Genomic DNA, 63,119 nt, shown 5'->3' with positions numbered 1-63,119 from the left:
CATGGGTGACAGGGTCCCAAATATTTGTTCCCTTGTCTGCCTCCTTCCGAGGCGTGTTCGAGGGAATTAGATGGGAAGCAGGTAGCTAGGACTCGAACCAGCACTTCAACTTACAGGATGCACTGCTAGAATCCAAAAGTTCTACTTTTGAAATTTATATTTATTAAATAAAATCTTCCTCTAAAAATAATAAAAGTAAAAAATTAAATAAAAAAATTTATAGGATGCTGGTGTAGCAGGTAGGCAGTTTAACCCGCTGTGCCACAATGCCAGTCCTCTCTTTGGCAATTTTAAAACGTGTTTATTTTCTTCTCCTTGAAAGGTAGAGTGACAGGGAGAGAGAGAGAGAGATGGGGATCTTCCATCCACGGTTTCGCTCTCCACGTGCCCGCACAGCCAGGCCTAGGCCAGGCTGAAGCCACAAGCCAGGGACTCTATCTGGGCTCCCACATGAGCAGCAGGGCCCAAGCACTTGTGCATCATCTGTTGTCTCCCAGGATGCATTAGGGGAGCTGGAGTGGAAGTGGAGCAGCTGGGAGTCCAACCGGGAACTCTGATGTGGGATGCAGGCATCCCAAGCGGTGGCTTAATCCGTTGCCCCAAACCCCTGCCCCCTGTTTTCCATTTAACCCAGGGGCCCGGCCTACTGCCCCTGAAAATGTCAAGGACGTTGCCTTAAACTTCACCCAGCCCCAGTGCTACAGGCTATGGAAGCCCAAAGGTCTTTGTGTTTTCAGTGTTTTGCTTGGCAAAGCAGCTGTATGCAGGAGCCAGTGCCATGCTGGCTGTTTCCAAGCTCCTCCAATCAGAACTTGCCCAACCTGCATCTCCACACACCAGCTGTCTGCTGCATCATCTATAAAATGCCCCCTGCACCCCCACACCATGGGGGAAGCAGCTTGGAACCCTCACATGCTCCTGCCTCCTTTGAGCCAATGACACAGCTCCTCTCTCAAAGGACCAGCAACACAGGTTGTGTTTCAACAAAGACAGCAGCGGAGCTACCTAGCTCAGAGCAACCTGAACTTGTCACGTGTGACAAGGAGTTCCAGGGAGTTCTTCTCAGGACTTTGCAAAAGTGACAGCAGAACTGGGAGGCCATGGCTGGCCATGTCACTGGGTCCTTGCTCTCTCCTCCCCTCCTGTGTGGCCTGCAAGCGACAAAGCAGCCTTTGCCCTCTTTTCGAGTCTTGGTGCAATCCAGACCCCATGGTGGGACTGAGCCTCCTTCACCTGTCAAAGACTAAATACAACAAGTTTAATCAAAAAGATCCTAACTGGCTTTTGTCTGTGATTCTAGAATCAGGCTGAACACTTGCGTGTATAAAATAGGACAGGTGTTCCTGTGGACCCGCTCCTACGCCCCTTTCCTTGTCCTTGTCCTCGGTCTAAGTCACCCCAGGTTAGGCAGGCACACACCACCCAGAAGCCTAACGCCGCTTCTCAGCTCCTCCTTTTACTGTCGGTTCGCTCGGTGAATTCACATAAGGACTGATCATGCCAGAATTCGGACGCATGTCATTGTCCCTCACTCGAGAGAGGTGACGCTGCGCAGACACCGTGTGGGCATACGGCCTTGACCTAATGAATCAAGGATGTCCCCCAGTAAGCACTGGACAAATATAGTGAGTCTGTGAGTGATAAGAGCCTGTCACTCCAGGCTGCTGCCTCACAGGCAACAGTTGAAACTTAGGGAGAGAGAGCTCCAACAGTGAAAATGACAATGTAGCAAACAACCCAGCAATGCCTCCTCGACCACCCCCAAATATCCATGGGATGAACTTAGACGATCTCCAAGCAATAACCCATGCGAGGTCATCCCATCTGCACCCAGTGAGGATCCCCACGTTTGTGGCAGTCCCCAGGCACCCAGGCTCTCAGGACAGCTGCTAGACCCCATCCCACCCACATGTTTGCCATTAATCTCGAAGTGAACACAGAATTCAGTTCCTGGATTCCAACGCCTGTAAAAGGCTTCTGCTAACCTAACGCCGAGGATATGCTTGTGTCTTTCCAGAGCATGCGGGACAGCCCATTTGGGTACCAGCCAGAAACATCAAGCCTGCAACTCTCAGCCAAAAAGAACCAGCTGAACACGACTGAGAGTCTGCCTTGTTAGCGGATGCATCTGCCCTATCATCCTACCCTGAGAAAGTGCCCATAGCCACATCTGCTACTGCTTTATACCCCACTAGCTCTGGTCAGCCACTCAAAGGCCCACAGCCTGTGCGAGGTCACTCCATTCCTGATTACCATTGTTCCTCATTCCTATCCCTATCTGAGCAAGCACTCCTCTGCCTCCCGTTTTGAGCACTGGTTAGTCAACGATGGATAAGATCCCCTGGAAGACAACCTAAGAGAAGCACAGCCACGTGCAGAGACCACATGGAAACGGGGTCAGCAATGGTCTGGCCAAGAATCATGCCTCCTGTTGCTCAAAAATAAACGAAAAGGAAGAAATGTGGTGGAAAGAGAAGGTCATGCCAAGATGGCCGCAGGCAACGGAAACTGCCTGGCAACAGGCTGTGATTTGGATGGCTTCGGAAACAACATGACAATGGAGCCTGACAGACAACAGGCTATGATTGGATGGCTTGGTTTTAGAAACTGCCTGGCAGCAGGCTGTGATTGGTTAGGGCATAGACCACCCCTTGACCAGATTGGCTGCCTTGGCTCTATAAGCTGCAGTACCAACTGATAAATGAGTCTTCTAGCTGCTCACCTTTGGCCTGCTTTCACCCACACCTGGGGTCTGTGTGGTGACTCCACGCCTCTTGCCCCCACCACGATCCTCCTCTCAGAATGGATCCACAGCAACATCACAGTCCCCAGAGCTATGATGACCAGCTTATTTTTGTCTCTCTAGACACAAACTTCTTGAAATAGCCCTCGCCTCTGTGAATCCTCACCTCCCATTCATTCCTTAGCAAATTGCAGCCTGATTCAGCTGATTCCTGCAGGCCACTGAAGCTGTGCTTGTCAAGATAATGAATGACCTCCTCACGGCCACCATGGAAGAAACGGAGATCTTTCTTTTTCTTATTATCATGGCATTAGCCACTGCTTGGAATTTCTCTCTTGCCTTCTCCTTGCCTCCCATACCACTCCATTCCCTAGTTCTTTTTTCCCTATTTATTGATTTGAAATGTAGACAGAGAAGGAGAGAGATCTTCCATCCATTGGTTCACTCCCCAGATGCCTACAACAGCTGGGGCTGGGCCAGCATAAAGCCAGGAGCCAGGAGCTCCATCCAAGATGGGTAGCAGGAACTCAATCACTTGAGCCATTATCAGAGGCAGGGAGCTGGACCAGAAGGAGTGTAGCCAGGACTCCAACGGACACTCCAGTATGGGATGCAGCGTGGTGCCTTGACCTGCTATGCCACAACATTAACCCCCCTTCTATAGTTCTGTAACTGCCTCCTCTTTGTACCAACCAACACTGGTGTTTCCCAGTTCGCTTACTCCTGCCTTTCTCCTTTTCTATACCTGTTGCTTTCCTGAATGTCTTCTTCCACACCCAGCACATGAACTTCACTGTAGCACTTGAACTTCACTATTTATGTGCTGATGACCTCTGAGTCAGCTGTATTCCCAAACCCTGTCCTTTGTAAATCTAGGGGTGAACCTGAAGGGCATTATGCTAAGGGAAATCAGGCACAGAGAGACAAATACATACCACATCCCACTTACGTGTAGAATCTAAGAAATACCAACTCAGAATTTGAGAGCAGGGTGGCCGTCAGCAGGGGCCAGAGTAATGACACAGTGGGCTAAGCGGCTTCCTGTATCAGAGGCTGATCTGAGTCCCAGCTGCTCCAGTTCTGATCCAGCTTCCTGCTGATGCACCTGGGGAAGCAGTGGAGGGTGGCCTAACTGCTTGGGTCCCTGCTACCCACGTGGGAGGCCTAGATGAGATTCTAGGCTCCTGATTACAGCCTGGACCAGCCCCAGCAATTGTAGCTGTATGGGATGTAAATCAGTGGATGGAAGATCTCTCCCTGTCTCTCCCTCTCTCTGTCATTCTGCCTTTCAAATAAATAATCTTTAAAAAAAAAAAGTGGTAGTCATGAGAAGCTTGGCAGAACACTGGATGGAGAGAGGCAAGATGTTGATCAGAGCATACAAAGTTTCAGGTGAAAGGAAGAAGCAGCCTTTAGTGATCAATAGATCACATGGAATGGTGACTTTCATCAGAATTGCTAAAAGTAGATCGTAAATGTTCTCACCACAAATGAGTATGTAAGGCAATGGCTTTGTTATCAGCCTGACTTAATTCTTCCTCAGGTTCACACATGAGAACATGACTCTGCTGGGCTAAAGGGAGGCTGGGGAGACAATTCACGTTTTTTGTTTTTTTGTTGTTGCTGTTGTTGTTTTCTTCAGTATTCTGGAACTGGCGATGCTGGATGTACAAACCTTATAAATTTACTAAAAATCACTTGCACACTTGAAAAGGGTAAGATCTATGATATTAATAGCTCAAAAAGAATTCCAGTGGCATAATATTCTGTGATGGAATTAGTGGTGGAATGAGAAGGCCATGCCAAGATGGCCACAGGCAACGGAAACTGCCTGGCAACACGCTGTGATTGGTTAGAGCATAGACCACCCCTTGACCAGATTGGCTGCCTTGGCTCTATAAGCTGATGTACCAACTGAAATAAATGAGTCTTCCAGCTGCTCGCATCTGGCCTGCTTTCACCCACACCTGGGGTCTGTGTAGTGACTCCACGCCTCTTGCCCCCACCATGATCCTCCTCTCAGAATGGATCCACAGCAACATCTGGTGCCCAAGGAATTGTTATAAAAACATGCTAGTGGTGGGCTTCTTTTTATAGTGCTTGGGTTTTTTTTTTTTTTAAATTTTTTCTAACAAAATTACGTGTCTATAGCTTCTCTTTGTCTAATTGGGAAGAAATATGTCTTTGACATTCCCTATGACACAAAGAAATCTATGGGAAGCAATATGTTACTGCCCACCACTACCACCAAAACCAAAAACTGCCAGTATTTTAGAGTCCTCGAAATTCTTCCCAAAGCCACTTTACATCCAAATTGACTCTATCCAGCCATCCTAATGATTCCCCTGAATTCTATCCAACAACTTGTACTTGGGGCAATCAAAGATGAAAATGTCTCTACTTTGGAATTTACTTTTGTAAAAACTTTATTTTCATGCTCTATGAAAGGCAGACAGAGATGTCCCATCCATTGGTTCACTCCCTAAATGCCCACGACAGGCAGGCTGGGCCAGACTGAAGCCAGGAGTCCAGAACTCAATGCAGGCCTCCCACATGGTTGGCATTAACAGGAAGCTGGACTCAAAAGTGGAGCCAGGCTGTGGAGTAGTGGGTAAAGCTGCCGCCTGCAGTGCTGGCATTCTGTATGGGCGCTGGTTGGAGTCCCGGCTACTCCACTTATGATCCAGCTCTCTGCTATGCCCTGGGAAAGCAGTAGAAGATGCTCCAAGTCCTTGGGTTCCTGTATCCACGTGGGAGACCCAGAAGAAGCTCCTGGATCCTGGATCCTGGCTTCAGATCAGCCCAGCTCTGGCCGTTGTAGCCATCTGGGAGTGAACCAGCAGATGGAAGACATCTTTCTTTCTCTCTCTGCCACTGGCTCTGCCTCTGCCTCTCTGTAACTCTCAAATAAATACATTTTTGAAAAGTCTTAAAAAACGAAAGTGGAGCCAGGCCTTGAACCCAGGCACTCAGATATGGGACGCAGCCCCTAGTGGCAACTTATCCACCATACTAAGTGCCTGCCACAGAATTTCCACTTTGGCTGTGGTGTTGGCCAAGTTCACACTGTTGAAATGGTGGGTCCATAAGGAGAGACTCTCCGATTTTTTTTTTATTTCTATTTTTTATTTTTGACAGGCAGAGTGGACAGTGAGGGAGAGAGACAGAGAGAAAGGTCTTCCTTTGCCATTGGTTCACCCTCCAATGGCAGCCGAGGCCCCTGCACTGCGGCCAGCGCACCCCACTGATCCGAAGGCAGGAGTCAGGTGCTTCTCCTGGTCTCCCATGGGGTGCAGGGCCCAAGGACTGGGGCCATCCTCCACTGCACTCCTTGGCCACAGCAGAGAGCTGGCCTGGAAGAGGGGCAACCGGGACAGAATCCGCCGCCTGACCGAGACTAGAACTCGGTGTGCCAGTGCCGTAAGCCGAGCATTAGCCTATTGAGCCAAAGCGCCGGCTCTGTTTTTATTCTCTGTTTGTTAGAGAGGTGGGAGTGGGGGCAGAAGCTGGAGGAGAACTCATCCGGCTCTCCCGTGTGGGTGGCACTTGAACCATCCTGAACCGTCCCTGCTGTCTCCCAGCAGCCACGTCAGCAGGAAGGTGGAGTCAGGAATGAAACCCACTCGCTCTAATACGGGACATGGGTGTGTCTTAGCCACGGGCTTCTCATCTGCCTGAGCGCCAGTTCCCAGAGGGCTAAGCAAGAGCACCAGGTTAGGGGTAAGACGAGGAAGAACTGGCCTGGGGAATGGGGTGGAGTCCTTAAGCACAAACTGGGGCGAAACTTCAGCAGGGAGATCGCATCTGGGACAGATGGGAGGACAGAGGTGCAGGCCACCCACCTGCAGCTGAGCTCCAGGGAGAGGGGACAGCCTTTGGTCAGAGAAGCCAGCCCCTTCTCAGGGGGGAGGGCGCCAGAGAGGCACACCTGGGGCTCGGCGGTGTGCCCCCGCTGAGCCTTCCCTTCAGAACTCCTGTTTGGACAGACATTCTCATGAGCTGACCCCGAAAAGAGTTGGCACAAACCAGCGTCTCCTCTCCTTGCGACGTACGGAAGAGCCCAGGATTCTCAACACCTGTCTCCCTCGTGCTCCCACTCTTAGCAGCAGGTAGCCAGAGCTGAGAGTCACACCGCCCTCCAAGAGTGGGTCCCGCCTGCACACACCCACATGCACACCAGCTTTAGCCATGTCCTTTTATTGAGCCATTTGTATGGGAATGGTGATCAGGGAGTTGTCACACCCCACCACGGGGCCCTGCCACGGAGGAGGCGGGCTCAGCAGTTGCTGGGGCAGTTTCTGGGATGGTGTCCCAGTGCAGGCCAATGGCACTGACGAATAAGCCAGCTCGGCCACTGATGAATCGGAGCACGGCGTCGATGTCCAAGGGGACAGCGTTGAAGCTCACGCCTATGCCTTTCCCAAAGGACAGGATGCGACCGTAGTCGGTATAAAAGTTCAGGGTCTTCAGATAGTTACCGTATGACCCAAAAACCTCGATCACTGACTCCCCTGGGTGCAGAAAGATCTCCTCCAGGTCTCCCTGGTTGCCACCCACGTAGTCGCTCCACACCTGGCCATAGCGCACCTGGAGACTGGGACGGGTGGGAGGGCAGGAACGGGGACACTGATTAGGTCATCAGAGTTCAGGACCGTTTGGCCTGCACGTGGAGTCCTCCAAACTGGACACTAGCATGAGCAGTCCCTGCTAGTTGCCCCAAAAGTGTAGGCCGGGTGAGCCCTGGAGGACCACACAAAGAACTTCAGCTCCTGGCCTGGCTGACAGCAGGTGCAGAGAAGGAAGGCAGCTTGCCCAGAGTCGCCCACACACAACACATGGCAGGCCTTGAATTTGGAGTCCAGCCTCCTACGATGCCCCTCCCCCATTCCCGCACTTGTGGAAGCAAAGGGATTTTCTAACAGCTGAGTGGCTCCCTTGTGGGAGAGGGAAGAGGCTTGTCCCTGCTGTCCCAGGAGGCAGATCGAGGATCAGGGGACACACTTTGGCTCTGCACGTGATAGAATTTTCTGACTAGCAATGAAGTGGGGACTGCTCAATAGAGGCGTTGGGCAAAGTTGCAGGGCACCCAGCAGGGATATTGGAAAGAAACTTTAAACCGCAGAAGGCGGGTGGGCTGGGCTGGTCGATTTCCAGGCCCCTGAGAGTTAGTGGTTATTAATGATTTGCCACCATCAGGCATATTCGGGGAGGGAGGAGTCCAAAGGGCACAGATCTAGAAAACGAGTCCTCTCACAGCTATCCCCATATCCTGCCACACTAGGGACCTGTTGGTTGAGGCACAGGTGGCCCAGAGTGAAAGAGCACTTCCTGAGTTAGTAAGAGCTTGAGGAATGAGGAAGAGCCTTACCCCACGATATTGAAGCTGTCAGCCCGGACACGGATGGCTGTGATGGGCCCTTCCAGCTGGAGGCCGGAGTGGGAGAATGGCTCTCCTCTTCCACTTCCGTACTCGCCACTGTAGGAGGAGGACCTGGCCTGGACTGCAGTGGAAAGAAAGGGGGGCTTGGAGGCAAGGACCTCCCAGTTCCCACCGCTCAGGGTCAGCCCTGCAAGACTTGGCCACCAGCCAAGCAGGGGCCCCTTCCCGCCACCCGCCACCAGAGTCCCAGCGGCTCACTTACTGGCACTGGCAGAGGCCGAGGCACAGAGAAGGCCCAGGAGCATGAAGGTCCACATCGTGAGGCTGCAGGGGGAAGAAGAGAGCAGAGGGGGAGGTTTCGCCCTTTCCCACTGGTTTCCGGGTGGCCTGACCCTTCAGCTCCCACCTAGCCAGACCCAGGCTCAAGGTGCACAGCACTGTCCACAGCCTGCAGTGCATCCTCCAGACCTGATGTTCCAGGGTCCAACTGTCACTGGCCCACCCTTGGTCTGGCTGTAGCCACGCCCTCCTTTTCCCCTCCAAGCAGAAGGTCAGCACTTACTCTTGGCGAGCGCTGTGTCCTGACACAGCCAGGACGGGGACTTTCTGAATTAGGACTGGAGGATAGGCCTCAGCCTGGAGACGGCTGAATTTCCTGAACCCAGCATCAGAGCCAACACTGACAAGCTGGCCGCTGGAGTGCAGTAGGTGAGTCCTCCGCCCCTGGAGCCGCCATCCCATATGGGCACCGGTTCAAGTCCCGTCTGCTCCACTTCCGATCCAGCTCTCTGCTAGTGCCCTGGGAAGGCGGTGGAAGATGGCCCAAGCACTTGAGCCCCTGCACCCCCTTGGGAGACCTGGAAGAAGCTCCAGGCTCCTGGCTCAGATTGGCCCAGCTCTGGCCATTGTGGCCATGTGGGGGAGTGAACCAGCAGATGGGATCTTTGTCACGATTCTTTGTCCACCGACACACGCCTGGCCTTTCCCAGTCACCTGAGTGTCCCAGGTTCCTAGTCCTTCAACTGACAGCTGACACATCTCTGCACCTAAGATAGCTTCAACCCAGGTGCCCACTTCACTAACACTCCCTGCCACTCAATCCAGGCATCCCCTTCCCCAGACCAGATCAGATCTGAATCCCCACCCCCGTCAAAGGCAGACCCAGGAATCCCTAACACCTCTCACCTGGGAGCTTCAGGTGCAAGGTAACCCCTTAGAACCTTCCAGAACTTTTATACCAGCTCCTTGCACTCCCTCCTGCTCTTTTTTTTTTTTTTTTTTTTCGACAGGCAGAGTGGACAGTGAGAGAGAGACAGAGAGAAATGTTTCCTTTGCCGTTGGTTCACCCTCCAATGGCGCTGATCCGATGGCAGGAGCCAGGTGCTTCTCCTGGTCTCCCATGGGGTGCAGGGCCCAAGCACTTGGGCCTTCCTCCATTGCACTCCCTGGGCACAGCAGAGAGCTGGCCTGGAAGAGGGCAACCGGGACAGAATCCGGCACCCCGACCAGAACTAGAATCCAGTGTGCCGGTGCCCCAAGGCGGAGGATTAGCCTAGTGAGCCGCGGTGCCGGCACTGTTTTTGTTTTTCTAACGTGAGGTGCAGAGAGAGAGAGAGAGAGAGAGAGAGAGAGAGAGAGAGAGAAACACTCTCATTCACTGGTTCACACACCCAAATGCTTGTAAAAGGATTTCGCACTCTGCCCTCAGAGCGTAGTGAGTTCCCAGGGTTTGTGCTGCCGTGGCGTCCAGGCTGCTCACCCCAGGAGCAGGGGCCCAGTTACCAGCCCTTCACCTGGTGGGACAGCTGGATGCAACCCACATGACTGACTCCACTGACCCCACTCCACACGGGCTGTGCACAGGGGCCGCGGTGCCCATCTGTCCTTCACAGCGTGGCCTCCAGGAACCATGCCTGCTGGAGCTAAACCCTCCAATTAGATCGCCCCATGGGAAACCTGCTTGGAGAATGCCCTGGCCCAATGACAGCTTTGGTCCCCTCTCTCTCTCTCTCTCTCTCTCTCTCTCTCTAGTTCTGCAGTCCCTCCCTGCTAACCTTCCCACTGGCCATACAAGTCATGTTACCTTCCCCCTCTGGAATCTTCAAGTATAATAATAAAAAAGCCCTTGTTTCTGTTATTTCATGCGTTTCCTTCAGCTGCCTCCTCCGTCTGACCCGACAGATGCCCCCTGGCCCCACGAACAGAAGCCTTGTCCTGCTTGAGGCTCTCCCGGGGAGGGGCTGTCTTGGCTGATGGCCACTCTCCAAAAACAGACTTCCAGACCACGATAGCGGGCGAAGCTGGTGGACATTCAAATCTGCCACCCACCCCAGGCCAGCCTGTTTCCTGTTAGTAAATACGTGACAACACCTGTGTCGCGTTATTTTAGGGGATGAAATGACATACAATAATATGACTGGGCAATTCTCGGAGACAATTGTGGAGGCATTCAGGGAGAAACCAGGAGATTTTTCACTGAGCTTCCTGTCCCTTGGGGACCATGTCCACTGGGCCTAGCCTCCTCTGGGCCTCTGGTTAGACAACATAGCCCAGAACCGTGACCTTGGGGGTTCCCATGCCCTCCATGAAGCTGTCCGACTAGAAAGGCCTGAGTCCACCCCCTCCCCCGTCTCCCCTCTCCCCACACCCATCAGGGAGACTTATTCTGGAAGCCTCCCCAAGAATTCCACACACAGAGAACACACGCTGAGAACAGCAGGGGCTTGGGCTGCGCGGGCTGCCCGGCTCTCATTGCTGGTCTGTGAGGCTTGTTTGCTTGTCCGTCCTCCTTAAGTTAACTTCCTAAGAGCAGGCCCCATGAAGACTGCCGGTCGAGTCCTGGCATACAGATACTCAGTAAATGTGGCTTGGAGTTATAGTTTCATTGGTAGCAAAAATGTCCTAAATTCACTTTAGCGCGGACAATGTATGTTTGTCTTGCCTTTTTTTTTTTTTTAATTTTTAATGTGTTCTTTATTTGAGAGGCAGAAAGAAAGGGAGTGAGAGCTCCAATCTGCTGGTTTACTCCCTACCTTTGAAGAGTTAAAATTGTATATGTGCGGATGTAAAAAGTTAAGCTTAAGCTTACAGGTTTAAACCTTCCTGGTGCAGCTGTGAAAATAAGACAGAGTAAAGTAGCACCTTGACAGCAGGGACTCCATTTTGGAGCACTTGAGACTGCATTCTGGGAAAGCAACCCCCCCACCGTGAGACTCTGGTCTGAAACTATGATCTCAACTAGTCGGACAATAGCAGTGCACTACATCACCCTTGGCAACGCACAAAAACCCCCTAGCATGATTGCTCAAGCTTAAAAGTAGAAAGGTTGCACCTGGGTTACCTGGGCTAATAATGAAGATGTGATTTGTCTATGTCTTCAAATCATAATTGCTGATTGTAAGATATTAGCAACCGCTTAGCAACTGTGTATTCTCCCCCCCTCTCCTGGTTTTGCGGTTTTTGCCTTTATAAACCCTAACCTTTGGTTATTCGGGGCTGCTCTGTTCATGATGATCAGACAGCCCCAGCATGCTGGATAATCAATAAAACTTCCCCGTGCTGTTTGCATAAGAGACGTGTCTCTTGGTGACGTTTTTCGGGTGGTCGACTCTGACACCTTCTTGCAACAGCTGGGCTGGACCAGGCTGAAGCTGGGAGCCAGGAAGAGAGAAAGTTCTTCCATCCAATAGTTCCCTCCCCAAGTAACCAGAATGGCTGAAGCTGGGCTGAGCTGAAGCCAGGAGCCAGGAGCTTCTTCTGGGTCTCCCACATGGGTGCAGGTGCCCAGACACTTGGGCCATCTTCCACTGCTTTCCCAGGCCATTAGCAGGGAGCTGGATTGGAAGTGGAGCAGACGGGACTTGAACTGGTACCTGTATGGGATGTCAGCACTGCAGGCAGAGGCTTAACCTAGTGTGCAGGGTCTGAGTCCACCCAAACGCGGATGGACTGGGTCCCAGGAAAGGCAAGTGCACCACTCACCCGTTCCCCAGCCTCCCGATCCCGGAGACAATCAGACGCAGCGGGAAGTCGAGTCAAGCAGGAACTCGTTTATTGCACGCGTAGTAAATCCTTTTAAAGCACCAAACTGCACGATTATTGGGTCAGAGCATAAGGACCAACCAATTGCTTAAAAGGTCATTTTATGGGGCGATTTTTTACGGAACCAGCCATATGTCTGTAGACTTGTCATCAGTCGTCGTCATCTCTCCTGATGCTGCACGGCCAATTAGCTTTGGAGGTAAACAACCTCGGGTTCCACCCACCTTACTTCCTTTGGGCGCCATCTTTGGATTGCCTCGTGCGCCTAATATCGCTGCACTAGTAGGCCACAGTGCCGGCCCTGGAAGCTAGTGAAGGGTTAAAAAGTTAAAAGCTGCTCCCCCCCCCAACCTCCTCTGGTGAACTTTCCTGACTTGTTAGACTTGCTCTGCATAGCCATTAGTCAGTAAATTACCCCAATGTGAGCGTAACCTCAGTTTCACCTAAGTGAGATAGAAGAAGTCTCCATATATCTCTGCCTCCTGGACCCCTGACTCCAGCAGGTGTCCCTTATCGCCATTCGGCTGCATTCCTAGGTATCATCAAGGCAGTTCCTGCAATCTTGTGTGGCCCTCCCTTTTGGCAATAGGAGGCTTTTTGATACTCCCTGTGTTCATAAATCAACTGATTGTAAAATCACTTAACTTGTGTCAATTGTTTACTCTATACCACTGTCTGCTCTACGCAATGATTGATTTTCTTTGTTTAAACATGTATAAAAACCCCAACCCAAGACTATTCGAGGCCGCTCGCCTGTACTGGGACAGGGGCCCCGACATGTCGGAACATCAGTAAACTTGACCCTTTGTTAATTACATGAGAGAAGGTCTCTTGGAGCGTTTTTGGGGTGGCAAGAGCAATTCAACTCTAATTCGACTGTAACATATGGAGGTTCCACCGAGATGGCTCTGCTGCCCACGGACGTCTCCAACGGACATCTCTCGGGGTAAGTAAAGGCGCCTAAAGGATAGGGACTCTGTGCACGTGCATTTCTGTTTCTGTATCTTGTTCAGGCCTGAAGCGGTTTCGGGCTGGCACGGTAGACGTTGGGCTGGCAGACGTGCCCGGAAGCCACAACGCTACAGCCTCGAGGGACGCCTCGGGAGGACCGGGAGACTGAGGACGCTCAGCGAAACTCCCATCTGGAATTCCCGCGGTCGGGAATTTGGTGCCAGCATCAGTATTCATCCTTTTCTTTCAGGTTTTACTTCTATTGCATAAACTGTTTTCAGACTCACATTTTGTATTGCCGGCATCGTCACAGGGCTCTGATGCGGTTCCAGAGTCTGTGTTTGTCTGTTTGTGTGTGGCATTGTCGCGAGACTCTGAAGTGGTCCCAGAGTCTGCATTTGTAGGTTCTGAAGTGGTTCCGGAACTTGCATTCATATCTGTGTCTGTGTGTCAGTGTGGTTCTCGGACCCCATCTGGGACTCTGTAGGGGGGCAGGCTCCCCACCTCTGTAGGAACGCAGCGGGTCGCTCCGCAGGCGTGAGGCCCATGTTCCATTTTTTGTCTTTTTTGTTTTGTTCAGTGCCTTTTTGTGAGTCTCTTTGGTGTTTGTTTTTGGCTATTTGTATTTGCCTTTCTGAAATTCAGACAATGGGACGGATTTAGACAACTCTTAGAAAGGGAGACTAACCACCCTTTGTTCTGCAGATTGGCCTACCTTTGAAGTAGGGTGGGCGCCTGAGGGCACCCTTGACATCCTGGTCTGGCAAGATCTGGTAAAAACTCCCTTTCCTGGTTAAAGCCTCTTTTACTCCCTCAGAAACAACCTTCAAAAAAAGATTTTAGTCGTCCAGGTCCAGGACCGTCCCAGCAAAGCAGATAAAACAAACTAAGACTTCAGCCTCGGCGCCGCTCTATTCTGTTTTACAGGGCGACTCTGAAGATTTGATTTTCCCTCCTCCCTACCAGCCGCCCGGCCCTGGCTGTGGGGCCGGCAGAGGGGGCCACAGGAGAGGGTACGAGAAGCAGCTCCCCAGGGGCCAGCAGATCCCTCCACTCCCCCTTCACAGGCAGCAGGGAAACCCCTGCTGTGCCATTAGCAAGTGCTGAAACCCCCTGTGTGTTCAAACAAAGCTGGCCCTTTGAGCCTCAACCTGCAGGACTCAGCTGGGGCCCAGGAATGGCAGGCGGAGGATGGGAAGGCGCGCCTCCTGACTTATTCCTCAGGACCCTAACTCCCCGAGCCATACCCGTCCCCCCAGACTGACTCCCCATGGCCGACCAAATGGGGCAAATGGATGGATCTCCTGGACTTCAGGACCCGGTAAGTCACCCTGGGGCACTCGGTACTCAGGCCCGCCTTTGTGCGGAAGGGGGGGCTTCTGTTGCCCCTCTACCAGGGACCTGCCTGGTGTCTGCAATGGAAAAGAGCGTGTGTGTGGTGTAAATGTGTTTGTGGCTCCACGGCCCTGCAGCTACAGAGTCTAAATGGGCCCTAACCTGCAGCTCCGTGTTCACCAGGTGGGCGAAGCAATCTCACTCCGGATCAGTGCCTGTTCCGGAGGTCTTTATCTCTTGTTTTGTACAACCAAGGGGGACACATTATGGGAAAATTCCATTCAGAACCAACTGTTCTAAACTATATAATAAAAACTTTAAAAATGTTGTCTTAATTTAAAAATTCTTAACAGGTTATTCCAAAATGTAAATGGGTTTTTATCAGCTCTTTTCTGTGCTGCTGTCCCTGACTTATCTGATGAGAGTGTTCACCTGTCTTGAAGGTTTCATGTTTTATTGTTTGTAGTACTGAGACTACGTTGTTTATCTGTTTTTAATGTTTGAGTAATTACCCAACTGATCAAAAATGTACTAATTTTGGCTAAATGGTTTGACTCTGACAGCTTAAATTCTAAATCGAGTCTTCCAACTTTGGGCTTCCAGTTGGATCCCTGGAACTCTCAAAGGATGAGACTCTGAATTTGTTAAAGTAACAGCTGCTTGAGTCAATTCAGACTATGTAAAATGTATTAAAATGTTATAAATGGTGTCAGACCTATGCTGTATTCATGTTTTTACTTTCCAGCTAAAATGGTCTTATAAAAATAAGAGTAAATTCTGTGTATACAAGCCTTTATGTTGTTAACTAAAGTAAGCCAATGCAGATTGGTTCAGAAAATTGAGGTAATGCAAATGCCCTTCAGTTTGCTCAGTGGCTTGCTTGCTCAGTTTTACATGTCTTTGATGTGCTTTAAACTTGTTTCTCTTAATGATAAAGATCTTTTCAAAGTTGTAACCATGCACTAGTGACCGTGTTTACTGCTCAGGAGGTGTTGTCCTTATATTACTTAAAAGCATGGAAATGTAATTTTGACTTTTACTTCAGATACTGGTATGGTATTCATTAATAACTCTGTGTCTTAAGTCATCTAGGCATCAGTACTAAGTAAAACTTGGAAAAGTGTATCATGTGTACTTTTAACATCTCAAATTCGATAAGAGAGACTGTTTGAGTTTGTTAGCATGTATTCTCATAGGTTGTCCACACATGACAATTCAAGGCTATATAAAAGTAAGTACGGATGTAAAGTTTCCAAAGGTATAAACAAGTCATAAAAAGTTTTAAAATGTTAAAAAAAAAAAAAAACCTCCAAAAATCAGGGACGGGGTTGAGCACCCCCTTGACTGACATCATAGAGGCTGCCTCCTTGGTCCACTTTATTAGAGACCAGGAAAATGAGGAGCAAGCTAGCAGCAGGAGCGATATAAGGATGGGCAACAGGCCAATCAGTGGCTGCTTTACACGGTGATCCACTGTCAAGGAAACCCAGCAAAGCCAATGTACCCCAAATGGCACCTGTTGCTGACATAAGGAGCCAGGGCATTGGGCAAGCAGCTGTTGTAACAGCGACTGCCTTCTGTCAACTCTGCCAAGAGCAAGGCTACTGGACATGGAACTGCCCTGGGTGTCGAAGGACTCCTGGTTCAGAACCGCAGACCCTGTGGCCCTGAGCTAAAAAGCCTTTGGCTCTGCCCAGCTTCCAGCTCCAGCCACTGCTATTGGGGATGGCCTAGGGTCAGTAAAATGCAAGTTGCCTATTTCTATCAGCCTCCTATTCAGCTCTCCTCCTAGTCCAGCCATGTAATGCAAGTCAACAGGGTGCCTCCCTTAAGGGAGATTTGCATCTCTTACAATTCTCTTAATAGCACCCCATGGATAGGTCTGGGCCTCACACACCCAGCCAGGCCTTAAAAATAAACTTAAAAAGCCCTCCCTGCCAGTTCCAGGGGAAAGTGGTCCCCTCCACTCCTGTACTGAGACTATAGACTTGATCTATACCAGCAGAAGGGACCTAAAAGATAGCCCCCTGACTAACACACATGAAGTTTGGTTCATAGATGGAAGCAGCTTTGTCAGACGGGACCTGCTTCTCAGGGTATGCAACAGTTACAGCATGCTCTGCCCCCAGGAACTTTTGTTCATTTAGCAGAACTGATTGCCTTAACCAGAGCTCTAGATCACACAAGGGGTTTGTAAGGCACCTTCACTCTGCATGGAGACCTCAGTCTTCCGGTAAGGCAGAAAGAGCCAACCAGGCTCTATCACAAGGATAAAAATAAGTACTTGGTAAGTAAGGTTTAGAAGGAAAGAGTGTTCTTGGTAAAAAGGGTTAAAAAGAAAAGAGCTTTTTAAATAAGAAAAGGACATGGTTTGTAAGAATCCTGGTGGCTAGTTTACTCTAAACTAAAATAAAAATGATAAAATGTTTCAAGTAAGTTAAAGAGGGTGTGTGAAGTCACAAAAGGTTATAAAAAAATTAGACATGCTAAGTGCTGTTCTGGGGGGTGTCTGTGCCATGTTCTAGGAAAAATGTTGTCTCTGGGTCAATCAGACTAGACAGGTACAAATCCAAATTTTCCTGGAAAAAGCCAAACAGCTCCAGGACCAGGCAAAGCAGGGCTGGGATTTCTGGCCTGATATCTGGTCACGGAAATCCTGGCTGTTTCCTCTCATTGGCCCAATAACTTCTGCAATCTTGATGCTTCTCTTTGCACTGTGTGTTTTTAATGCCCTTGTTCGTTTTGTCTCTAACAGACTAAAAGCTGTTAAACTCCAAATGGTCATCAGGCAAGGCTTCCAGCCCATTCCACTGGACTACCTGAACAGCCCTCTGGACCGAGCGGCACCGTCTTTCCAAGGCCACTGTTGCACACCATAAGACAGGTAGCAAGAGGAAATACCCAAACCCCCCCTCGACGTCCACATGCCAGCTTCGAAGAAGTTACAGAAAACGGAACTCCATCCATAATCCCAAAGAATTTTGGGTATTACCTCTTGAGGGGAAAATATTAGACAGAAGGTCAGTTATGAGCTTATGTGTGTGTGACATAAAGGCCTAATGTGTCCAGCATATGCATCTGCACCTCAGTCATCCTGACAATGTTTCACTGGAAGCCCGGCCTTTGCATCCTGCCCTGCCCCCTTCTACCTGATAACCTGCCAGGTGGAGATCCCCACCCCTTCTGCCTGACAAATCTTCCACAACCTCCCAGATACAGCCCAGTATCTGCATTTCAGTATTGCAGAACAGGCGGGGGTTGAATCTCATTTTCATAGAGGAGGGGGGGGTTATGCGCAGCCCTTAAGGAGGAATGCTGCTTCTATGTAGACAAGACAGGGGTGGCGAGGGACAACATGGCTCAACTACGTAAACGCTTAGAGGAAAGACAGTGGGACAGACTTCAGCAACAGGGATGGTTTGAGTCGTGGTTCACTAAGTCTCCCTAGCTAAAAATGTTAAACTCATGGTAATTCGTCAACAATATGTAACACATGGGAAAGGGGAAACAGATGGTCTCTAAGATTAGAGACCCTGGCCTAAGAGGAGTGGGGAATGAAGGGTTAAAAAGTTAAAAGCTGCTCCCCCCCCCAACCTACTCTGGTGAACTTTCCTGACTTGTTAGACTTGCTCTGCATAGCCATTAGTCAGTAAATTACCCCAATGTGAGCGTAACCTCAGTTTCACCTAAGTGAGAGAGAAGAAGTCACCATATATCTCTGCCTCCTGGACCCCTGACTCCACCAGGTGTCCCTTATCGCCATTCGGCTGCATTCCTAGGTATCATCAAGGCAGTTCCTGCAATCTTGTGTGGCCCTCCCTTTTGGCAATAGGAGGCTTTTTGATACTCCCTGTGTTCATAAATCAACTGATTGTAAAATCACTTAACTTGTGTCAATTGTTTACTCTATACCACTGTCTGCTCTACGCAATGATTGATTTTCTTTGTTTAAACGTGTATAAAAACCCCAACCCAAGACTATTCGAGGCCGCTCGCCTGTACTGGGACGGGGGCCCCGACATGTCGGAACATCAATAAACTTGACCCTTTGTTAATTACATGAGAGAAGGTCTCTTGGAGCGTTTTTGGGGTGGCAAGAGCAATTCAACTCTAATTCGACTGTAACACTAGGAATTCAATCTGGGTCTCCCCCCATGGGGGGCAGGGGCTCGAGGACTTTAAATCATCATCTGCTGGGGCCAGCACACACAGATGTGGGAACACACACTTCCACACTCTGACCCCCACTGGCTTCTCTTCTTGAGAATTTCAGCTCGCCTTGAGCACGCTGAATCTGCCGGTGAGCTTGGCTTGGCTGTCGCGTCCAGAAATCTAGGCCAACCCATCCTGGGTATTGCCTGATCATTGTCCTTGAAACCCAGCCCAGAAGTGAAGTCATTCTTTGGGAATCGCTGGGTGAACACTGGGTGAAGAGACAGCATGGCTCCCCCCTGGGAGGTGTGCCTTCTGTACCCCGCCTCCTGAAACAATTCCATCTGTCCGTCTGCAGAGATCCCAGGTTTCCACGGGGATGATGCTTCAGCTGAGCCCTGTTGGAATAGTCAAAGTGAACCAGACAGAAGGTGTTCCAACGTCAAGGGCCAAGGCTGTGGATCCCAGCACCTGGTAGAGAGCCAAAGCACTGGATTCACAACATGGACTCTCCCAGCTGTTCTGCTTCCAATCCAGCCCCCTGCTAATGCACCTAGGAAGGCAGCAGAGGATGGCCCAAGTGCTCGGGCCCCTGTGGCCCACATGGGAGCCCCAGATGGAATTCCTGGCTCCTGGCTTCAGCCTGGCCCCAGGCCCAGCTGTTGCGGCCATGTAGGGGGATGAACCAGAGGATGGATGATCACTCTCTCTCTCTTCCTCCCTCTGGCCACTCTGCCTTTTAAATCAACACATCTTGCAAGAAAGTAATAAACAGACTCTCTTTGAGTACATATTTATGGGGCACTTTTTGGTGTTTCAATATATGTATGCACCGTATGTGGATCGAATGAGAGTGGTTAGCGTATCACCTCCTAGATTTATTATCACTCCCTGGTGGAAGCACTCAAACCTTCTTCTAGCTGTAATATCCAACACCTTCTTGTTAACCAGGTCACCCTACCAGGCCACACCCCTCTTCTCTTAGTGTCCCTTTGTAGCTGCTGGCATCCTCCCCCTCACCTCCCTCTTCCACCCCTCCCCCATCTCTCCCAACCACTGTTCTACAACTGACCACTATGATGTCAGCATTTTTGAGATTCCCCCATCTGAGTGAGGCCCTGGGTGTTTGTGCTTCTGTGTCTGGCCACACTGTCCTCCAGGTTTGTTCGTCCTGGATGTCTCGAGGGCCAGGACTTCCTTCTTTTCGTGGGTGAACGGGATCTCACTGTGTAGAAACACCATGTTTTTCTCTCTCCGTTCATCTGCCGATGGGCATTCAGGTTGATTTAAAAGCTTGGTTATTGTGAATGACGCTGCAGCTAACACAGGGATGTAGTCACAGGACTCTGGACAGACAGATGGACGGACAGAGAGGTGGCCCAGGACAGACAGACGGATGGACCAATGGACAGATGGATGGATGGGTGGATGGTCAGATGAATGGATAAATAAGTACATACATAGGTCAGTCAGGGAGCTATGGCTTTGTCTCATTGTGAGATTAGGGCACATGTAATAAAGTTAAGTCTGGAAAGTTGGGTTTTGGGGGCTGACACCATGACATGGTAGGTAAAGCTGCCATCTGAGGAGTGAACCAGCGAATGGAAGATCTCTCTGTCTACCTCTCTCTGTGACTCCTTCAAACAAACAAAATAAATCTTTGTTTTTTAAAGAATAGTTTAGCACAAGGTTGCCCATCAATGTGTATTGCATGAAGGATGAGGGGCAGCTCTCCCCTCCCCGACCCTGCAGCCCTGTCCCCTGTCTTGGCACCTGACCGGGCCCTGGTACACTGCAGGACACACCGTGTGCCACGCTCTGCCCTCCAGGATGGTGCCGGTCAAGGCTGAGCAAACCTCCCTGTGTTGCCATGCCCTTCCAACCGGGGGGACTCTGACTTACAGACATTTGGCCATGGTCCCACAGATGGCGGCTCAGCCAAGCCATCTGGCACTCCTAAAAGCTCCCGGGGGGCTCCCGATGCTGAGAACAGGGGGCCAGTGCCCTGCATTTCAGCTGAGTTGCCTGATGAGCTAAACGTTCCAATTCTGCAGTCTTGGGGAGCCTGCGACTGCACTGCAGTGTGCTTCCAGGAGACACCAATGGGGTGACCCTTGGACCGGAAGTGTTGTACAACAGATCCTTCTGGAATGGTGGCAATGTGGCTGTTAGGTAGGAAGTCAGTTATGAGCTTATGTGTGTGCGACATAAAGGCCTAAAGAGAAGACCTCTATGACCAGCATATGCTGCATCTCAAAGTCATCCTGATGGTGTTTCAGGGGCAGCCCGGTATTCACATCCTGCCCTGCCTGACCCCTTCCACCTGATGTCTCTCAGGTGCAGCCCAGTATCTGCATTTCAGATACCCTGCTCCAGATCCCAATCCTCTAGGGGGTCCTGCCCACCCTTCCTCCTGGCTGATAACATTTGCTTCCATAAAGTCCTTTGTTTCAGACCTTCAAGAGAAAACTCAGATAGAAGTTTTTCTATTTACATCCCAAAAGCCCTTTGTTCCAAGGGGAACAGAGGTGGGGAAGCAAGACCCATCTCCTTAAAAACCCCTGGCCTCAACCGGACTGCACGCTCAGCCCTCTGCCTCTCTGCTGAGTCGCTGCCTGGTCTGGCCAGGCGTAATCTCTGCACTCAACTATGTAACCTCGCTCCTTCCCACCCCCCCGCCCCGAGTCCGAGCGACTGGGCACTCTCTCTCAGGTCCTGTCTGGAGAGGTGCCCATCCGTTCTTACGGATGTCCCTTCCCTAATAAACTTTGCTACTTTTACCTCCCACTACTCTCTGTCTCACGCCTGAATTCTTTCTTGCGCGAAGACAAGAACCCTGCAATTTCTCCGGTAACATTTTTGGCAACCACGAAGGGATTTTGAGGACATCGGAGGTCAGTATTCCTTCCCTCAAGCGGGATCAGATCTGTGGAGGTGACCATTGAGTGTGCCGCACCCCACAGCTCTCCGAGAACGCGGAGTCCCCCCGGCCATGGCTTAGCTATGGCCGAAACTCCAGAGGGATTGTAAGGAACGGGAGGGAAATTAGGAAGGGCAGTTGGCTGAGAGCCTGGAGACCCCCTGAGCTCTCTTCAGCTTCCTGGCAGCCGGAATGCGACCCGAGGACCAGGTCTCTCTCTCGGAGGGACGCCTGGTCACGCTGCCTACTGCTACGCGAGCAGGGCTTAGCTTCGGTCGAGGCTAATATTGGCCCTCCAGGTAAACTCAGACAACTAGGTAGTGGGTAACCTTGAGCGATAGGAGATTTCGAACCCCACTCAGCCCCCAGACAGGAGGGCCTTTCCCTATGCTCTCCTCCAGTTGAGATTCATAGCGGAAGGTGAGGGCATGTCTAGTCCTCCATTGCTTTCTGCCTTCCTCCTCCTCCCCCCGGGGCTCCTTCCCCCACTCTTTTGCTCTCCTCATCTCCATTCCTATACCACTGGCCAGGAGAAAGGGAGAGGGAAATTCCACTGGTCTCTCCACCTAAGGGAAAAGCTGTTACCTGTTAACCCTTCCCAACCTGGTAGAAAGTTTTCCATCTTTGCAGCTTATGGTAGCTCTGGTGCGTCTTAAAGTTTTTGTGAACTATTCCTGTTGCTAAGCTTTGATTGCCTGAGGACTAAATCTGGAAAAGAGCTAAAGTTTACTATCTGTTGTAATTGACTGAGTGTCTGCAGTAGTCCTAATTGATCTGGCTTTGGTTGAATTATAGGAGGTTCCCAGCACTCTTGGTGAAATGGCGCACCTACCCAACCCCACGGCTAGTCCTGCCAGGCCCCGGTGTGCGCAGTCTTCCCTGTAAATGGGGGACCACAGCCTTTCTCTGCACTCTGTTCCAGTCCTCGTGGCCTGCCGCACCCAGGCAGGCATAGCCAGATATCTCTAGGGAGCGCGCCCCCAGGGCAGCTCTTTTCCTCCCCGGGAGGAATTTCCAATTCAGTACCACTGCTGGCCTCACCTAAGGGAGCGAGACCCTTAATCCATCAACCTTTCCAACCTGATGGGTTTTTCTCTTTGCAGTTATGGACGCCTAAGCAGTGGGCTCATTCGCTGATGATGAGTTCTTTTCTGTGCTGCTGTCCCTGACTTATCTGAGAGCGTTCACCTGTCTTGAAGTTTTCGCGTTTTTATTGCCATTATGAGTCTTGATTGGGAAAACTGCAATGGGAAGTTGTTTACGTTAAACCGTTTGACTCTGACAGTTTAAATTCTAAACCCAAGGCTGGCGCCCTGGCTCACTAGGCTAATCCTCCGCCTTGCGGCACCGGCACACCGGGTGTCCCGGTTGCCCCTCTTCCAGGCCAGCTCTCTGCTGTGGCCTGGGAGTGCAGTGGAGGATGGCCCAAGTGCTTGGGCCCTGCACCCCATGGGAGACCAGGAGAAGCACCTGACTCCTGCCATCGGATCAGCGCAGTGTGCCGGCCGCGGCGGCCATTGGAGGGTGAACCAACGGCAAAAGGAAGACCTTTCTCTCTGTCTCTCTCTCTCACTGTCCGCTCTGCCTGTAAAAAAAAAAAAAAAAAAATCTAAACCGAGTCTTCCAACATTGGGCTTCCAGTCGGATCCCTGGAACTCTCAAAGATGAGACTCTAAAATTTGTTAAAGTAACAGCTGCTTGAGTCAATTCAGGTTATGTGAAATGTATTAAAATGTTGTAAAAGGTGTATTCATGTTTTTGCTTTCCAGCTAGAGTGGTCTTATGAAAATGAGAGTAAATTCTGTGTATACAGGCCTTTATGTTGTTAACTAAAGTAAGCCAGTACAGTTTGGTTCAGAGAATTGAGTTAATGCAAAAGCCCTTGGGTTTGTGCGGTGGCTCCCTTGCTCAGTTTTACATGTCCTTGATATGCTTTAAACTTGTTTCTTTTCAAAGTTGTAAACATGCACTAGTGTCCCTGTTGCTGCTCAGGTGTTACCCTCATGTTACTTAAAGGCATGGGAAATGGAGTTTTGACTTTAATTCAGATAATGGTGTGGTAGTCATTAATAACTCAGTGTTTTAAGTCATCTAGGCATCGGTGCTAAGTAAAACTTGGGAAAATGTATTACGTGTACTTTTAGCATCTCAAATTCGATAAGAGAGACTGAGTTTGTTAGCATGTATTCTCAAAGGTTGTCCATACATGACAATTCAAGACTATGTAAAAGTAACTACGGGTGTAAAGTTTCAGAAGGTGTGAGCAAGTCATGAAAAGTTTTCAAATGTTTACAATTTTAAAATATTGTTTACGAGTTTTCTTCAAGTTGAGTGCTAATGCCAAAATTACACTGACCTAAAGTTGAAGTCTGATCTTCTGTTATAACAATGGGGTTTTTAAAAAATGTGCACTAATGTTGGTAAATATCTGGAAATGGTCTCAATCGTAAATCTTAAATCTGTTTTTGCAAAAACTGTAACATCTCTTTTTAACAATGTCTGCTTAATCGGTTGCTCTGCCATTTCTAAAGTTAGGTCATGTAAGCTCTTTTTGACTCTGTTAAATAATTCTGAGTTATGTGATGATTTTGTGTGCTAACTCTTATGTTCAAGGTTTTTTTTTTTTTATTTCTGGTTTAGTCAACAACAAGAGACCTAGAATTCATGTTCTGCCAAAGTAATCTATTGTGTACTCTACCGTCTCTGTTAAGTTCAGATTGATGAAAAGCATTGTTAAATATCATTATGACAGATCTGGTCGAAAAGTGTTAAAATCACCCTGACTAATGAATGGCTGTCATTTCAGGATGTTAAGGAATTCTATTTTGACCAGATATTCTAAGTTCTCTTGGCACCTTTAACAGACTTTCTGAAAATCAAAGTTCTAAATCCTCTGGACTTGTGGTATCTCCAGAGGGCCCCTGGAGATGTCAAAAGATAGATCTCTCATCTTGCAGAGATAATAACCAATCAGGCTGTTTAGATTAAAAGTGGTGGCAAGATGTGAAATGATGCTAAACTTCAGTTATAAGCGTGTTTCTTTCTAGCTGCTCCAGTCTCTGGCTCAGAAGCCAGATCCTTTAAAGAGGGACTGACATAGTCTCCGTCCAGCTAACGCTGAACAACCAGGCATTGCTAGTTCAAATGTGGATCAAACAGAGGTCTAGCCAAAAGGGAGAAAGTGTTCCAAAAGAGACTTAGAGCCAACAGGGGATGGTTATGCGGCAGATGCTAGAGCACTGGGTTCCAGGAGCCCAAGAAAACTCTAGTGTCCACAGCTACACGGTGAAAGCCCGGAAGCCCAAAACCTAAACTTATGGGTTACACAGTAAGACTAGTTAAACCCGGAAACCCAGGCCCATAGCCCACTGGCTACATGGTAAATATCCAGAAGCCAAGGGATGGCAGAGACCTCTGCCACCATTTCTCCTCTCTAAGTCAGGCTATGCAGTAAGCACTGGTCAAATGCCAGTTAAATCTGAAAGCCCAGGAAGTCAGGCTAGAGACCCGACTCGCTGCCTCACTTCTCCTCTTTTCTCTTCCAGAAGGGAAGTTACTACTGTTCTGCAGGACTCTCCACTGTGATGTACGGTTTGATCCCCAGACCTGATATAAGAGATGACTGACCTTTTCTGTAATAATGCCTGGCCACAGTATAGGGCCCCAAACAGCATAGCCAGAAAAAGAGGTTAAACTATGAACTGATGTGACAGCTAGATCGATTTTTCGGTGTACGCGGTAAATGGGCAGAACTCCCCTTTTAAACCAAACTGAGGGATAGATAGGAAGTTGCACTGATGACCTCAAAGTATGCAAGCAGGTCACCACAGTGGATCTTACCTAAAGGGTCATAGTTCTCCTCATGAGCGCGGTCTTAACTCGCAGGAAAATACTAAGTGTCAGAATTTGCCCATGACCATAGATTTTTAGCTCACCCTGATATTAAAGAAATCTTCAAAAATCAGGGTTGGGTTGAGCACCCCCTTGACTGACATCATAGAGGCTGCCTATTTGGTCTACTTTATTAGAGACCAGGAGAATGAGGAGCAAGCAAGCAGCAGAGGATGGGCAACAGGCCAATCCATGGCTGCTTTACATGCTGATCTGCCGTCAAGGAGACCCAGCAAGGTCAGTGCACCCCAAACGACACCTGTTGCTGATATGAGGAGCCAGGGCATTGGACAAGCAGGTGTCATGACAGCAAATGCCTTCTGTCAGCGCTGCCAAGAGCAAGGCCACTGGACACGGAACTGCCCTGGGTGTCGAAGGACTCCTGGTTCAGAACCGCAGACCCTGTGGCCCTGAGCTAAAAAAAAGCCTTTGGCTCTGCCCAGCCTCCGCTCAGCTTACAGCTCCAGCCACTGCTATTGAGGGGATGGCCTAGGGTCAGTGAAACACAAGTTGCCTATTTCTATGAGCCTCCTATTCAGCTCTCCTCCTAGTCCAGCCATGTAATGCAAGTCAGCAGGGGGCCTCCCTTAAAGGGGATTTGCATCTCTTTCAATTCTCTTCCAGCACCCCATGGATAGGTCTGGGCCTCACACACCCAGCCAGGCCTTAAAAGTCTATCCAATAGCATTAAGCTTAGAAAGCCCTCCCTGCCAGTTCCTAAACACAGGGCTTTCAGTAACAGCTAACTCAGATAGTCCTGCACCTATTTGGACAGGTCCTCACTGAGGACTTAAAGGGCCTATCTCTTAAGGGGGGTGCACAATAGTCCATAATGTAGATGGTTAAATGTAAATGATTTGTTAGTCTGTCTCCTTTCCCAGCCTGAGACTCTAGTCTTGTACATTGGCTTAACTTCCTAGCAAAACTGGCTACTGGGTATCCAGAGGAAAACAAAGCATTGCTAGTCCATTAGAGTGTTAATTATTTAACCCTTATCCTCACCCCTGGGGAGAGAAAACCTGCCCCAGAGAGGATATGGGCCATGCAGCAAATTCCTACTTCTGCAAACTTCAGGCAGTCCCAGTTTTCTCTATCAGGTTCCCAGATACAGGAAAACAGCACAGTTCCTAAACCAGGCTCTCGACAGGCAGCCAAAGCAGAGACACCCCTCCTTTGGGGGGAAGAGCAAACCACAGCCTTTGCTCAACTAAAGGATGCTATGACTAAAGCCCTGTGCTAGGACTGCCAAACCCAGAGAGACCCTCCCAGCTGTACTTCACTGGGAGGCAGGGAGGCACCTTAGGAGGGTTAACTCAGGATCTGGGACCTGTTAAGCAACCTGTGGGCTACTTTTCTAAAACCTTAGACATGGTTGCACAAGGATAGCCTCACTGCCTAAAGACAATGGCAGCGGCTGCCTTGCTGACAGAGGAGGTATCTAGAATTACAGTGGGACAAGACATCGCCCTTTATACCCCACACCAAATAAATTCTCTATTAGAGCAAAAGGGCTCTCACTGGCTCACAGATTGCAGAATACTAAAATATCAGGTCCTCCTTCTAAAAAACCCTCAGGTAAAAATAAGGCATTGCTCTACTCTAACCCAGGGGGAAAATGGTCCCCTCCACTCCTCTGCTGAGACTATAGACTTGATCTATGCCAGCAGAAGGGACCTAAAAGACAGCCCCCTGACTAACACACATGAAGTTTGGTTCAAGATGGAAGCAGCTTTGTCAGATGGGACCTGCTTCTCAGGGTATGCAACTGTTACGGCATGGCACGTTATTGAAGCGTGCTCTGCCCCCAGGAACTTTTGCTCAGTTAGCAAACTGATTGCCTTAACCAGAGCTCTAGATCACACGGGATTTGTAAGGCACCTTCACTCTGCATGGAGACCTCAGACTTCTGGTAAGGTAGAAAGAGCCAACCAGGCTCTATGGAAAACATCACAAGGATAAAAATGTGTGCTTGGTAAGTAAGGTTTAGAAGGAAAGAGTGTTCTTGGCAAGAAGGGTTAAAAAGGAAAGAGCTTTTTAAATAAGGAAAGGACATGGTTGTAAGAATCCTGATGGCTAGTTTACTCTAGACTGGAATGGAAATGATGGCATGTTTCAAGTAAGTTGAAGAGGGTGTGTGGAAGTCACAAAAGGTTATGAAAGAAAGAAATTGGACATGCTAAGTGCTGTTCTGGGGGGTGTCTGTGCCATGTTCTAGGAAGAATGTTGTCTCTCGGTCAATCAGACTGGACAGGTACAAATCCAAATTCGTACTTTTCCTGGACGAAGCCAAGCAGCTCCAGGACCAGGCCAAGCAGGGCTGGGATTTGTGGCCTGACAACTGGTCATGGAAATCCTGGCTATTTCTTCTCCTTGGCGCAATAACTTCTGTAATCTTGATGCTTCTCCTTGCACCGTGTTTTTGGGTTTTTTTTGTTTGTTTGTTTTGGTTTGGTTTGGTTTTTTTTTTTTTTGTCTTTTTTTTTTGACAGGCAGAGTGGACAGTGAGGGAGAGAGACAGAGAGAAAGGTCTTCTTTTGCCATTGGTTCACCCTCCAATTGCAGCCGAGGCCGGTGCACTGCGGTCGGCGCACCACACTGATCCGAAGGGAGGAGTCAGGTACTTCTCCTGGTCTCCCATGTGCTGCAGGGCCCAAGGTCTTGGGCCATCCTCTATTGTACTCCCTGGCCACAACAGAGAGCTGGCCTGGAAGAGGGGCAACCGGGACAGAATCCGGCGCCCCAACCGGGACTAGAACTCGGTGTGCCGGCACCATAAGCGGAGCATTAGCCTATGAGCCACGGCGCTGGCTCCGTTTTTATTTTCTGTTTGTTAGAGAGGTGGGAGTGGGGGCAGAAGCTGGAGGAGAACTCAACCGGCTCTCCCATGTGGGTGGCACTTGAACCATCCTGAACCGTCCCTGCTGCCTCCCAGGAGCCACGTCAGCAGGAAGGTGGAGTCAGGAATGAAACCCACTCGCTCTAATACGGGACATGGGTGTGTCTCAGCCACGGGCTTCTCATCTGCCTGAGCGCCAGTTCCGAGAGGGCTAAGCAAGAGCACCAGGTTAGGGGTAAAGACGAGGAAGAACTGGCCTGGGGAATGGGGTGGAGTCCTTAAGCACAAACTGGGGCGAAACTTCAGCAGGGAGATCGCATCTGGGACAGATGGGAGGACAGAGGTGCAGGCCACCCACCTGCAGCTGAGCTCCAGGGAGAGGGGACAGCCTTTGGTCAGAGAAGCCAGCCCCTTCTCAGGGGGGAGGGCGCCAGAGAGGCACACCTGGGGCTCGGCGGTGTGCCCCCGCTGAGCCTTCCCTTCAGAACTCCTGTTTGGACAGACATTCTCAAGAGCTAACCCCGAAAAGAGTTGGTTCAAACCAGCGTCACTCTCCTTGCGACGTACGGAAGAGCCCAGGATTCTCAACACCTGTCTCCCTCGTGCTCCCACTCTTAGCAGCAGGTAGCCAGAGCTGAGAGTCACACCGCCCTCCAAGAGTGGGTCCCGCCTGCACACACCCACATGCACACCAGCTTTAGCCATGTCCTTTTATTGAGCCATTTGTATGGGAATGGTGATCAGGGAGTTGTCACACCCCACCACGGGGCCCTGCCACGGAGGAGGTGGGCTCAGCAGTTTCTGGGATGGTGTCCCAGTGCAGGCCAATGGCGGTGATGAATAAGCCAGCTCGGCCACTGATGAATCGGAGCACGGCGTCCCGGTGCAAAGGGACAGCATAGAAGATTACACCTCTTCCTTTCCCAAAGGACAGGATGCGACCGTAGTTGGTGAAAAATTTCAGGGTCTTCAGATAGTTACCGTATGACCCAGACACCACGATCACTGACTCCCCTGGGTGCAGAAAGATCTCCTCCAGGTCTCCCAGCTCTCCCAGCTTGCCACCCACGTAGTCGCTCCACACCTGGCCATAGCGCACCTGGAGACTGGGGACGGGTGGGAGGGCAGGAACGGGGACACTGATTAGGTCATCAGAGTTCAGGACCGTTTGGCCTGCACGTGGAGTCCTCCAAACTGGACACTAGCATGAGCAGTCCCTGCTAGTTGCCCCAAAAGTGTAGGCCGGGTGAGCCCTGGAGGACCACACAAAGAACTTGAGCTCCTGGCCTGGCTGACAGCAGGTGCAGAGAAGGAAGGCAGCTTGCCCAGAGTCGCCCACACACAGCACATGGCAGGCCTTGAATTTGGAGTCCAGCCTCCTACGATGCCCCTCCCCCATTCCCGCACTTGTGGAAGCAAAGGGATTTTCTAACAGCTGAGTGGCTCCCTTGTGGGAGAGGGAAGAGGCTTGTCCCTGCTGTCCCAGGAGGCAGATCCAGGATCAGCGGACACACTTTGGCTCTGCACGTGATAGAATTTTCCGACTAGCAATGGAGTGGGGACTGCTCAAGAGAGGCGTTGAGCAAAGTTGCAGGGCACCCAGCAGGGATATTGGAAAGAAACTTAAAACCGCAGAAGGCGGGTGGGCTGGGCTGGTCGACTTCCAGGCCCCTGAGAGTTAGTGGTTATTAATGATTTGCCACCACCAGGCATATTCGGGGAGGGAGGAGTCCAAAGGGTACGGTTCTGGTAGCCGAGTCCTCTCACAGCTATCCCCATATCCTGCCTCACTAGGGACCTGTTGGTTGAGGCACAGGTGGCCCAGAGTGAAAGAGCACTTCCTGAGCTAGTAAGAACTTGAGGAACGCGGAAGAGCCTTACCCCATGATATTGAAGCTGTAGACCCGGACACGGATGGCTGTGATGGGGCCTTCCAGCTGGAGGCCGGAGTGGGAGAATGGCTCTCCTCCTCCCTTTCCATACTCGCGACTGTAGGAGGAGGACCTGGCCTGGACTGCAGTGGAAAGAAAGGGGGGCTTGGAGGCAAAGACCTCCCAGTTCCCAACGCTCAGGGGCGGCCCTGCAAGCCTTGGCCACCAGCCGAGCAGGGGCCCCTTCCCACCACCTGCCACCAGAGTCCCAGCGGCTCACTTACTGGCACTGGCAGAGGCCGAGGCACAGAGAAGGCCCAGGAGCATGAAGGTCCACATCGTGAGGCTGCAGGGGGAAGAAGAGAGCAGAGGGGGAGGTTTCCCCCTGTCCCTCTGGCCTCCGGGTGGCCTGACCCTTCAGCTCCCACCTAGCCAGACCCAGGCTCAAGGTGCACAGCACTGTCCACAGCCTGCAGTGCATCCTCCAGACCTGATGTTCCAGGGGCCAACTGTCTCTGGCCCGCCCTTGGTCTGGCTGTAGCCACGCCCTCCTTTTCCCCTCCAAGCAGAAGGTCAGCGCTCACTCTTGGCGAGCGCTGTGTCCTGACACAGCCAGGACATTGACTTTCTGAATTAGGATGGAGGATAGGCCTCAGCCTGGAGACGGCTGAATTTCCTGAACCCAGCATCAGAGCCAACACCGACAAGCTGGCCGCTGGAGTGCAGTAGGTGAGTCCTCCGCCCCTGGAGCCGCCATCCCATATGGGCACCGGTTCAAGTCCCGTCTGCTCCACTTCCGATCCAGCTCTCTGCTAGTGCCCTGGGAAGGCGGTGGAAGATGGCCCAAGCACTTGGGACTCTGCACCCCCTTGGGAGACCTGGAAGAAGCTCCAGGCTCCTGGCTCAGATTGGCCCAGCTCTGGCCATTGCGGCCATGTGGGGGAGTGAACCAGCAGATGGGATCTTTGTCACGATTCTTTGTCCACCGACACACGCCTGGCCTTTCCCAGTCACCTGAGTGTCCCAGGTTCCTAGTCCTTCAACTGACAGCTGACACATCTCTATACCCAAGATAGCTTCAACCCAGGTGCCCACTTCACTAACACTCCCTGCCACTCAATCCAGGCATCCCCTTCCCCAGACCAGATCAGATCTGAATCCCCACCCCGTCAAAGGCAGACCCAGGAATCCCTAACACCTCTCACCTGGGAGCTTCAGGTGCAAGGTAACCCCTTAGAACTTTCCAGAACTTTTATACCAGCTCCTAGCCCTCCCTCCTGCTCTTTATCAAGTGAGGCTCACCTCCTGAGCAAACAAGGTCAACCTCTTGGCATCAGGTGTTGGGCAGGGTCTGTCCGTCTCGTAAAGCTTAGGGATGACAAGGTGGGGTCCACTCGGCTGAGTGCCAGAGCCCAGGAGGGGCAGGACAAGCTTGAGACATGGTCACCACAGCTTTCGATTAACTATTTTATTTATTAAGTGTGGGAAGGGAGAGAGAGAGAGAGCAAGGTCTTCATCCACTGCTTCACTCCCCACATGGTTGCAATGGCCAGAACTGAGCCGATCCGATGGATCGCTATGGAAGTTCCCCCATCTGGGGAGAGAACCATCACATGGAAGACCTCTCTCTCTCTCTCTCTCTCTCTCTCTCTCTCTGCGTCCTTTTCTCTGTCTGTGTAACACTGACTTTCAAATAAATAAATAAATGTTTAAAAAAAGAATTTTTCCCCCTCTTTCCTGATATTTTGATACAAAATTAAAAAAAAGAAGAAAAAAAAAAACGAGAAACAAGCAGGCAGTAAAGTTAAAGAATGGCATGGCAAACACCCGTACAACCATATACCACTTTATGAGTTCTATCACATCATGGGGACTATCTTGTACCTTAGCAAGTCTAGGCAGCCAGCCAGCCTCAACCTGCCAGCCCCTTCTCAAACCATCTGTCTCTGAGAAGGGTGACTTGGGCTGCAAGTTGCCCCCCTCCCAAGAGACGTCATTCCAGGGAGCATGAGGGAAGCTGAGGCGCTGAGGGGGTGCAGGTGCTCCTTGCGGCAGGGTGGGGCTGGGCCCCTGCCCCAGACTCTCAGACACCATGGCAGAAAGGTCCTGGAGCCCTCCCCCACCCTCGGGTCTGAAACTTCAGATTGGGTGTCAGACTCCTTCGGCCCCGCGAGGGTGAATCTTTCAGCCACCTCAAGCCTCGAGTCCTGTTGTCTGGCGTCTCCAGGACTGGCCCCTGTGACCCCTCTGAGTCAGCAGGTCTTCCAAGAAGACAGAAGCATGGAGGCCAGGGAGGGTCTGGAGTAAGTAGCATTGCTTATCAGTGGCTCCTGACCCGTCGCTCAGGGCATCCCACACCCTCCCCTCCAGCTGGCTCATCATCTGGGACTGGGGGCTCAGCCCAGAAGGTAAAGGGAGTCCCACCCTCCAGAGCCTGAAGTAGGGCGGCGCACTTCCGGGAGCGCAGGTGCACCCAGGCCAGGAATGCCAAGGTGTCTCCTCTCTTCTCCTTGGCCTTCAGGTACCCTTTGACGGAACTGTCTCCTCACCCAGCCAATGGGCTTGGCCTTGTCCCTTGTCCTCTGTCTGCCTTTCTCTGCTGATTCTCTCCCTTGATGCCTGCAGGAAACTCCCAGGACCCTTAAGACAGAGGCCCTGAAGGGGTCCCAGGGCCCCGCCCGGTCCTTTCCAGAAGTCCACATTTGCCCATGTAGTGACTGAAGCACCAGCGCAGAGCGGGAAGGCGGTGGAACACCAAGCTCCCACCTGTCCATCTGTTCACACTAGAATTTGTAACACTATTTATTTAGGGGGCCGGCGTTGTGGCGTTGTGGGTAAAGCTGCTGGCGGCAATGCCAGCACCCCGTGTATGGGCACCAGTTCGTGTCCCGGCTGCTCCATTTCCAACCCAGCTCCCTACTAATGCGCCTGGGAAAGAGGCAGAGAATGGCCCAAGTGCCTGGACCCCAGCTCCCATGTGGGAGACCCGGATGAAGCTCCTGGATCCTGGCTTTGGCCTGGTCCAGACCTGTCCGTTGTGGTCATCTGGGAAGTGAAGCCAGGAATGGATGATCTTTCTCTTTCTCTCTTTTCTCTCTGCCACTCTTTCAAATAAGACATAAATATATTTTTAATAGCTACCACATTGAGGATGGGACAGCCCAAAGCCAGGAGCCAGGCTTCTCTCTTAGGGTCTCAGACATGGTGACAGGGTCCCAAATATTTGTTCCCTTGTCTACTACCTTCCGAGGCGTGTTCGAGGGAATTAGATGGGAAGCAGGTAGCTAGGACTCGAACCAGCACTTCAACTTACAGGATGCACTGCTAGAATCCAAAAGTTCTACTTTTGAAATTTATGTTTATTAAAAAAGCTTTCTATAAAAAATAATAAAAAGTAAAAATAAAATAAGTTATAGGATGCTGGTGTAGCAGGTAGGCAGTTTAACCCGCTGTGCCACAATGCCGGTCCTCTCTTTGGCAATTTTAAAACGTGTTTATTTTCTTCTCCTTGAAAGGTAGAGTGACAGGGAGAGAGAGAGAGATGGGGATCTTCCATCCACGGTTTCGCTCTCCACGTGCCCACACAGCCAGGCCTAGGCCAGGCTGAAGCCACAAGCCAGGGACTCTCTCTGGGCTCCCACATGAGCAGCAGGGCCCAAGCACTTGTGCATCATATGCTGCCTCCCAGGATGCATTAGGGGAGCTGGAGTGGAAGTGGAGCAGCTGGGAGTCCAACCGGGAACTGTGATGTGGGATGCAGGCATCCCAAGCGGTGGCTTAATCTGTTGCCCCGAACCCCTGCCCCCGTTTTCCATTTAACCCAGGGGCCCGGCCTACTGCCCCTGAAAATGTCAAGGACGTTGCCTTAAACTTCACCCAGCCCCAGTGCTACAGGCTATGGAAGTCCAAAGGTCTTCTGCCTTTTCAGCTTTTTGCTTGGCAAAGCAGCTGTATGCAGGAGCCAGTGCCACACTGGCTGTTTCCAAGCTCCTCCAATGAGAACTTGCCCAACCTGCATCTCCACACACCAGCTGTCTGCTGCGTCATCTATAAAATGCCCCCTGCACCCCCACACCATGGGGGAAGCAGCTTGGAACCCTCACATGCTCCTGCCTCCTTTGGGCCAATGACACAGCTCCTCTCTCAAAGGACCAGCAACACAGGTTGTGTTTCGACCAAGAGGGCAGCGGAGCTACCTAGCTCAGAGCAACCTGAACTTGTCATGTGTGACAAGGAGTTCCAGGGAGTTCTTCTCAGGACTTTGCAAAAGTGACAGCAGAACTGGGAGGCCATGGCTGGCCATGTCACTGGGTCCCTGCCTTATCCTCCCCTCCTGTGTGGCCCTGAAAGTGACAAAGCAGCCTTTGCCCTCTTTTCGAGTCTTGGTGCAATCCAGACCCCATGGTGGGACTGAGCCTCCTTCACCTGTCAAAGACAAAATACAACAAGTTTAATCGAAAAGATCCTAACTGGCTTTTGTCTGTGATTCTAGAATCAGGCTGAACACTTGCGTGTATAAAATAGGACAGGTGTTCCTGTAGACCCGCTCCTATGCCCCTTTCCTTGTCCTTGTCCTTGGTCTAAGTCACTCCAGGTTAGGCAGGCACACACCACCCAGAAGCCTAACGCCGCTTCTCAGCTCCTCCTTTTACTGTTGGTTCGCCCGGCGAATTCACATAAGGACTGATCATGCCAGAATTCGGAAGCATGTCATTGTCCCTCACTCGAGAGAGGTGACGCTCCGGAGACACCGTGTGGGCATGCGGCCTTGACCTAATGAATCAAGGAAGTCCCCCACTAAGCACAGGACAAATATAGTGAGTCTGTGAGTGATAAGAGCCTGTCACTTCAGGCTGCTGCCTCACAGGCAACAGTTGAAACTTAGGGAGAGAGAGCTCCAACAGTGAAAACGACAATGTAGCAAACAACCCAGCAATGCCTAGACAACCACCCCCAAGTATCCATGGGATGAACTTAGACGATCTCCAAGCAATAACCCATGCGAGGTCATCCCATCTGCACCCAGTGAGGATCCCCACGTTTGTGGCAGTCCCCAGGCACCCAGGCTCTCAGGACAGCTGCTAGACCCCATCCCATCCACATGTTTGCCGTTAATCTCGAAGTGAACACAGAATTCAGGCCCTGGATTCCAACGCCTGTAAAAAGGCTTCTGCTAACCTAGCGGCGTGGATATGCTTGTGTCTTTCCAGAGAATGCGGGACAGCCTATTTGGGTACCAGCCAGAAACATCAAGCCTGCAACTCTCAGCCAAAAAGAACCAGCTGAACAAGACTGAGAGTCTGCCTTGTTAGCGGATGCATCTGCCCTATCATCCTACCCTGAGAAAGAGCCCATAGCCACATCTGCTACTGCTTTATACCCCACTAGCTCTGGTCAGCCACTCAAACGGCCCACAGCCTGTGTGCAGTCACGCCATTCCTGATTACCGTTGTTTCTCATTCCTATCCCTATCTGAGCAAGCACTCCTGTCCCTCCCTTTGTGAGCACTGCTTAGTCAACGATGGATAAGATCCCCTGGGAGACAACCTAAGAGAAGCACAGCCACGTGCAGAGACCACATGGAAACGGGGTCAACAATGGTCTGGCCAAGAATCATGCCTCCTGTTGCTCAAAAATAAACGAAAAGGAAGAAATATGGTGGAAAGAGAAGGTCATGCCAGGATGCCATCTGACAATGGAAACTGCCTGGCAACAGCCTGTGATTGGATGGCTTCGGAAACAACATGACAATGGAGCCTGACAGACAACAGGCTTTGATTGGATGGCTTGGTTTTAGAAACTGCCTGGCAGCAGGCTGTGATTGGTTAGAGCATAGACCACCCCTTGACCAGATTGGCTCCCTGGCTCTATAAGCTGCTGTGCCAACTGAAATAAATGAGTCTTCTAGCTGCTCACCTTTGGCCTGCTTTCACCAACACCTGGGATCTGTGTGGTGACTCCACCCCTCTTGCCCCCACCATGATCCTCCTCTCAGAATGGATCCACAGCAACATCACAGTCCCCAGAGCTATGACTACCAGCTTATTTTTGTCTTTCTAGACACAAACTTCTTGAAATAGCCCTCGCCTCTGGGAATCCTCACCTCCCATTCATTCCTTAGCAAATTGCAGCCTGATTCAGCTGATTCCTGCAGGCCACTGAAGCTGTGCTTGTCAAGATAATGAATGACCTCCTCATGGCCACCATGGAACAAATGGAGATCTTTCTTTTTCTGCATTTCTCCTGGCCTTAGCCACTTCTTGGAATTTCTCTCTTGCCTTCTCCTTGCCTCCCATACCACTCCATTCTCTAGTTCTTTTTTCCCTATTTATTGATTTGAGTGCAGACAGAGAGAAGGAGAGAGATCTTTCGTCCATTGGTTCACTCCCCAGATGCCTACAACAGCTGGGGCTGGGCCTGCATAAAGCCAGGAGCCAGGAGCTCCATCCAAGATGGGTAGCAGGAACTCAATCACTTGAGCCATTATCAGAGGCAGGGAGCTGGACCAGAAGGAGTGTAGCCAGGACTCCAACGGACACTCCAGTATGGGATGCAGTGTGGTGCCTTAACCTGCTGTGCCGCAACATTAACCCCCCTTCTATAGTTCTGTAACTGCCTCCTCTTTGTACCAACCAACACTGGTGTTTCCCAGTTCGCTTAGTCCTGCCTTTCTCCTTTTCTATTCCTGTTGCTTTCCTGAATGGCTTCTTCCACACCCAGCACATGAACTTCACTGTAGCACTTGAACTTCACTATTTATGTGCTGATGACCTCTGAGTCAGCTGTATTCCCAAACCCTGTCCTTTGTAATCCTAGGGGTGAACCTGAAGGGCACTATGCTAAGGGAAATCAGGCACAGAGAGACAAATACATACCACATCCCACTTAGGTGTAGAATCTAAGAAATACCAACTCAGAATTTGAGAGCAGGGTGGCCGTCAGCAGGGGCCAGAGTAATGACACAGTGGGCTAAGCGGCTTCCCGTATCAGAGGCTGATCTGAGTCCCAGCTGCTCCAGTTCTGATCCAGCTTCCTGCTGATGCACCTGGGGAAGCAGTGGAGGGTGGCCTAACTGCTTGGGTCCCTGCTACCCATGTGGGAGGCCTAGATGAGATTCTAGGCTCCTGATTACAGCCTGGACCAGCCCCAGGAATTGTAGCTGTTTAGGATGTAAATCAGTGGATGGAAGATCTCTCCCTGTCTCTCCCTCTCTGTCATTCTGCCTTTCAAATAAATAATCTTTACCAATAAAAAAAGTGTTAGTCATGAGAGGTTTGGTGGAACAATGGATGGAGAGAGGCAAGATGTTGATCAGAGCATACAAAGTTTCAGGTGAAAGGAAGAAGCAGCCTTTAGTGATCAATAGATCACATGGAATGGTGACTTTCGTCAGAATTGCTAAAAGTAGATCGTAAATGTTTTCACCACAAATGAGTATGTAAGGCAATGGCTTTGTTATCAGCCTGACTTAATTCTTCCTCAGGTTCACACATGAGAACATGACTCTGCTGGGCTAAAGGGAGGCTGGGGAGACAACTCATGGCCTCGGATTTTTTTTTTTTTTTTTACTTAGATATTCTGGAATTGGCAATGAAGGCTTTACAAACCTTACAAATATACTAAAAATCACTTGCACACTTGAAAAGGGTAAGATCTATGATATTGATAGCTCAAAAAGAATTCCAATGGCATAATATTCTGTGATGGAATTTGTGGTGGAATGAGAAGGCCATGCAAGGTGGCCACAGAAACAGAAACTGCCTGGCAACAGGCTGTGATTGGATGGCTTTGGAAACTGCCTGGCAACACGCTGTGATTGGATGGCTTTCGAAACTGCCTGGCAACACGCTGTGATTGGTTAGGGCATAGACCACCCCTTGACCAGATTGGCTGCCTTGGCTCTATACGCTGCTGTACCAACTGAAATAAATGAGTCTTCCAGCTGCTCGCATCTGGCCTGCTTTCACCCACACCTGGGATCTGTGTGGTGACTCCACGCCTCTTGCCCCCACCAGCATCCTCCTCTCAGAATGGATCCACAGCAACATCTGGCACCCAAGGAGTTGTTATAAAAACGTGCTAGTGGTGGGCTTATTTTTATAGTGCTTGGGGTTTTTTAAAATTTTTTCTAACAAAATTACGTGTCTATAGCTTCTCTTTGTCTAATTGGGAAGAAATATGTCTTTGACAGTGCCCGTGACACAAAGAAATGTATGGGAAGCAATATGTTACTGCCCACCACTACCACCAAAACCTAAAACTGCCAGTATTTTAGAGTCCTCGAAATTCTTCCCAAAGCCACTTTGTGTCCTCACTGACTCTATCCAGCCATCCTAATGCTTCCCCTGAATTCTAACTAACCCCTTGTACTTGGGGCAATCAAAGATGAAAATGTCTCTACTTTGGAATTTACTTTTGTAAAAGCTTTATTTTCATGCTCTTTGAAAGGCAGACAGAGATGTCCCATCCATTGGTTCACTCCCTAAATGCCCACGACAGGCAGGCTGGGCCAGACTGAAGCCAGGAGCCCAGAACTCAATGCAGGCCTCCCACATGGTTGGCATTAATAGGAAGCTGGAATCAAAGGTGGAGCCAGGCTGTGGAGTAGTGGGTAAAGCTGCCGCCTGCAGTGCTGGCATTCTGTATGGGCGCTGGTTCGAGACCCGGCTACTCCACTTGTGATCCAGCTCTCTACTATGGCCTGGGAAAGCAGTAGAAGATGCTTCAAGTCCTTGGGTTCCTGTATCCACGTGGGAGACCCAGAAGAAGCTCCTGGCTCCTGGCTCCTGGCTTAAGATTGGCCCAGCTCTGGCCGTTGTAGCCATCTGGGAGTGAACCAGCAGATGGAAGACATCTTTCTTTCTCTCTCTGCTACTGGCTCTGCCTCTGCCTCTCTGTAACTCTCAAATAAATATATTTTTTGAAAAAGTCTTAAAAAACGAAAGTGGAGCCAGGCCTTGAACCCAGGCACTCACATATGGCACCCAGCCCCTAGTGGCAACTTATCCACCATACTAAGTGCCTGCCCCAGAATTTCCACTTTGGCTGTGGTGTTGGCCAAGTTCACACTGTTGAAATGGTGGGTCCCTAAGGAAAGACTCTCCGATTTTTTTTTAATTTTATTTTTTATTTTTGACAGGCAGAGTGGACAGTGAGGAAGAGAGACAGAGAGAAAGGTCTTCCTTTGCCATTGGTTCACCCTCCAATGGCAGCCGAGGCCCGTGCACTGCGGTCGGCGCACCACACTGATCCGAAGGCAGGAGTCAGGTACTTCTCCTGGTCTCCCATGGAAAGCAGGGCCCAAGGTCTTGGGCCATCCTCTATTGTACTCCCTGGCCACAGCAGAGAGCTGGCCTGGAAGAGGGGCAACCGGGACAGAATCCGGCGCCCCAACCGGGACTAGAACTCGGTGTGCCGGCGCCATAAGCGGAGCATTAGCCTATGAGCCACGGCGCCGGCCCTGTTTTTATTTTCTGTTTGTTAGAGAGGTGGGAGTGGGGGCAGAAGCTGGAGGAGAACTCAACCGGCTCTCCCGTGTGGGTGGCACTTGAACCATCCTGAACCGTCCCTGCTGCCTCCCAGGAGCCACGTCAGCAGGAAGGTGGAGTCAGGAATGAAACCCACTCGCTCTAACATGGGACATGGGTGTGTCTCAGCCACGGGCTTCTCATCTGCCTGAGCGCCAGTTCCCAGAGGGCTAAGCAAGAGCACCAGGTTAGGGGTAAAGACGAGGAAGAACTGGCCTGGGGAATGGGGTGGAGTCCTTAAGCACAAACTGGGGCGAAACTTCAGCAGGGAGATCGCATCTGGGACAGATGGGAGGACAGAGGTGCAGGCCACCCACCTGCAGCTGAGCTCCAGGGAGGGGGGACAGCCCTTGGTCAGAGAAGCCAGCCCCTTCTCAGGGGGGAGGGCGCCAGAGAGGCACACCTGGGGCTCGGCGGTGTGCCCCCGCTGAGCCTTCCCTTCAGAACTCCTGTTTGGACAGACATTCTCAAGAGCTAACCCCGAAAAGAGTTGGTACAAACCAGCGTCTCCTCTCCTTGTGATGTACGGAAGAGCCCAGGATTCTCAACACCTGTCTCCCTCGTGCTCCCACTCTTAGCAGCAGGTAGCCAGAGCTGAGAGTCACACCGCCCTCCAAGAGTGGGTCCCGCCTGCACACACCCACATGCACACCAGCTTTAGCCATGTCCTTTTATTGAGCCATTTGTATGGGAATGGTGATCAGGGAGTTGTCACACCCCACCACGGGGCCCTGCCACGGAGGAGGCGGGCTCAGCAGTTGCTGGGGTAGTTTCTGGGATGGTGTCCCAGTGCAGGCCAATGGCGTTGACGAATAAGCCAGCTCGGCCACTGATGAATCGGAGCACGACATCCAGCTCCAAGGGGACAGCATAGAAGATTACGCCTGTGCCTTTCCCAAAGGACAGGATGCGACCGTAGTTGGTGAAAAAGTTCAGGGTCTTCAGATAGTTAGTATATGACCCAGACACCTCGATCACTGACTCCCCTGGGTGCAGAAAGATCTCCTCCAGGTCTCCCAGGTTGCCACCCACGTAGTCGCTCCACACCTGGCCATAGCGCACCTGGAGACTGGGATGGGTGGGAGGGCAGGAACGGGGACACTGATTAGGTCATCAGAGTTCAGGACCTTTTGACCTGCACGTGGAGTCCTCCAAACTGGACACTAGCATGAGCAGTCCCTGCTAGTTCCCCCAAAAGTGTAGGCCGGGTGAGCCCTGGAGGACCACACAAAGAACTTCAGCTCCTGGCCTGGCTGGCAGCAGGTGCAGAGAAGGAAGGCAGCTTGCCCAGAGTCGCCCACACACAGCACGTGGCAGGCCTTGAATTTGGAGTCCAGCCTCCTACGATGCTCCTGCCATATTCCCGCACTTGTGGAAGCAAAGGGATTTTCTAACAGCTGAGTGGCTCCCTTGTGGGAGAGGAAAGAGGCTTGTCCCTGCTGTCCCAGGAGGCAGATCCAGGATCAGGGGACACACTTTGGCTCTGCATGTGATAGAATTTTCCAACTGGCAATGGAGTGGGGACTGCTCAAGAGAGGCATTGAGCAAAGTTGCAGGGCACCCAGCAGGGATATTGGAAAGAAACTTTAAACCGCAGAAGGCGGGTGGGCTGGGCTGGTCGACTTCCAGGCCCCTGAGAGTTAGTGGTTATTAATGATTTGCCACCACCAGGTATATTCGGGGAGGGAGGAGTCCAAAGGGTACGGTTCTGGAAGCCGAGTCCTCTCACAGCTATCCCCATATCCTGCCTCACTAGGGACCTGTTGGTTGAGGCACAGGTGGCCCAGAGTGAAAGAGCACTTCCTGAGCTAGTAAGAGCTTGAGGAACGCGGAAGAGCCTTACCCCACAATATAGCGGCTGTCAACCCGGACACGGATGGCTGTGATGGGCCCTTCCAGCTGGAGGCCGGAGTGGGAGAATCGCTCTCCTCCTCCCCTTCCGTACTCGCCACTGTAGGAGGAGGACCTGGCCTGGACTGCAGTGGAAAGAAAGGGGGGCTTGGAGGCAAGGACCTCCCAGTTCCCACCGCTCAGGGGCAGCCCTGCAAGCCTTGGCCACCAGCCGAGCAGGGGCCCCTTCCCGCCACCCGCCCCCAGAGTCCCAGCGGCTCACTTACTGGCACTGGCAGAGGCCGAGGCACAGAGAAGGCCCAGGAGCATGAAGGTCCACATCGTGAGGCTGCAGGGGGAAGAAGAGAGCGGAGGGGGGAGGTTTCCCCCTTTCCCTCTGGCCTCCGGGTGGCCTGACCCTTCAGCTCCCACCTAGCCAGACCCAGGCTCAAGGTGCACAGCACTGTCCACAGCCTGCAGTGCATCCTCCAGACCTGGTGTTCCTTGGTCTGCTCCAGCAAGGTTCAGCTCTCTGCTAGTGCCCTGGGAAGGCGGTGGAAGATGGCCCAAGCACTTGAGGCCCTGCACCCCCTTGGGAGACCTGGAAGAAGCTCCAGGCTCCTGGCTCAGATTGGCCCAGCTCTGGCCATTGCGGCCATGTGGGGGAGTGAACCAGCAGATGGATCTTTGTCACGATTCTTTGTCCACCGACACACGCCTGGCCTTTCCCAGTCACCTGAGTGTCCCAGGTTCCTAGTCCTTCAACTGACAGCTGACACATCTCTGCACCCAAGATAGCTTCAACCCAGGTGCCCACTTCACTAACACTCCCTGCCACTCAATCCAGGCATCCCCTTCCCCAGACCAGATCAGATCTGAATCCCCACCCCCTCAAAGGCAGACCCAGGAATCCCTAACACCTCTCACCTGGGAGCTTCAGGTGCAAGGTAACCCCTTAGAACCTTGGAGAACTTTTATACCAGCTCCAAGCCCTCCCTCCTGCTCTTTTTTTTTTTTTTTTTTTTTTTTTTGACAGGCAGAGTGGACAGTGAGAGAGAGACAGAGAGAAATGTTTTCCTTTGCCGTTGGTTCACCCTCCAATGGCGCTGATCCCAAGGCAGGAGCCAGGTGCTTCTCCTGGTCTCCCATGGGGTGCAGGGCCCAAGCACTTTGGCCTTCCTCCACTGCACTCCCAGGCCACAGCAGAGAGCTGGCCTGGAAGAGGGAAAACCGGGACTAGAACCCAGTGTGCCGGCGCCGCTACGTGGAGGATTAGCCTAGTGAGCTGGGGCGCCGGCCCCTCCTACTCTTTATCAAGTGAAGCTCACCTCCTGAGCAAACAAGGTCAACCTCTTGGCATCAGGTGTTGGGCAGGGTCTGTCCCTCTCGTAAAGCTTACGGATGACAAAGTGGGGTCCACTTGGCTGAGTGCCAAGGCCAGGAGGGGCAGGACAAGCTTGAGGCATGGTCACCAGAAGCTTTTGATTAATTTATTTTATTTATTCAGTGTGGCAAGGGAGAGAGAGAGAGAGAGAGACAGAGAAGTCTTCATCCACTGGTTCACTCCCCACATGGCCGCAATGGCCAGAACTGAGCCGATCCGATGGATTGCTATGGATGTTCCCCCATCTGGGGAGTGAACCATCACATGGAAGACCTCTGTCTCTGTCTCTCTCTCTCTCTGTCTCTCTCTCTCTGCCTCTTCTTCTCTGTGTAACTCTGACCTTCAAATAAATAAATCTTAAAAAAAAAAAAAGAATTTTTCCCTCTCTTTTCTGATATTTTGATACAAAAAATAAAAAAAGGCAAAAACACCCCAAGCAGGCAGTAAAGTTTAAAGAATGGCATGGCAAACGCCCGTACAACCATATACCACTTTATGCGTTCTATCACATCATGGGGACTATCTTGTACATTAGCAAGGCTAGCCAGCCAGCCAGCCTCAACCTGCCAGCCGCTTCTCAAACCATCTCTGTCTCTGAGAAGCGTGACTTGGGCTGCAAATTGCCCCCCTCCCAAGAGATGTCCTTCCAGGGAGCATGAGGCAAGCTGAGGCGCTGAGGGGGTGCAGGTCCTCCTTGGGGCAGGGTGGGGCTGGGCTTTAGGTGCCCCCCTGCCCTGGACTCTCAGACACCATGGCAGAAAGGTCCTGGAGCTGTAGCCCACCCTTGGGTCTGGAACCTCGGAGTGGGTGTCAGACTCCTTCGGCCCCGCGAGGGTGGATCTCTTGCCACCTCAAGCCCCGAGTCCTCTTGTCTGGCGTCTCCAGAATTGCTACTCTTGTTTAGTTTATTTTCTCTTTGTTTCCAGAACACGGGACAATCAAACACCTGTCTCCGAGAATTGCCCAGTCATATTATTGTATGTCATTTCATCCCCTCAAATAACATGACACAGGTGTCGTCCCGTATTTACTAACAGGAAACAGGCTGGCCTGGGGTGGGTGGCAGATTTGAATGTCCACCAGCTTCGCCCGCTATCGTGGTCTGGAAGTCTGTTTTTGGAGAGTGGCCATCAGCCAAGACAGCCACTCCCCGGGAGAGCCTCAAGCAGGACAAGGCTTCTGTTCGTGGGGCCAGGGGGCATCTGTCGGGTCAGACGGAGGAGGCAGCTGAAGAAAACGCATGAAATAACAGAAACAAGGGCTTTTTTATTATTATACTTAAAGATTCCAGAGGGGGAAGGTAACATGACTTGTATGGCCAGTGAGAAGGTTAGCAGGGAGGGACTGCAGAGAGAGAGAGAGAGAGAGAGAGAGAGAGAGAGAGAGAGAGGGCCAAAGCTGTCATTGGGCCAGGGCATTCTCCAAGCAGGTTTCCTGTGGGGCGATCTAATTGGAGGGTTTAGCTCCAGCAGGCATGGTTCCTGGAGGCCACGCTGTGAAGGACAGATGGGCACCGCGGCCCCTGTGCACAGCCCGTGTGGAGTGGGGTCAGTGGAGTCAGTCATGTGGGTTGCATCCAGCTGTCCCACCAGGTGAAGGGCTGGTAACCGGGCCCCTGCTCCTGGGGTGAGCAGCCTGGACGCCACGGCAGCACAAACCCTGGGAACTCACTACGCTCTGAGGGCAGAGTGCGAAATTCTTTTGCAAGCATTTGGGTGTGTGAACCAGTGAATGAGAGTGTTTCTCTCTCTCTCTCTCTCTCTCTCTCTCTCTCTCTCTCCTGGGAACTCACTAAGCTCTGAGGGCAGAGTGCGAAATTCTTTTGCAAGCATTTGGGTGTGTGAACCAGTGAATGAGAGTGTTTCTCTCTCTCTCTCTCTCTCTCTCTCTCTCTCTCTCTGCACCTCACGTTAGAAAAACAAAAACAGGGCCGGTGCCGCGGCTCACTAGGCTAATCCTCCGCCTTGCGGCGCCGGCACACCGGGTTCTAGTCCTGGTCGGGGCGCCGGATTCTGTCCCTGTTGCCCCTCTTCCAGGCCAGCTCTCTGCTGTGGCCTGGGAGTGCAGTGGAGGATGGCCCAGGTGCTTGGGCCCTGCACCCCATGGGAGACCAGGATAAGTACCTGGCTACTGCTCGGCAGCGCGGTGCGCCGGCTGCGGCGGCCATTGGAGGGTGAACCAACGGCAAAGGAAGACCTTTCTCTCTGTCTCTCTCTCACTGTCCACTCTGCCTATCAAAAAAAAAAAAAAAAACAACAACAACAACAAAAAAAAAAACCACACACACACACACACAGCACAGCTCCTGAGTTTCTCTGGCTTTCTGTATCCCCACATGACTGCCTTCTCCCCCTGCACACACTCCCACCATGATGCCATGGCGAGATGCAGACCAAGGCCCTCACCAGGGGGGGAGTCAGGGGGGCTGCCAGGTCTTGGATTTTCAGCTGCAAAACCGTGAGCTGGAGAAATCTCCTCTGCTTTACAAAGGACCCGGGCTCAGATATTTTATTAAGCAATAAAAAACAGAACTCAGGTGATCTACCAAGGATGAAGCCTCCTGATGGAGAAAATAAACCAAATCTGCTGGGGTTGTTAGAGGAATTCTCCCTGACACAAAGCAACGACAGCGCCCCCTGATGGAAGGAATTCACCCCACGGCCACTTGGAGAGCACCTTATTCAGGGTAGAGGAACTGGATAAGGCTGATGCTGACAACTCAGACAGATAGGGATCCCTGCCTTAGGGTGTTTGATTGTCCTGTGTTCTGGAAACAAAGAGAAAATAAACTAAACAAGAGTAGCAATTGTGGAGGCATTCAGGGAGAAACCAGGAGATTTTTCACTGAGCTTCCTGTCCCTTGGGGACCATGTCCACTGGGCCTAGCCTCCTCTGGGCCTCTGGTTAGACAACATAGCCCAGAACCGTGACCTTGGGGGTTCCCATGCCCTCCATGAAGCTGTCCGACTAGAAAGGCCTGAGTCCACCCCCTCCCCCGTCTCCCCTCTCCCCACACCCATCAGGGAGACTTATTCTGGAAGCCTCCCCAAGAATTCCACACACACAGAGAACACACGCTGAGAACAGCAGGGGCTTGGGCTGCGCGGGCTGCCGGCTCTCATTGCTGGTCTGTGAGGCTTGTTTGCTTGTCCGTCCTCCTTAAGTTAACTTCCTAAGAGCAGGCCCCATGAAGACTGCCGGTCGAGTCCTGGCATACAGATACTCAGTAAATGTGGCTTGGAGTCATAGTTTCATTGGTAGCCAAAATGTCCTAAATTCACTTTAGCGCGGACAATGTATGTTTGTCTTGCCTTTTTTTTTTTTTTTAATTTTTAATGTGTTCTTTATTTGAGAGGCAGAAAGAAAGGGAGTGAGAGCTCCAATCTGCTGGTTTACTCCCTACCTTTGAAGAGTTAAAATTGTATATGTGCGGATGTAAAAAGTTAAGCTTAAGCTTACAGGTTTAAACCTTCCTGGTGCAGCTGTGAAAATAAGACAGAGTAAAGTAGCACCTTGACAGTAGGGACTCCATTTTGGAGCCCTTGAGACTGCATTCTGGGAAAGCACCCCCCCACCGTGAGACTCTGGTCTGAAACTATGATCTCAACTAGTCGGACAATAGCAGTGCACTACATCACCCTTGGCAACGCACAAAAACCCCCTAGCATGATTGCTCAAGCTTAAAAGTAGAAAGGTTGCACCTGGGTTACCTGGGCTAATAATGAAGATGTGATTTGTCTATGTCTTAAAATCATAATTGCTGATTGTAAGATATTAGCAACCGCTTAGCAACTGTGTATTCTCCCCCCTCTCCCGGTTTTGCGGTTTTTGCCTTTATAAACCCTAACCTTTGGTTATTCGGGGCTGCTCTGTTCATGATGATCAGACAGCCCCAGCATGCTGGATAATCAATAAAACTTCCCCGTGCTGTTTGCATAAGAGACGTGTCTCTTGGTGACGTTTTTCGGGTGGTCGACTCTGACACCTTCTTGCAACAGCTGGGCTGGACCAGGCTGAAGCTGGGAGCCAGGAAGAGAGAAAGTTCTTCCATCCAATAGTTCCCTCCCCAAGTAACCAGAATGGCTGAAGCTGGGCTGAGCTGAAGCCAGGAGCCAGGAGCTTCTTCTGGGTCTCCCACATGGGTGCAGGTGCCCAGACACTTGGGCCATCTTCCATTGCTTTCCCAGGCCATTAGCAGGGAGCTGGATTGGAAGTGGAGCAGACGGGACTTGAACTGGTACCTGTATGGGATGTCAGCACTGCAGGCAGAGGGTTAACCTAGTGTGCAGGGTCTGAGTCCACCCAAACGCGGATGGACTGGGTCCCAGGAAAGGCAAGTGCGCCACTCACCCGTTCCCCAGCCTCCCGATCCCGGAGACAATCAGACGCAGCGGGAAGTCGAGTCAAGCAGGAACTCGTTTATTGCACGCGTAGTAAAACCTTTTAAAGCACAAAACTGCACGATTATTGGGTCAGAGCATAAGGACCAACCAATTGCTTAAAAGGTCATTTTATGGGGCGATTTTTTACGGAACCAGCCATATGTCTGTAGACTTGTCATCAGTCGTCGTCATCTCTCCTGATGCTGCACGGCCAATCAGCTTTGGTGGTAAACAACCTCGGGTTCCACCCACCTTACTTCCTTTGGGCGCCATCTTTGGATTGCCTCGTGCGCCTAATATCGCTGCACTAGTAGGCCACAGTGCCGGCCCTGGAAGCTAGTGAAGGGTTAAAAAGTTAAAAGCTGCTCCCCCCCCAACCTCCTCTGGTGAACTTTCCTGACTTGTTAGACTTGCTCTGCATAGCCATTAATCAGTAAATTACCCCAATGTGAGCGTAACCTCAGTTTCACCTAAGTGAGATAGAAGAAGTCTCCATATATCTCTGCCTCCTGGACCCCTGACTCCACCAGGTGTCCCTTATGGCCATTCGGCTGCATTCCTAGGTATCATCAAGGCAGTTCCTGCAATCTTGTGTGGCCCTCCCTTTTGGCAATAGGAGGCTTTTTGATACTCCCTGTGTTCATAAATCAACTGATTGTAAAATCACTTAACTTGTGTCAATTGTTTACTCTATACCACTGTCTGCTCTACGCAATGATTGATTTTCTTTGTTTAAACGTGTATAAAAACCCCAACCCAAGACTATTCGAGGCCGCTCGCCTGGACTGGGACGGGGGCCCCGACATGTCGGAACATCAATAAATTTTACCCTTTGTTAATTACATGAGAGAAGGTCTCTTGGAGCGTTTTTGGGGTGGCAAGAGCAATTCAACTCTAATTCGACTGTAACATATGGAGGTTCCACCGAGATGGCTCTGCTGCCCACGGACGTCTCCAACGGACATCTCTCGGGGTAAGTAAAGGCGCCTAAAGGATAGGGACTCTGTGCACGTGCATTTCTGTTTCTGTATCTGGTTCAGGCCTGAAGCGGTTTTGGGCTGGCACAGTAGACGTTGGGCTGGCAGACGTGCCCGGAAGCCACAACGCTACAGCCTCAAGGGACGCCTGGGGAGGACTGGGAGACTGAGGACACTCAGCGAAACTCCCATCTGGAATTCCCGCGGTCGGGAATTTGGTGCCAGCATCAGTATTCATCCTTTTCTTTCAGGTTTTACTTCTATTGCATAAACTGTTTTCAGACTCACATTTTGTATTGCCGGCATTGTCACAGGGCTCTGATGCGGTTCCAGAGTCTGTGTTTGTCTGTTTGTGTGTGGCATTGTCGCGAGACTCTGAAGTGGTCCCAGAGTCTGCATTTGTAGGTTCTGAAGTGGTTCCGGGACTTGCATTCGTATCTGTGTCTGTGTGTCAGTGTGGTTCTCGGACCCCATCTGGGACTCTGTAGGGGGGCAGGTTCCCCACCTCTGTAGGAACGAAGCGGGTCGCTCCGCAGGCGTGAGGCCGATGTTCCATTTTTTGTCTTTTTTGTTTTGTTCAGTGCCTTTTTGCGAGTCTCTTTGGTGTTTGTTTTTGGCTATTTGTATTTGCCTTTCTGAAATTCAGACAATGGGACGGATTTAGACAACTCTTAGAAAGGGAGACTAACCACCCTTTGTTCTGCAGATTGGCCTACCTTTGAAGTAGGGTGGGCGCCTGAGGGCACCCTTGACATCCTGGTCTGGCAAGATCTGGTAAAAACTCCCTTTCCTGGTTAAAGCCTCTTTTACTCCCTCAGAAACAACCTTCAAAAAAAGATTTTAGTCGTCCAGGACCGTCCCAGCAAAGCAGATAAAACAAACTAAGACTTCAGCCTCGGCGCCGCTCTATTCTGTTTTACAGGGCGACTCTGAAGATTTGATTTTCCCTCCTCCCTACCAGCCGCCCGGCCCTGGCTGTGGGGCCGGCAGAGGGGGCCACAGGAGAGGGTACGAGAAGCAGCTCCCCAGGGGCCAGCAGATCCCTCCACTCCCCCTTCACAGGCAGCAGGGAAACCCCTGCTGTGCCATTAGCAAGTGCTGGAACCCCCTGTGTGTTCAAACAAAGCTTGCCCTGTGAGCCTCAACCTGCAGGACTCAGCTGGGGCCCAGGAATGGCAGGCGGAGGATGGGAAGGCGCGCCTCCTGACTTATTCCTTAGGACCCTAACTCCCCGAGCCATACCCGTCCCCCCAGACTGACTCCCCATGGCCGACCAAATGGGGCAAATGGATGGATCTCCTGGACTTCAGGACCCGGTAAGTCACCCTGGGGCACTCAGTACTCAGGCCCGCCTTTGTGCGGAAGGGGGGGCTTCTGTTGCCCCTCTACCAGGGACCTGCCTGGTGTCTGCAATGGAAAAGAGCGTGTGTGTGGTGTAAATGTGTTTGTGGCTCCACGGCCCTGCAGCTACAGAGTCTAAATGGGCCCTAACCTGCAGCTCCGTGTTCACCAGGTGGGCGAAGCAATCTCACTCCGGATCAGTGCCTGTTCCGGAGGTCTTTATCTCTTGTTTTGTACAACCAAGGGGGACACATTATGGGAAAATTCCATTCAGAACCAACTGTTCTAAACTCTATAATAAAAACTTTAAAAATGTTGTCTTAATTTAAAAATTCTTAACAGGTTATTCCAAAATGTAAATGGGTTTTTATCAGCTCTTTTCTGTGCTGCTGTCCCTGACTTATCTGATGAGAGTGTTCACCTGTCTTGAAGGTTTCATGTTTTATTATTTGTAGTACTGAGACTACGTTGTTTATCTGTTTTTAATGTTTGAGTAATTACCCAACTGATCAAAAATGTACTAATTTTGGCTAAATGGTTTGACTCTGACAGCTTAAATTCTAAATCGAGTCTTCCAACTTTGGGCTTCCAGTCGGATCCCTGGAACTCTCAAAGGATGAGACTCTAATTTGTTAAAGTAACAGTTGCTTGAGTCAATTCAGACTATGTAAAATGTATTAAAATGTTATAAATGGTGTCAGACCTATGCTGTATTCATGTTTTTACTTTCCAGCTAAAATGGTCTTATAAAAATAAGAGTAAATTCTGTGTATACAAGCCTTTATGTTGTTAACTAAAGTAAGCCAATGCAGATTGGTTCAGAAAATTGAGGTAATGCAAATGCCCTTCAGTTTGCTCAGTGGCTTGCTTGCTCAGTTTTACATGTCTTTGATGTGCTTTAAACTTGTTTCTCTTAATGATAAAGATCTTTTCAAAGTTGTAACCCTGCACTAGTGACCGTGTTTACTGCTCAGGAGGTGTTGTCCTTATATTACTTAAAAGCATGGAAATGTAATTTTGACTTTTACTTCAGATACTGGTATGGTATTCATTAATAACTCTGTGTCTTAAGTCATCTAGGCATCAGTACTAAGTAAAACTTGGAAAAGTGTATTATGTGTACTTTTAACATCTCAAATTCGATAAGAGAGACTGTTTGAGTTTGTTAGCATGTATTCTCATAGGTTGTCCACACATGACAATTCAAGGCTATATAAAAGTAAGTACGGATGTAAAGTTTCCAAAGGTATAAACAAGTCATAAAAAGTTTTAAAATGTTAAAAAAAAAAAAAAACCTCCAAAAATCAGGGTTGGGTTGAGCACCCCCTTGACTGACATCATAGAGGCTGCCTCCTTGGTCCACTTTATTAGAGACCAGGAAAATGAGGAGCAAGCTAGCAGCAGGAGCGATATAAGGATGGGCAACAGGCCAATCAGTGGCTGCTTTACACGGTGATCCACTGTCAAGGAAACCCAGCAAAGCCAATGTACCCCAAATGGCACCTGTTGCTGACATAAGGAGCCAGGGCATTGGGCAAGCAGCTGTTGTAACAGCGACTGCCTTCTGTCAACTCTGCCAAGAGCAAGGCTACTGGACATGGAACTGCCCTGGGTGTGGAAGGACTCCTGGTTCAGAACCGCAGACCCTGTGGCCCTGAGCTAAAAAGCCTTTGGCTCTGCCCAGCCTCTGCCCAGCTTCCAGCTCCAGCCACTGCTATTGGGGATGGCCTAGGGTCAGTAAAATGCAAGTTGCCTATTTCTATCAGCCTCCTATTCAGCTCTCCTCCTAGTCCAGCCATGTAATGCAAGTCAACAGGGTGCCTCCCTTAAGGGAGATTTGCATCTCTTACAATTCTCTTAATAGCACCCCATGGATAGGTCTGGGCCTCACACACCCAGCCAGGCCTTAAAAATAAACTTAAAAAGCCCTCCCTGCCAGTTCCAGGGGAAAGTGGTCCCCTCCACTCCTGTACTGAGACTATAGACTTGATCTATACCAGCAGAAGGGACCTAAAAGATAGCCCCCTGACTAACACAGATAAAGTTTGGTTCATAGATGGAAGCAGCTTTGTCAGACGGGACCTGCTTCTCAGGGTATGCAACAGTTACAGCATGCTCTGCCCCCAGGAACTTTTGTTCATTTAGCAGAACTGATTGCCTTAACCAGAGCTCTAGATCACACAAGGGATTTGTAAGGCACCTTCACTCTGCATGGAGACCTCAGTCTTCCGGTAAGGCAGAAAGAGCCAACCAGGCTCTATCACAAGGATAAAAATAAGTACTTGGTAAGTAAGGTTTAGAAGGAAAGAGTGTTCTTGGTAAAAAGGGTTAAAAAGAAAAGAGCTTTTTAAATAAGAAAAGGACATGGTTTGTAAGAATCCTGGTGGCTAGTTTACTCTAAACTAAAATAAAAATGATAAAATGTTTCAAGTTGTCGCTCCCCGTCTTCGTGGGGGAACGACACAAGACCCTGCGCTGCTCTTTCGTCTGCTCGGCCCTCCCCGGGTTTGCTGCTGGTTCTTCCCGGGTTGGCTACTGTCCCTTCCACCTCCGTGGAAGGGCAGTTCCCCCTGGCCACATTCCCCACTTCCGCAGGGGAGCGGCACACCGCCGGCCGGCTCTTCTCGGGGGCTGCACAGGTGTTCCTTCAGCTAGATGTTCCCCTTAGATGTTCCCCGGTGCATGCCGTCTCTCTCCTCCTTTATAGTCCTCCTCCGCCAATCCCAACTCGGCTGCCCACACGCCGAGTACGCTGCTCTCCAATCAGGAGCAGGTCCTACAGTTTATTGGTTGAACTGGAGGCAGCTGTGCGGAAGCTGTTTACTTCTCTCCCAGCGCCATATTGTGGGAGAGCAGATGCATAGAATAAGTCTTAATTCCAGTAACTCAGTCCAGTCCGAGCTGCTCCCCACACAAGTAAGTTAAAGAGGGTGTGTGAAGTCACAAAAGGTTATAAAAAAATTAGACATGCTAAGTGCTGTTCTGGGGGGTGTCTGTGCCATGTTCTAGGAAAAATGTTGTCTCTGGGTCAATCAGACTAGACAGGTACAAATCCAAATTTTCCTGGAAAAAGCCAAACAGCTCCAGGACCAGGCAAAGCAGGGCTGGGATTTCTGGCCTGATAGCTGGTCACGGAAATCCTGGCTGTTTCCTCTCATTGGCCCAATAACTTCTGCAATCTTGATGCTTCTCTTTGCACTGTGTGTTTTTAATGCCCTTGTTCGTTTTGTCTCTAACAGACTAAAAGCTGTTAAACTCCAAATGGTCATCAGGCAAGGCTTCCAGCCCATTCCACTGGACTACCTGAACAGCCCTCTGGACCGAGCGGCACCGTCTTTCCAAGGCCACTGTTGCACACCATAAGACAGGTAGCAAGAGGAAATACCCAAACCCCCCCTCGACGCCCACATGCCAGCTTCGAAGAAGTTACAGAAAACGGAACTCCATCCATAATCCCAAAGAAGAATTTTGGGTATTACCTCTTGAGGGGAAAATATTAGACAGAAGGTCAGTTATGAGCTTATGTGTGTGTGACATAAAGGCCTAATGTGTCCAGCGTATGCATCTGCACCTCAGTCATCCTGACAATGTTTCATGGGCAGCCCGGCCTTTGCATCCTGCCCTGCCCCCTTCTACCTGATAACCTGCCAGGTGGAGATCCCCACCCCTTCTGCCTGACAAATCTTCCACAACCTCCCAGATACAGCCCAGTATCTGCATTTCAGTATTGCAGAACAGGCGGGGGTTGAATCTCATTTTCATAGAGGAGGGGGGGGTTATGCGCAGCCCTTAAGGAGGAATGCTGCTTCTATGTAGACAAGACAGGGGTGGCGAGGGACAACATGGCTCAACTACGTAAACGCTTAGAGGAAAGACAGTGGGACAGACTTCAGCAACAGGGATGGTTTGAGTCGTGGTTCACTAAGTCTCCCTAGCTAAAAATGTTAAACTCATGGTAATTCGTCAACAATATGTAACACATGGGAAAGGGGAAACAGATGGTCTCTAAGATTAGAGACCCTGGCCTAAGAGGAGTGGGGAATGAAGGGTTAAAAAGTTAAAAGCTGCTCCCCCCCCCAACCTACTCTGGTGAACTTTCCTGACTTGTTAGACTTGCTCTGCATAGCCATTAGTCAGTAAATTACCCCAATGTGAGCGTAACCTCAGTTTCACCTAAGTGAGATAGAAGAAGTCACCATATATCTCTGCCTCCTGGACCCCTGACTCCACCAGGTGTCCCTTATCGCCATTCGGCTGCATTCCTAGGTATCATCAAGGCAGTTCCTGCAATCTTGTGTGGCCCTCCCTTTTGGCAATAGGAGGCTTTTTGATACTCCCTGTGTTCATAAATCAACTGATTGTAAAATCACTTAACTTGTATCAATTGTTTACTCTATACCACTGTCTGCTCTACGCAATGATTGATTTTCTTTGTTTAAACGTGTATAAAAACCCCAACCCAAGACTATTCGAGGCCGCTCGCCTGGACTGGGACGGGGGCCCCGACATGTCGGAACATCAATAAACTTTACCCTTTGTTAATTACATGAGAGAAGGTCTCTTGGAGCGTTTTTGGGGTGGCAAGAGCAATTCAACTCTAATTCGACTGTAACACTAGGAATTCAATCTGGGTCTCCCCCCACGGGGGGCAGGGGCTCGAGGACTTTAAATCATCATCTGCTGGGGCCAGCACACACAGATGTGGGAACACACACTTCCACACTCTGACCCCCACTGGCTACTCTTCCTGAGAATTTCAGCTCGCCTTGAGCACGCTGAATCTGCCGGTGAGCTTGGCTTGGCTGTCGCGTCCAGAAATCTAGGCCAACCCATCCTGGGTATTGCCTGATCATTGTCCTTGAAACCCAGCCCAGAAGTGAAGTCATTCTTTGGGAATCGCTGGGTGAACACTGGGTGAAGAGACAGCATGGCTCCCCCCTGGGAGGTGTGCCTTCTGTACCCCCCCTCCTGAAACAATTCCATCTGTCCGTCTGCAGAGATCCCAGGTTTCCACGGGGATGATGCTTCAGCTGAGCCCTGTTGGAATAGTCAAAGTGAACCAGACAGAAGGTGTTCCAACGTCAAGGGCCAAGGCTGTGGGTCCCAGCACCTGGTAGAGAGCCAAAGCACTGGATTCACAACATGGACTCTCCCAGCTGTTCTGCTTCCAATCCAGCCCCCTGCTAATGCACCTAGGAAGGCAGCAGAGGATGGCCCAAGTGCTCGGGCCCCTGTGGCCCACATGGGAGCCCCAGATGGAATTCCTGGCTCCTGGCTTCAGCCTGGCCCCAGGCCCAGCTGTTGCGGCCATGTAGGGGGATGAACCAGAGGATGGATGATCACTCTCTCTCTCTTCCTCCCTCTGGCCACTCTGCCTTTTAAATCAACACATCTTGCAAGAAAGTAATAAACAGACTCTCTTTGAGTACATATTTATGGGGCACTTTTTGGTGTTTCAATATATGTATGCACCGTATGTGGATCGAATGAGAGTGGTTAGCGTATCACCTCATAGATTTATTACCACTCCCTGGTGGAAGCACTCAAACCTTCTTCTAGCTGTAATATCCAACACCTTCTTGTTAACCAGGTCACCCTACCAGGCCACACCCCTCTTCTCTTAGTGTCCCTTTGTAGCTGCTGGCATCCTCCCCCTCACCTCCCTCTTCCACCCCTCCCCCATCTCTCCCAACCACTGTTCTACAACTGACCACTATGATGTCAGCATTTTTGAGATTCCCCCATCTGAGTGAGGCCCTGGGTGTTTGTGCTTCTGTGTCTGGCCACACTGTCCTCCAGGTTTGTTCGTCCTGGATGTCTCGAGGGCCAGGACTTCCTTCTTTTCGTGGGTGAACGGGATCTCACTGTGTAGAAACACCATGTTTTTCTCTCTCCGTTCATCTGCCGATGGGCGTTCAGGTTGATTTAAAAGCTTGGTTATTGTGAATGACGCTGCAGCTAACACAGGGATGTAGTCACAGGACTCTGGACAGACAGATGGACGGACAGAGAGGTGGCCCGGGACAGACAGACGGATGGACCAATGGACAGATGGATGGATGGGTGGATGGTCAGATGAATGGATAAATAAGTACATACATAGGTCAGTCAGGGAGCTATGGCTTTGTCTCATTGTGAGATTAGGGCACATGTAATAAAGTTAAGTCTGGAAAGTTGGGTTTTGGGGGCTGACACCATGACATGGTGGGTAAAGCTGCCATCTGAGGAGTGAACCAGCGAATGGAAGATCTCTCTGTCTACCTCTCTCTGTGACTCCTTCAAACAAACAAAATAAATCTTTGTTTTTTAAAGAATAGTTTAGCACAAGGTTGCCCATCAATGTGTATTGCATGAAGGATGAGGGGCAGCTCTCCCCTCCCCGACCCTGCAGCCCTGTCCCCTGTCTTGGCACCTGACCGGGCCCTGGTACACTGCAGGACACACCGTGTGCCACGCTCTGCCCTCCAGGATGGTGCCGGTCAAGGCTGAGCAAACCTCCCTGTGTTGCCATGCCCTTCCAACCGGGGGGACTCTGACTTACAGACGTTTGGCCATGGTCCCACAGATGGCGGCTCAGCCAAGCCATCTGGCACTCCTAAAAGCTCCCGGGGGGCTCCCGATGCTGAGAACAGGGGGCCAGTGCCCTGCATTTCAGCTGAGTTGGCTGATGAGCTAAACGTTCCAACTCTGCAGGTCTTGGGGAGCCTGCGACTGCACTGCAGTGTGCTTCCAGGAGACACCAATGGGGTGACCCTTGGACCGGAAGTGTTGTACAACAGATCCTTCTGGAATGGTGGCAATGTGGCTGTTAGGTAGGAAGTCAGTTATGAGCTTATGTGTGTGCGACATAAAGGCCTAAAGAGAAGACCTCTATGAGATGCATATGCTGCATCTCAAAGTCATCCTGATGGTGTTTCAGGGGCAGCCCGGTATTCACATCCTGCCCTGCCTGCCCCCTTCCACCTGATGTCTCTCAGGTGCAGCCCAGTATCTGCATTTCAGACAGCCTGCTCCAGATCCCAATCCTCTAGGGGGTCCTGCCCACCCTTCCTCCTGGCTGATAACATTTGCTTCCATGAAGTCCTTTGTTTCAGACCTTCAAGAGAAAACTCAGATAGAAGTTTTTCTATTTACATCCCAAAAGCCCTTTCTTCCAAGGGGAACAGAGGTGGGGAAGCAAGACCCATCTCCGTAAAAACCCCTGGCCTCAACCCGACTGCACGCTCAGCCCTCTGCCTCTCTGCTGAGTCGCCTGCCTGGTCTGGCCAGGCATAATCTCTGCACTCAACTATGTAACCTCGCTCCTCCCCCCCCCCCCCGCCCCGAGTCCGAGCGACTGGGCACTCTCTCTCAGGTCCTGTCTGGAGAGGTGCCCATCCGTTCTTACGGATGTCCCTTCCCTAATAAACTTTGCTACTTTTACCTCCCACTACTCTCTGTCTCACGCCTGAATTCTTTCTTGCGCGAAGACAAGAACCCTGCAATTTCTCCGGTAACCACGAAGGGATTTTGAGGACATCGGAGGTCAGTATTCCTTCCCTCAAGCGGGAACGGATCTGTGGAAGTGACCGTTGAGTGTCCGGCACCCCACAGCTCTCCGAGAACGCGGAGTCCCCCCGGCCACGGCTTAGCTACGGCCGAAACTCCAGAGGGATTGTAAGGAACGGGAGGGAAATTAGGAAGGGCAGTTGGCTGAGAGCCTGGAGACCCCCTGAGCTCTCTTCAGCTTCCCGGCAGCCGGACTGCGACCCGAGGACCAGGTCTCTCTCTCGGAGGGACGCCTGGTCACGCTGCCTACTGCTACGCGAGCAGGGCTTAGCTTCGGTCGAGGCTAATATTGTCCCTCCAGGTAAACTCAGACAACTAGGTAGTGGGTAACCTTGAGCGATAGGAGATTTCGAACCCCACTCAGCCCCCAGACAGGAGGGCCTTTCCCTATGCTCTCCTCCAGCTGAGATTCACAGCGGAAGGTGAGGGCACGTCTTGTCCTCCATTGCTTTCTGCCTTCCTCCTCCTCCCCCCGGGGCTCCTTCCCCCACTCTTTTGCTCTCCTCATCTCCATTCCTATACCACTGGCCAGGAGAAAGGGAGAGGGAAATTCCACTGGTCTCTCCACCTAAGGGAAAAGCTGTTACCTGTTAACCCTTCCCAACCTGGTAGAAAGTTTTCCATCTTTGCAGCTTATGGTAGCTCTGGTGTGTCTTAAAGTTTTTGTGAACTATTCCTGTTGCTAAGCTTTGATTGCCTGAGGACTAAATCTGGAAAAGAGCTAAAGTTTACTACCTGTTGTAATTGACTGTGTGTCTGCAGTAGTCCTAATTGATCTGGCTTTGGTTGAATTATAGGAGGTCCCCAGCACTCTTGGTGAAATGGCGCACCTACCCAACCCCACGGCTAGTCCTGCCAGGCCCCGGTGTGCGCAGTCTTCCCTGTAAATGGGGGACCACAGCCTTTCTCTGCACTGTATTCCAGTCCTCGTGGCCTGCCGCACCCAGGCAGGCATAGCCAGATGTCTCTAGGGAGCGCGCCCCCAGGGCAGCTCTTTTCCTCCCCGGGAGGAAGTTCCAATTCAGTACCACTGCTGGCCTCACCTAAGGGAGCGAGACCCTTAATCCATCAACCTTTCCAACCTGATGGGTTTTTCTCTTTGCAGTTATGGACGCCTAAGCAATGGGCTCATACGCTGATGACGAGTTCTTTTCTGTGCTGCTGTCCCTGACTTATCTGAGAGCGTTCACCTGTCTTGAAGTTTTCGCGTTTTATTGCCATTATGAGTCTTGATTGGGAAAACTGCAACGGGAAGTTGTTTACGTTAAACTGTTTGACTCTGACAGCTTAAATTCTAAACCAAAGGCTGGCGCCCTGGCTCACTAGGCTAATCCTCCGCCTTGCGCCTTGCGGCGCCAGCACACCGGGTGTCCCGGTTGCCCCTCTTCCAGGCCAGCTCTCTGCTGTGGCCCGGGAGTGCAGTGGAGGATGGCCCAGGTGCTTGGGCCCTGCACCCCATGGGAGACCAGGAGAAGCACCTGGCTCCTGCCATCGGATCAGCGCAGTGTGCCGGCCGCGGCGGCCATTGGAGGGTGAACCAACGGCAAAAGGAAGACCTTTCTCTCTGTCTCTCTCTCTCACTGTCCACTCTGCCTGTCAAAAAAAAAAAAAAAATCTAAACCGAGTCTTCCAACTTTGGGCTTCCAGTCGGATCCCTGGAACTCTCAAAGGATGAGACTCTAAAATTTGTTAAAGTAACAGCTGCTTGAGTCAATTCAGGTTATGTGAAATGTATTAAAATGTTGTAAACGGTGTCAGACCTATGCTGTATTCATGTTTTTGCTTTCCAGCTAGAGTGGTCTTATGAAAATGAGAGTAAATTCTGTGTATACAGGCCTTTATGTCGTTAACTAAAGTAAGCCAGTACAGTTTGGTTCAGAGAATTGAGTTAATGCAAAAGCCCTTGGGTTTGCCCAGTGGCTCCCTTGCTCAGTTTTACATGTCCTTGATATGCTTTAAACTTGTTTCTTTTCAAAGTTGTAAACATGCACTAGTGTCCCTGTTGCTGCTCAGGTGTTACCCTCATGTTACTTACAGGCATGGGAAATGGAGTTTTGACTTTAATTCAGATAATGGTGTGGTAGTCATTAATAACTCAGTGTTTTAAGTCATCTAGGCATCGGTGCTAAGTAAAACTTGGGAAAATGTATTACGTGTACTTTTAGCATCTCCAATTCGATAAGAGAGACTGAGTTTGTTAGCATGTATTCTCAAAGGTTGTCCATACATGACAATTCAAGACTATGTAAAAGTAACTACGGGTGTAAAGTTTCAGAAGGTGTGAGCAAGTCATGAAAAGTTTTCAAATGTTTACGATTTTAAAATATTGTTTACGACTTTTCTTTAAGTTGAGTGCTAATGCCAAAATTACACTGACCTAAAGTTGAAGTCTGATCTTCTGTTATAACAATGGGGTTTTTAAAAAATGTGCACTAATGTTGGTAAATATCTGGAAATGGTCTCAATCGTAAATCTTAAATCTGTTTTTGCAAAAACTGTAACGTCTCTTTTTAACAATGTCTGCTTAATCGGTTGCTCTGCCATTTCTAAAGTTAGGTCGTGTAAGCTCTTTTTGACTCTGTTAAAAAATTCTGAGTTATGTGATGACTTTGTGTGCTAACTCTTATGTTCAAGGTTTTTTTTATTTCTGGTTTATTCGACAACAAGAGACCTAGAATTCCTGTTCTGCCAAAGTAATCTATTGTGTACTCTACCTTCTCTGTTAAGTTCAGATTGATGAAAAGCATTGTTACATATCATTATGATCAGGTCTGGTCTAAAAGTGTTAAAATCACCCTGACTAATGAATGGCTGTCATTTCAGGAATTAAGGAATTCTATTTTGACCAGATACTCTAAGTTCTCTTGGCACCTTTAACAGACTTTCTGAAAATCAAAGTTCTAAATCCTCTGGACTTGTGGTATCTCCAGAGGGGCCCCTGGAGATGTCAAAAGATAGATCTCTCATCTTGCAGAGATAATAACCAATCAGGCTGTTTAGATTAAAAGTGGTGCCAAGATGTGAAATGATGCTAAACTTCAGTTATAAATTGTGGGGAGCAACTCGGACTAGACTAAGTTACTGGAATTAAGACTTATTCTATGCATCTGCTCTCCCACAATATGGCGCTGGGAGAGGAGTAAACAACTTTTACACAGCTGCCTCCAGTTCAACCAATAACCTGCAGGAGCTGATCCTGCTCCTGATTGGAGGAGAGCAGCGTACTCGGCGTGTGGGTAGCAGAGTTGGGATTGGTGGAAGAGGACTATAAAGGAGGAGAGAGCCAACATGCACCAGGAACACCTGAGGAACATCTGAGCAGCCCCCGAGCTGGCCAGCGGTGTGCCGCTCCCCCGTGGAAGTGGGGAAAGTGGCAGGGGGGCCCGCCCCTCAATGGAGGTAGAGGGATGGCAGCAAACCCGGGGAGGGCCGAGCAGACAAGAGAACAGAGCGGGGTCCTGTGTAGTTCCTCTGCGAAAAGCAGGAGCGACAATGAATGTGTTTCTTTCTAGCTGCTCCAGTCTCTGGCTCAGCAGCCAAATCCTTTAAACAGGGGCTGACACAGTCTCCGTCCAGCTAACGCTGAACAACCAGGCATTGCTAGTTCAAATGTGGATCAAACAGAGGTCTAGCCAAAAGGGAGAAAGTGTTCCAAAAGAAACTTAGAGCCAACAGGGGATGGTTATGCGGCAGATGCTAGAGCACTGGGTTCCAGGAGCCCAAGAAAACTCTAGTGTCCACAGCTACACGGTGAAAGCCCGGAAGCCCAAAACCTAAACTTATGGGTTACACGGTAAGACTAGTTAAACCTGGAAACCCAGGCCCATAGCCCACTGGCTACATGGTAAATATCCAGAAGCCAAGGGATGGCAGAGACCTCTGCCACCATTTCTTCTCTCTAAGTCAGGCTATGCAGTAAGCACTGGTCAAATGCCAGTTAAATCTGAAAGCCCAGGAAGTCAGGCTAGAGACCCGACTCGCTGCCTCACTTCTCCTCTTTTCTCTTCCAGAAGGGAAGTTACTACTGTTCTGCAGGACTCTCCACTGTGATGTACGGTTTGATCCCCAGACCTGATGTAAGAGATGACTGACCTTTTCTGTAATAATGCCTGGCCACAGTATAGGGCCCCCAAACAGCATAGCCAGAAAAAGAGGTTAAACTATGAACTGATGTGACAGCTAGATCGGTTTTTCGGTGTACGCGGTAAATGGGCAGAACTCCCCTTTTAAACCAAACTGAGGGATAGATAGGAAGTTGCACTGATGACCTCAAAGTATGCAAGCAGGTCACCACAGTGGATCTTACCTAAAGGGTCATAGTTCTCCTCATGGGCGCGGTCTCAACTCGCAGGAAAATACTAAGTGTCAGAATTTGCCCATGACCATAGTTTTTTAGCTCACCCTGATATTAAAGAAATCTTCAAAAATCAGGGATGGGTTGAGCACCCCCTTGACTGACATCATAGAGGCTGCCTATTTGGTCTACTTTATTAGAGACCAGGAGAACGAGGAGCAAGCAAGCAGCAGAGGATGGGCAACAGGCCCATCCATGGCTGCTTTACACAGTGATCTGCCATCAAGGAGACCCAGCAAGGCCAGTGCACCCCAAACAGCACCTGTTGCTGATATGAGGAGCCAGGGCATTGGGCAAGCAGGTGTCATGACAGCAAATGCCTTCTGTCAGTGCTGCCAAGAGCAAGGCCACTGGACACGGAACTGCCCTGGGTGTGGAAGGACTCCTGGTTCAGAACCACAGACCCTGTGGCCCTGAGCTAAAAAGCCTTTGGCTCTGCCCAGCCTCCGCCCAGCTTCCAGCTCCAGCCACTGCTATTGAGGGGATGGCCTAGGGTCAGTGACATGCAAGTTGCCTATTTCTATGAGCCTCCTATTCAGCTCTCCTCCTAGTCCAGCCATGTAATGCAAGTCAACAGGGTGCCTCCCTTAAAGGGGATTTGCATCTCTTTCAATTCTATTCCAGCACCCCATGGATAGGTCTGGGCCTCACACACCCAGCCAGGCCTTAAAAGTCTATCCAATAGCATTAAGCTTAGAAAGCCCTCCCTGCCAGTTCCTAAACACAGGGCTTTCAGTAACAGCTAACTCAGATAGTCCTGCACCTATTTGGACAGGTCCTCACTGAGGACTTAAAGGGCCTATCTCTTGAAGGGGGTGCACAATAGTCCATAATGTAGATGGTTAAATGTAAATGATTTGTTAGTCTGTCTCCTTTCCCAGCCTGAGACTCTAGTCTTGTACATTGGCTTAACTTCCTAGCAAAACTAGCTACTAGGTATCCAGAGGAAAACAAAGCATTGCTAGTCCATTAGAGTGTTAATTATTTAACCCTTATCCTCACCCCTGGGGAGAGAAAACCTGCCCCAGAGAGGATATGGGCCATGCAGCAAATTCCTACTCCTGCAAACTTCAGGCAGTCCCAGTGTTCTCTATCAGGTTCCCAGATACAGGAAAACAGCACAGTTCCTAAACCAGGCTCTCGACAGGCAGCCAAAGCAGAGCCCCCTCCTTTGGGGGAAAGAGCAAACCACAGCCTTTGCTCAACTAAAGGATGCTATGACTAAAGCCCTGTGCTAGGACTGCCAAACCCAGAGAGACCCTCCCAGCTGTACTTCACTGGGAGGCAGGGAGGCACCTTAGGAGGGGACACTGATTAGGTCATCAGAGTTCAGGACCTTTTGACCTGCACGTGGAGTCCTCCAAACTGGACACTAGCATGAGCAGTCCCTGCTAGTTGCCCCAAAAGTGTAGGCCGGGTGAGCCCTGGAGGACCACACAAAGAACTTCAGCTCCTGGCCTGGCTGACAGCAGGTGCAGAGAAGGAAGGCAGCTTGCCCAGAGTCTCCCACATACCGTAAATGGCAGGCCTTGAATTTGGAGTCCAGCTTCCTACGATGCCCCACCCTATTCCCGCACTTGTGGAAGCAAAGGGATTTTCTAACAGCTGAGTGGCTCCCTTATGGGAGAGGGAAGAGGCTTGTCCCTGCTGTCCCAG

General features: G+C 50.6%; 3 protein-coding genes and 1 long non-coding RNA gene across 4 annotated transcripts; 1 reads left to right on the top strand and 3 right to left on the bottom strand.

Moving 5' to 3' along the window:
• Positions 1 to 6,924: 6,924 nt before the first annotated feature.
• On the bottom strand, positions 6,925 to 8,440 carry LOC138843171 (zymogen granule membrane protein 16-like). The gene is made up of 3 exons (XM_070064767.1): positions 8,386 to 8,440; positions 8,112 to 8,310; positions 6,925 to 7,337 (listed from the first exon to the last, which is right to left on the bottom strand). Exons 1-3 carry the CDS (start codon positions 8,438 to 8,440, stop codon positions 6,980 to 6,982), a joined length of 612 nt encoding a protein of 203 aa, XP_069920868.1. The 3' UTR covers positions 6,925 to 6,979.
• A 20,560-nt stretch (positions 8,441 to 29,000) lies between these two features.
• LOC138847082 (zymogen granule membrane protein 16-like) lies at positions 29,001 to 30,459 on the bottom strand. The gene is made up of 3 exons (XM_070064766.1): positions 30,405 to 30,459; positions 30,131 to 30,263; positions 29,001 to 29,355 (listed from the first exon to the last, which is right to left on the bottom strand). Exons 1-3 carry the CDS (start codon positions 30,457 to 30,459, stop codon positions 29,001 to 29,003), a joined length of 543 nt encoding a protein of 180 aa, XP_069920867.1.
• A 9,844-nt stretch (positions 30,460 to 40,303) lies between these two features.
• Positions 40,304 to 41,978, bottom strand: LOC138847018 (zymogen granule membrane protein 16-like). Its single transcript, XM_070064549.1, has 3 exons — positions 41,765 to 41,978; positions 41,491 to 41,623; positions 40,304 to 40,716 (listed from the first exon to the last, which is right to left on the bottom strand). Exons 1-3 carry the CDS (start codon positions 41,817 to 41,819, stop codon positions 40,359 to 40,361), a joined length of 546 nt encoding a protein of 181 aa, XP_069920650.1. The 5' UTR covers positions 41,820 to 41,978; the 3' UTR covers positions 40,304 to 40,358.
• Positions 41,979 to 47,150: 5,172 nt separating this feature from the next.
• LOC127488592 (uncharacterized) lies at positions 47,151 to 54,182 on the top strand. The gene is made up of 2 exons (XR_011384676.1): positions 47,151 to 48,216; positions 52,801 to 54,182. It is a non-coding gene; the product is annotated as an uncharacterized lncRNA (long non-coding RNA).
• Positions 54,183 to 63,119: the final 8,937 nt, after the last annotated feature.

The sequence above is a fragment of the Oryctolagus cuniculus genome, chromosome 19 (genome assembly GCF_964237555.1).
Source record: "Oryctolagus cuniculus chromosome 19, mOryCun1.1, whole genome shotgun sequence".
Lineage (NCBI taxonomy): Eukaryota > Metazoa > Chordata > Mammalia > Lagomorpha > Leporidae > Oryctolagus > Oryctolagus cuniculus.
The sequence above is the reverse complement of the archived record's forward strand: the minus strand, read 5'-3'. Positions and strand labels throughout refer to the sequence as shown.

Excerpts from the sequence above, each read along its gene's own strand:
- LOC138843171 (XM_070064767.1), bottom strand. The coding sequence starts at position 8,440 with ATGTGGACCTTCATGCTCCTGGGCCTTCTCTGTGCCTCGGCCTCTGCC. Across the intron at positions 8,311-8,385 it reads CTCGGCCTCTGCCAGTGCCA|GGCTGACCCTGAGCGGTGGG; the intron begins GTAAGTGAGCCG and ends CAAGTCTTGCAG. Across the intron at positions 7,338-8,111 it reads GACAGCTTCAATATCGTGGG|TCTCCAGGTGCGCTATGGCC; the intron begins GTAAGGCTCTTC and ends CACCCGTCCCAG.
- LOC138847082 (XM_070064766.1), bottom strand. The coding sequence starts at position 30,459 with ATGTGGACCTTCATGCTCCTGGGCCTTCTCTGTGCCTCGGCCTCTGCC. Across the intron at positions 30,264-30,404 it reads CTCGGCCTCTGCCAGTGCCA|TCCAGGCCAGGTCCTCCTCC; the intron begins GTAAGTGAGCCG and ends TTTCCACTGCAG. Across the intron at positions 29,356-30,130 it reads TACAGCTTCAATATCATGGG|TCTCCAGGTGCGCTATGGCC; the intron begins GTAAGGCTCTTC and ends ACCCGTCCCCAG.
- LOC138847018 (XM_070064549.1), bottom strand. The coding sequence starts at position 41,819 with ATGTGGACCTTCATGCTCCTGGGCCTTCTCTGTGCCTCGGCCTCTGCC. Across the intron at positions 41,624-41,764 it reads CTCGGCCTCTGCCAGTGCCA|TCCAGGCCAGGTCCTCCTCC; the intron begins GTAAGTGAGCCG and ends TTTCCACTGCAG. Across the intron at positions 40,717-41,490 it reads GACAGCCGCTATATTGTGGG|TCTCCAGGTGCGCTATGGCC; the intron begins GTAAGGCTCTTC and ends CACCCATCCCAG.